Source organism: Rhinopithecus roxellana, chromosome 10 (assembly GCF_007565055.1).
Source record: "Rhinopithecus roxellana isolate Shanxi Qingling chromosome 10, ASM756505v1, whole genome shotgun sequence".
Classification (NCBI taxonomy): domain Eukaryota; kingdom Metazoa; phylum Chordata; class Mammalia; order Primates; family Cercopithecidae; genus Rhinopithecus; species Rhinopithecus roxellana.
In genome coordinates, this window is record NC_044558.1 from 26,296,440 (window position 1) to 26,368,528 (window position 72,089).

At 40.4% G+C, this 72,089-nt stretch overlaps 1 protein-coding gene across 2 annotated transcripts; it reads right to left on the minus strand.

Annotated features, from left to right (window-relative positions):
* Positions 1–8,429: 8,429 nt before the first annotated feature.
* E2F7 (E2F transcription factor 7) lies at positions 8,430–59,275 on the minus strand. Of its 2 annotated transcripts, none has more exons than XM_010362621.2 (13): positions 59,051–59,275; positions 58,243–58,335; positions 49,498–49,773; positions 37,682–37,850; positions 33,151–33,441; positions 31,739–31,897; positions 30,169–30,303; positions 21,354–21,539; positions 20,538–20,610; positions 16,958–17,459; positions 15,000–15,255; positions 12,717–13,138; positions 8,430–11,374 (listed from the first exon to the last, which is right to left on the minus strand). In XM_010362621.2, the coding sequence occupies exons 2-13, from the start codon at positions 58,333–58,335 to the stop codon at positions 11,204–11,206; spliced, it is 2,733 nt and encodes a 910-aa protein (XP_010360923.1). In that variant the 5' UTR covers positions 59,051–59,275; the 3' UTR covers positions 8,430–11,203. The 2 variants fall into 2 exon arrangements, with proteins under 2 accessions (XP_010360923.1, XP_030794201.1); XM_030938341.1 differs by having other exon boundaries at positions 10,914–11,374; positions 59,044–59,127.
* Between the last annotated feature and the right edge of the window lie 12,814 nt (positions 59,276–72,089).

Here is a 72,089-nt window from a genome sequence, read left to right on the forward strand (position 1 = left end):
GCAACCTCCACCTCTTGGGTTCAAGAGATTCTCCTGCCTCAGCCTCCTGAATATCTGGGATTACAGGCCCTCACCACCAAGCCCGACTAATTTTTGTATTTTTAGTAGAGACGAGATTTTGTCATTTTGGCCAGGCTGGTCTCGAACTCCTGACCTCAGGTGATCCGCCCGACTCGGCCTCCCAAAGTGCTGGGATTGTAAGCATGAACCACTGCGGCCAGCTGACTTACACTTTAAATAATTTTCTTTTTTTAATGACCAGTGGACAACCCGATTAGGTTTTGCTTCAAGGTTGTTGACAGCCAAAGAATCAGAAACCACAGGACCTGCAGCAGGATTTGGTGCCCAGTCATCAGAATCATTTACTCCTTCAGCACAGACACTAATATTTCAAATCATTCCTGTGATGGATGTTCTAGAGGTTTCTATACCCCAGACAGGGAACCTTTGTAACCTTCAGTTGCATGGGAGGTAAGCTCTTCTTTTGCAATGAGAGGGAATATTTAGAGAAAGGGGCGATGGGAACAGAGAACTAGTTTAACAGTTGACCAGAGATTACCTAGGCAAATACATTTTAGAGATGCATACAGATGGAATTTGAAGATATAAATAAATTAATCCCACTAAAATTATCTGTATAGATCTATCCTTTGAAAAGTCTTTCCACACCAATGCTGAAATCACTGGTTTATCCTAAAAGCTTCTCTATAAGGAAGCTTTTCATAAGGCTGATGCCAAATGAGCTGCCATGGTAGGGGTTGAGGGGGCATCGTTAAGGTTTCAGTGTTGGATTCACTGAGTTTAAGTAACTATTATTTTGCTATAATAACTTCTGCCTAAAAAAACCCCAAAAAACCAAACCAACAACAAAAGATGGTATTGGAAAATGTTAGCAATGATTTTGAAAGCTCTGGTTTTCTAAAATCCCATGTTGGCCACGCTGTGTTGGTCCCCTCACTTATTATTATTAAATTGTGCCAGTCAGGATAGCCTAAATTAGGTTGAGATAGCAAACAACCCCAAAACTCAACAACTTGAAGACAAGTCCTTGTTCATTACAATTTGGCTACAGCTCTGCTTCTTGCCCAAGACAGTAACAGAGCAGCAGCCCATTTGGAGCATCTTGTTTCTTGGCAGAGAAACAAGATCTTGTAAACCATGAGCAGTCTTTCAAAACTTCTGTTCCAAAGGAAGACACATAATTTCCGTCTAGTTTCTTTAGAAAAAGTAAGTTCATGGCCTCTCTTGAGTTCAACATGGTAAGGATGTACAAACTTCCTCCAGGAAGAGATCACAGGTCTTCAAGCCAATGTAATAACTTATCACAAAATTCCAAAATCTAGGAACTGTTGGTAACCACAGTAAACAGATGGTTGTCATTTTCTAAAATGTTTAAAAATACAGTTGACCCTAGAACAACATGGGTTTGAACTGTGTGGGTCCACTTATACGGGAATGTTTTTCAACAACGGTTACACCCAGCAAGCCTGCTTCTCCTGCCTCTGCTTCCACCTTCTCCACTTCTTCTGCTTTTGCCACCCCTGAGACAGCAAGACCAACCCCTCTCCTTCCTCTTCTTCAGCCTAGTCAATGTGAAGATGATGAGGATGAAGATCTTTATGATGATCCACTTTCATTTAATGAATAGTAAATACATTTTTTCTTCCTGTAGTTTTCTTAATGACATTTTCTTTTCTCTAGCCTACTTTATTATAGGAATACAGTATATAATGCGTACAACATGCAGAATATGTGCTAATCAACTGTTTATGTTATTGGTAAGGCCTCTGGTCAACAGTAGACTATTAGTAGTTAAGTTTTGGGGAAGTCAGAAGTTACATTTAGATTTTCAACTACATGCAGTTCGCAGCCCCAACCCCTTCATTGTTTAAGGGTCCACTGTATTCATTTAATTTTATAAATTATTCCATCATACAGAAAGGTACAGAGATCAATACAAAAAAGACATGAGAATTTATATCCCCGAATTACCACCTGTTAACATTTGCTATATTTATAGCTTTTTCCAGTCAGCAGTAGATATTTTAGACATATCCATGTTGTTACATATAGATCTAGTTATTTCAGTTAAACTATTTAGTAGTAGTACATTATGGAAATAGATCTCAATTTATTTATCCATGTTGTTGGAACTTCAATTTGTTTATATCTTTTGATTGCTGCGAACAATGGCACAGTGAACACCGTTATACCTGTCTCTCTGTGTACGAGAGTTTCTCTAAGATTTATGCCCACAACATAATTGAAAGGCTTCAGAGAGTGGCCTTGTAGGGTTTAAAAAGCAAATTGCTTTTCAAGTTGCAGCTTTAGCAATGGTGGCTCCAAGGGGCCAGAGTTCACAGGAAATAAAACTGTGGCTTTTCTTGGCAGAAGGAAGCCGAGACAGCCTCATAAGCCTCTCCTGGGCCCCTGAGTGGTGAGTAAGGCAGTAGAAAGCTTTCATAGAGCCTGTGAGTGCCGTGGTGACATTGAACTGAGAGCCAGCCGACCTAGAGTGGCCTTGCCTTCCAATGAGGAGGGCCGAGCAAGGCCTAGCCAGGTATTCCAGGTAGTGAATTTGGCGCCCAAGGAAGTTGCTGTGACATCAAAAGGGATAACTGGGGCCAAAGAGCAAAAAAGGGATAACTGGGGCCAAGGAGCAGAAGGGAAAATGTACATCTCAGCTGATGACAATTTGAAGAGGTAAGGACTGAGAACTAGTCTGCCCTTGCTCATGGCTTGATGTGTGACTGTAGGAAGCGGGTTCAGGGCTGTAGTAAAATTGCTGTTGCATCTATTTTATGCCTTTTCCATTCTAATAGAACCTGATTTTTGGTCAGGTGTTACCCCTCCTCCCCAGGTCCCAGGAGCCCATGTGCTTCAGTTCCAGGGTAGGTCTAAATGGAATAAAGATAATCCTATCTGGACCTAACTGATGTAGAAATGGGTATGGAACCCAGTTTGGACCATCAAGAATTGAGGAGAGACTTACTGGGGAACTCTGAAAAAGTTCTTAACCCTCTGGAAGAACTTTCATAAGTTGTTTTCTTCTCTTCCTTTGAACTTGGCTTGTGTAGAACCATCATGGCTGCAGCCTGTGGATTAAACTGACATATGGAGCAAAGCAGAACCAAATGAACTGGAGCTGAAACGAGCTGGAGTCCTTGCCCTACCTCTGTGCTTTTAGTGAGGTAAGCCAACAATGCCCCTTATTGTTTAAGCCTGTTTGAATTATGTTTTCAAATACTTGCCACTGAAAGTACTTCAACTGCCTCTAGAGAGTTTCAGGGAGCTGTGTGTAGAGTGGGGGCTGAACTGACTGAGAATAATTTCTGCCAGAAGATAGAATGAGGGCTTAAAATAGAAATTAATTTCAATGCCAGAAATACACACACACACACACACACACACATATATACACATATGGTTCAGATTTTAGTTACTATGATACCCTCTCTACATAAATAACAGATGCCCATCATGACCAACATGCAATCATGTCATTTATTTCAAAGTCTGTTGTTGATGCACAAAGTCTCTCTTCATGTAGACAGCAAAGCATGGAGTAATGTTGCCTGTTTGTTTCCTGGTGATAAACACATGACATTTAATAAAATGAATAATCAGGAGACACAATTGGCCAGTAAAGACGAAAGTGAAGCACCATATGAGAAACTGTAGATATGCAGTTATGGAAACTTAATGAGGGTGAATGTATCAACCTGTGAGGCAAATGGCTGTGATGAAAACAATGAAGGTGTCCTAGAGAAGGAGATGTCTGCAAAAACTATCCATTAAATGAACTCTTGGAGATATTTCTGCAATCAAAAGTGCAAAAGATAAAATGTTGGAAGCTGATCCAAACTTAGAAAGGAACATGACAATTCCCCAAGGCATAGAAAAGATGTTCAGTACTTATCATAAGTTATATGTTGATGAGAAGGTAAGTGCTCTTCAAGCTGCTCTTGATAAGTTTTTACAAAGAAATAAAACACTTTAATTTTCAATCTAATATTAAAAATTATATACTAAATAAATATTAGTTTTAATATCTTTTCATTTCTCTATAGCCAACAGTAAGAGAATTTTTAATATCTTGATAAAAATTTAAGAGGTCACAGAACACTTGCAATTATGCATGCATGCTTTTGCAGCAGTCACTTGGCTTAAAATGCCTCCCACCTAGCAATCTAATAGGCATCTTTCAAGACCAGTTCAAATGTGAAGATTGCTTTGCACATTTTCAGTTTGCATGATTGTTTTTATGGTCTTGCAGTACTGTGTAAAGAGAGGACTGTCTGCATAATAAAATTACAACTTCCTGCACATACAAGTGTGTTGTCTATAAAATTCATACAATCTGAGAATTGTATGGATGGGTTTGCATGGACTACACCTATCACATTTTGTTAAAACAATTTGTCTTAGTTTGGTAAGTGGCATAGCATGGGGTGAGTGTGCAGGACTGGGATATTTGGAGTTTTGTGCTCTGGTCTCAGCTTTGTGGTTAAATTACTGTATAATGCAGGACAAGTTACTTAATTTCCTTGTTTCTATTTCCTCCCTGTAAAATAGGTGCACAAATAAGACAATTTTTAAAGTTCCATTGGGCATTAAGTTTCTAGAGTTCTCTACCATTATTAAAGAGAAAAAAAGAGGGTAGAATGCCCTCCCACCAAGGCTTCTTCTGTTTGCATAGGAACCATGACTGTTCATTGAGTAAATAAATAATTAGCATGACTATGGTGCAGTAGGGCTATGCATAAAATGTTTGATTTTGGTGAGAAGCTTCTGTTTATTGTACTCACTATTTTCATGTTGCCATTGCATATTTAACCACAGCTACTCTAATAAGTCAGGGTGCACTATTATGTATCCTTTTCAGCATGGTTGACTATTTGTTCATATACTAAGCCCAATGCTGGGCCCTAGATGAGAAAAAGTGAATTCTTGCCTTGAAGGATCTCACAATGGGGTGAGGAAAACAACTTCTTTCTGAAGGATGGGCATTTGAAATGGGTTTGGGAAGATGCATATGAGGTAGCCTGACAGAGGAAGAGAAATGGGGGTGGCAGGGCATGTTAGAAAAAGGGAATGGCTGGCACTAAGGCATGGATGAATAAAATAAGATGAAGAATGTGATCACCAAGAGTAGAGTGACAGGATGGGCAGAGGAGTGGGGAGAAGAAGGGAGTAGAGGTGGGAGATAGCACTGCAGGGTTCTCTGTAGAAATTAGAAAACACTCTAGGTATTTCTAACAGGAAGGTTCTAATACAGGGAATTAGGTGCTTACACAATTGTAGGAGGGAAGGGAAAGTGGAAATTAAGGGGCTGTTGTGAAGTGTTTCTGGATCGTGTCACCATGGCTGCTACTCAGAGGATGGGGCGAATGCTGCTGCTGCACGATGGCTGGAAACAGTGTAAAACCACTGCCAGTGTCACAACTGATACACAGTCCTGGACTAGACAGTAGAATAAAGCATGGCTGCTGCAAAAACTGAGTCTGCTGCAATTTGTGCATGAATTGCTTCTACTGTAAGAGGGAGAACAGCCTCAGCTTCCTTTCTACCTACCAAATCTTGCATGAGTCTATTTTACTAACAAAATCATCTGTAGCAAGGGAATGTGGGAAATGTAGTTGCCTACCTTGTTGCCCCTGTGATTAAAAAAACTTAGAAAAGGAGTGAAAATCAATGCTGAGGGTCAACAGGCAATATCTTGCATAGCTGGCAGGCAAGTTGAGAGCTAGGGTAGACTCTGTAGGAACTGGAAAGGCATGCCTAAGAGGAAAACGCTGCATGTCATGCCACTATAGTTTAAATGCAGAGGCCAGGCGCGGTGGCTCACGCCTGTAATCCTAGCACTTTGGGAGCCCGAGGTTAGTCAGATCACAAGGTCAGGAGTTCAAGACCAGCCTGACCAACATGGTGAAACCCCGTCTCTACTAAAAATACAAAAATTAGCCGGACGTGGTGGTGCGCGCCTGTAGTCTCAACTACTCAGGAGGCTGAGGCAGGAGAATTGCTGGAACCCGGGAGGTGGAGGCTGCAGTGAGCCGAGATCATGCCATTGTACTCCTGCCTGGGCAATAAAGCGAGACTCCATCTCAAAAAAAAAAAAAAAAAAAGTTTAAATGCACAATTATCATGATTAATTTTGTTTTATGAACATTGGTGATGCTGTGGAGGCCATTCTAAACTAAAACCAACCAACAAAAACAAACAAAACAAACAAGCTACATACGCGGAACCGTGCAATGAAAGAGCCCTCTAAGGTTTTTAAAAAACAATGTTTGTGCTAACTCATCCATCCCATATTCTTCCCCCCAACTTTGTATTGGGTACACATTTTGTGGTGGGTATGGTGAATATGGATATAAGTCGCCTAGGGGCTCTGCCCTTACAAAGCTAATATTGTTTTTCTTTTCAGTGAAGAGCAAGCAAATTTTAGGGGTTGTTTAGGGGATTCTTTGCTTCTTGGAGTATCTTCTGCTGCTTGTAAGATAGTCTAAGAAAAAATGGTCTCATAATCAAACCAGTTAAAAAACTTGAATGTATATTTCCTCTTATAAGTTTATGTCTCTAGTCTTACAGTAAAAAAATAACTGTTTTACCAGTATTATCCACTTTTGATTCTTACTATTAAGAATATTGAGTTAATATCTTAATATTAAGAATATTGAGTTCTTCAGAGCACAGTGGGGGCAAGACTGGATGTTTCTACATTAATAGAAGAGACAGTCAAATTAAAGACTACCAGTGGGTTAGTTACAAAAAGAGGATTTTGATGTAAGAGAATGAAAATCAGAAAATAATTTTAGCTTTGGGTATGATTTATTAATTTCAGAAGCATTTTCGGGTAGAAAAGGACATCAAATTAATCAAACTGATTTTCACACTAAAAACAAATTGATAGCTGTCAAAAGTTACTCTGATAAGTGTGAAATATGGAGTGCCGTAACTGCACATCCTGGACAATGGCAGCTTGTAACTATTGTAACAGGAGATTGAATGGGAAGCTTGGCTATATCACCTAGTCACAGGAAATGCTGCATTCCAAAAGTGTTGGACTCTGCAGGATTGATGGAGGAAGTTTTACAAAACTAGTGAACCAAGTATTGAATGCGTTCACCTACAAGTCTGTGAAAGGGTTGAAGGGATGGAAAAAGAAATGGATTTAGTGAGGATCTCTTTGAAGTTATGCTGTAATTCTTCGTTTCTGCCACTTACGAGCCAATAAGGGGAGGTGTTCAGGGTAATGCTTCTCTCTCACCTCTTTCCTGCAGTGAGAGGTATGCTCTGGTGTCTGACTCACCTAGGGGACCTAAGGGAGATGAGTGGCCCAGCAGCTTTGGCAGTGGAGGGAGGGAGAAGCCTATGTGTTTGGCTGGGTTTTCTCTCCTAGAATCAAGGTAAAGATCACTGCGTGTGGTTGATAAGAGATAGGGCCTGTATTAGTCCATTTGCATGCTGCTGATAAAGATGAACCTGAGACCGGGTAATTTACAAAGGAAAAAGAGGTTGAATGGACTCACAGTTCCACGTGTCTGGGGAGGCCTCACAATCATGGCAGAAGGCGAAAGGCACGCCTTACATGGCAGCAGCCAAAGGGGATGAGAGCCAAGTGAAAGGGGTTTCCTCTTATAAAACCATCAGATTTCATGAAACGTATTCTCTACCACGAGTACAGTATGGGGGAAACCACCACCATGATTCAGTTAACCACATTGGGGCCAGACTAGGACCATTCAAAATCCTGCCCAAGGGTCTGTGTGGAATGGGCAGCAGGAGAACCAGCAGCAGAGGGAGAGCTGCAGCTGGAAGAATATGTATTGCTTGTATCACAGTTCAGGCAAATACTCTCAAGATGAGGCCTTTGAAGAATTCTCCATGTGAATCAGCTCAAACATCTCCAAGTGTCACCTCAGAATTTAGCAGGGGAGTCCGACAACAGTGCAACATAGATCACTCCGGGGATATAAAGAGCTAGGGGACATCAGATTAAGTCTGCTTGCAGGTCAATTTAAAAGTGAGGGCTAACGATAGAAATTGGCTTTCAGTGAAAGGTGAGCATTAGCTACACTGAGAAGCATTTGACTTAATGGATGCCACAAGAAGTTGAGGGGTGGTCTGCATTTACCTGTGATTCCTAGATTGGATAAACATCAGAATCATCTGGAAGCTCCAAACCTACAGAGATTGGGACTTAGAAGAAATCAGAAGCTCAATTACACAGTACCTCAACCCCTGCAAGTTCCCATGAAATTCTGATGCAGTAAGTTTCAGCATTTAGCAACCACAGGGTGGTGTCAGCAAAAAGATCTGACTTACGTTTATGAGGGCCTGGTTGGCTATGTTGTAGCTGTTAATGGTTTTACTCAAAACAGTATGCAAAAAAAGCCTACCAAAAATACAACCACCATCTCTTCTTAAATGAATTATTTTTTATTGCTATTTTATAAAGCTTAATATTTCCTAAAAATATTAGAAAAGAATCAGGACAAAAAAATCAGTTTACATGTAGTACAGTTACAAGTAAATAGCTATACATAATATAGCCATTAGGAAAAAGAACAGAGCTAAATAGTAAGAAAACAAAAGCAGTAAGCAGCAATAAAATTAATACCTACATACAACTAGCAGTGCAATAAGATAAGCAGAAAGCAGCTTTACGTTAAAAGAAAGTTATTTAAATACAGAAATAGCACCTTACAAAAAGGAATTGAGAAATGTAAACTTGGTAGGTAGATTCAAGTATAAAAGTTATACCCCCGACTCTTGTACCAGAATGAAAGGGTTTTACAAACCCTGGTCAGTGTAGGGCACACACAGCCTCTGTGACAACTCAAAAAAGCTGCATTCTCTTAGTAGGACCACCACCGATTATTTTTTTCTTTTACTAAATTATACAATAATAGACTTAAGATTGCCATTGCTTCTTCACTACCCAAAATATCCAAGTCTAGCGCAGCAGCTTCAATTCCACCAGTTGTTCTGTAAGATTCATTTTCCTGACAAACAACCACTGCATTATTATTTTTACAAATAAAGCCACATTAAGAAGTGGATACTGAATACAGAAGCAATTGTGCTTGGTTTTCTATTCCTAAGTATGGTCACCAAGTCATAATATCCTTACCAATGGGACTGCTTCTTAACACCCCTCAAGAAATATGAATTCTGAGGTTAAGATGGTTATATCATGATCAGAATAAAAAAAGATAGCAAAAATGTTAAAACAGGCATACAGCATTCAGGAACAGTGAGGGGAAAGGCAATTTGTGTTTCCATCTAAATGTAGACCTCTCCATGAAATATTTTGTGGAAGTTCTTAAGCATGGGAGAGTTAAAATGCATACACCCTGCACAGATTGAAACCTGAAAAAGGTATATTTTTATTTGTTTTGATAGAGAACCCATCAGTTTTAGTTCAGGATCATCAGTACCATGCAATTGTTGATGTGGTTAAAAACCACATTTTTAACCTAACTCTATAGAAGACTGTAAAAAAGGGAAAAAAAATCTTGTAAACTTTAAAAGTTTAGTGTTGATAAAAATTTTTATATAAGTAGCAAATTTATTTAATGTAGCTACCTACCTCAAGTTTAAAAAAATCTTGTGGGGGTAATAAGGCTAATATTATCCTGTAGTTAATATAAAGCTACTTTATTCAGACTCCCAGAGTCTCTTAAATTAATATTTTTATTCTTTCATATAACATTTTATTGGGTCAAAAAATTAAAATAAAATAAAACCCTACACCAGGATTCTACATCTAAGATAGAAGTTTTAAGAGAGGAAGAAGGAAGGAAGAAAAGAAGTAGGAAGGAGGGAAGGAAAAGGGAATGAAGGAAAGTAGGAAGGAGAGAATGGCTCCCTTGTTCTCTGAAGAGACAAGAGAGAGGTAAATATCAGCAAGTCTAGGAATACAAAGAACTAGTATAGTTTGGCTACTTAATGCACCCCTAAAGTAATGTGGGTTAAAAAAGGGAAATTGCATAACAGTTTCCAAAATTGTATTCATGCTAGAACAACCAACCCCTGTGCTCACCATACTTATTTTTCAGAGGTACCATCTAACTACGGTTTGAATATCCTTGGTTATGAAACATATGTCCATTTTCCCTCTTACTCTTCCACACATGAAGTGGAAGAAAAACAAAAGAATCATCTCTTGCCCTATATCAATTTTCACATAATTACTCTTCAGAATTCAACGAAAAGGTCTCATCCAGGTTCCAATTTCCCATGTAATCACTTTCTACCATCCTGATTTTTACAAACAGCAATTGTTAGAAGACATCCATATCTCATAGCTCTACAGCTAAACATTTAAATAAAAAACGCAGGGCATGTAGTGAAGGAAACTGGGCACGGTAGGATTTTTAGAAACGAACAGTAATATCTCACTGTTCACACAGTTATCTGAGAAGCAGCAGTTAGGCTGCTAGAGTTCTAGAGTTCATCTTTGTTCTCATGCCCACAGTCAGGGTTAGCACAGTTCATTTACAGCAAGGTGTGTCATTCACAGTTATTTTGGTCTTGACATGTGTCATGTAGATACATTTATCCACATTATTACTAAGTTGTAGAATAAGTGCAGGGCAAATTATAGAATAAAAGTACAAACATTCAAGTCGTCATACCCTGAAAAAAATGTGTTAAAGACTGTAGTTGTAAACTTTTTGCACTAAATCCCATTTCAGGAACAAAATAAATAATACCATAGGATTCACAACTGAAGGTGGCTTCCTGATAAAGCCTAAGGAAGCAGTAGCTTTTTTAAACTGCAGAAAGGAAGCTTCTCTCACCACAGATTTACTCAGGGTAAGTGGAAATACATGTTAAGAATGCTTACCCTAGTTAAGTGCTAGACAGCGCCCCTCTTTAGGAAAACCACAAGGCTCCGGTAGCCTATTCAGATCTACTTCCAGCAATAAGACGATTCTTGAATCAAAACCACTAAAGTCAGTCGGCGCTTTCACTGTGACACCATGCAGAGAGTCGGAACTCTAACTGGTATTAAATGCACAATTAATTACTTTCAGGAAATCAGATGATTGATGATGGTGGGAAGTTAACAGAAGTGTGGATGAAAGACAGAGGAAGGACCCGTGCTCAGGACGGGAAGGTTCGCATTCCGTCTCGGACATCCGGGACTCTCAGGGCGTTTGATCCCTCCCCGACCTGGCAAAGCAGCAGGTCAGTCAGCCCCGCCGCTGGGGATTTCCAGTCTCCTCTGGGCCGAGCTGGTGTTTCGTGACTGGTTCCTTTCTCTTCTCTTCAGGACAGGGTCTCCAAGGCTGCCGGGTGTCTTGAAAAATGTCTCACGGTGTGTGCGTTGGATGCTCTTGGGGGTCACTGGAACTGGTGACTAAAAAAAGAAAAAAGTAAAAGCAGAAGTGAAGTCACATTGTTTCTGATCCCTGAGTAGAAAGGCAGCCCTTTCTTGACCTGTGTGTTAGGATCCCAAGGCAGATGTTCCTTCTTCTTTGCTTTCCTATCATACTTATGCCGTTTGTCTCCCCTGCTTACCACAACTGAAAATTAAATTCACATTTGTTGTTTTGGGTGCAGAAAGGCAGTCTATCAAAGAGGTTACAAGTATGGCATCTAGAGCCAGGGACTGGGCTCTATGACCATTGACAAGGCAATCTGTCCCTCAGTTTCTTCCTCCATCCAGCAGGGATGGTAAAATTACTGACTTCACAAGGTTGTAGGAATTAAATAAGATAATAATTGTAAAGCACTTTAGAGCATGTGAAGCCAACATGGTTTGTGTATTGGCTGTTTCTCTTTACTTGCTAATATTTGTCCCCTAATGTTAAATGTTAAATATTTATTCCCTTAATGTGCCCTAAAATGGCAGGGACCATTACCCTGTTCACGGCTCTATCTTCATTGCCTAGATCGGTGCCTGGCACATGGTGATAGAAAATTCTGTGTTATGCTATAATCATCTTGTTTTAAACCTAACATGTTCATTTCAATGTCTTGCAAACTTTTGAGCCTCTGAATAACTTGTCTAAAATATTTTTTGGCTAAACATAATTATTTGGGAGAGTAAGTAATCACCGTGAACAACCTAATGTATAATGGGAATTCAACAAATATTTGACTGAACCACAAATGGAGGTTGGGGAACAAATATAGACTCATTAACTTATATCGATAATATATCTTTATGTATATTTTTATGTTTTCTGAGTATGTATAGATGTATATACATACAGACATTATACATACACACAGTCTCTAAACATCACATCTTAAGAAATGACTGACAGGCTAAGCATCTCTGAGTTACTATCAAGACTTCTGTTTCTTTTGATTGTTTTTATAGCTGTATAATTAAAATTTAGGGTGGCTTCTTTTATTGACCTAGTGAAATAAAAGCTTGAAGATCATCAAAATAATACAACTATTTAGCATTCCTCAAAAATCCCCCCGAACTATGCCTAAAACTGGTCCCTCTAATTAAAAGAAACAGAATGACACCTAAAAACATACATTTTTGTCTTTAAAGCACAGGATCTCTCACCTCATGTCTCAGTGCTTTATAAAAGGAGCAGGTAATTCTAGGTCTACAATGGAAGCCAGGTGGAGCCTGACCTAGTGCCTCTGTCCGGCAATCATGTGGCTAAAATGAAAACTAGTTAAACACAGGCATACCCCTTCCCAGAATGACAGTGTCTTCAGGAAACTTCAGGCCTCACCTGATGTAATTTTACTACTGAGACTGGATGTCCCATGTAAACGGGGGACTCAGATTGGACGACACTGTGTGACCTTGACATCACTGGACTCAGGTTTAGTGAGGGCTGACCCTGAAGCTGAGGGTCTGCAGAAGGGAGTGTGGACGACTTTGGATTAACCACAGCTGTGGGGCCGACGAGAAGCTGGGCTATTGATCCAAGGCCAGGCAGGCTGAAATTCACAGGTCCTGTGTTTGGGAGAGCACCAAGAGTAGAAGAAACTGGGCCCGGCATTGCAGGAGAATAGAGAACAGGAAAAGGGCCCAGAGATGGAGATGGTAAGACCATGCAAGGGACACTGAAAGACGGCAGCTGACCTGAGGACGGGCCCACAGTAGGGGGGGTGTGACTGCCAGATAAAAGTACATTGAAACCATTTAATCCTGAAAGAAAAGCAGAACAGGTGAAAATCAATATATGTCATCATGAGGATACCATTCAAGCTCACATTTGTCATGGCCCTTTCAAACGGGAGTCCACAATAAATCAAAGAATGATGAGGCCTTCCCCCAGGCCAAACAGCCCACACCCTGCTCCTTCACAGCTGTGGCCAAGATTGTAATCCCACATTTATCTGATGCCTGTGAAGTTTTTAACATGAGTTCCACTGAACCCAAACTGAGAAGGCAAAAAGCTTGGATGGGAAAGATTACATCTTTATTTTTATTTATTTACTTATTATTATTTTTTGTTTTGTTTTGAGACACAGTTTTGCTCTGTTACCCAGGCTGGAGTGCAGTGGTGTAATCATGGCTTACTACAGCCTCAACCTCCTGGGCTCAAGCAGTCGTCCCATTTCAGCCTGCAGAGTAGTTGGGACCACAAGCACACCACCACACCCGCTAATTTTTTTTTATTTCCTATGTTGCCTGGCTGGTCTCAAACTCCTGGGCTCAAGTGATCTTCCCACCTCAGCCTCCCAAAGTGCTGAGATTACAGGCATGAGTCACTGTGTCTGGCCAAAATATCTTCATAAGTTCCTAACTGAAAATTTTTATTTCCCTCAATTATCACAGGCAACAAATCAACAATTTTAACAGTACCTTGACTTTGTCACTAGGAAATAGTACAGACATGTGAAAATTACATTAAAGCTATTACAGATTTCTTAATATACTGTCAAGCTCATCACAACTTGGAAATTTTGACAGTATTGGGCTTGCTGCCAGGTCTTTTTATTACTATCAGTAATTTTAAAAATGGTTGTTCTAGTTGCATTAAATATAATTGGCTTCCTTTGTAATCCCATGAATTTAATTCTATGTATCCATAAACATTCTGAGGAGGAATCCATGGCCTTCACCAAACTGCCAAAAGATCCATGGCACAGAAAAAGTTAAAAATCCCTGTGCTGGGCTGTAATTTTCATTCAGCAGGGGCTGAATCTATTTTTGTTCACCCGTGTATCCCCAATATTCAGTGCTTAGAGAAAGCACTAAAAGATATTTACTAAAGGAATAAAGAATTTTTTTCTAGGTAAGTGAATAATCATAAATACTAACCTAACCTATTCTAGCAGGTTAGGCTTAAGCCAACAAGGAATTGAGGAAAATCAATTTAGGTATCTTTGCATCAAGAGTAGCTTTATGTACAAAGTATATATTTTTAAAATCTGGTGTCTACTGTATTTCAGCTTTAATTCAAAATAGTAACAGCATTTATTGAGTCTTGCTAAGTGCCAGGTGCTATTATTCTAAGTGCTTTAGATGTATTATCTTATTAAATTTAATTCAATTTTCACAGCATCTATATGAAGCAGGTGCTATTACTACTGCTGTTTAACCAATGAGGATGAAGAATACTTAAGTTCATGCAATAATAAGTGGTTTTAAATGTCAAGCCCTCTTACTCCAGACCTGGCGCTTGGTCATGATGCTACATACTCAGTACCTCTAGATGTTCAAGACCTCAAAACACTAGCTGCACACAATGGCCAACAGGTTCATACTGTTATACTAAACCAATGCTAGATTCAGCTGAATTACCAGTGCTTTTTCACCAAATAATGTTTAATGTATTTTTTTTTAATCATCTGCCTCAACTATTTTCCCATTACTTCTGAAGTTAGTGAAAGTAGAATCAGCTTCTCCATTTATAGATGGAGAAAACAAAGGAGCTAGGAGTAAAATGACTCAGGCACATCAATAAGCCACTTTGGTCAGGTGACACAGACAAAAATTTAAAAATCCAATTCATGATCTGACTGCCACAAGGGACTCTTTAAGACATGATGATATCCCTTACCTGTGGGAGACTGCACACAAAGATACTGTAGCAAAGAAGGCTCTTTGGTGCTTTCATTTTCTTTTGAAGGCTTTTCAACATCTGTATTTCTTGAAGGATTTCCCCACTCAGAAGAAACAGAACAGGTTGCTGTTGCCTTTCCTGAAATCTCTTCTGCAGCAGGGAGTTGGCCATTCACATGAATGTCTTTGAGGGGTATAGATGCCCTGTTACCCATAGTCTTGGGAGAGGCAAGGTCTGTGGAATCTGACAGTTTCTAAACACAACCAAACCAGGAAGCAGGAAAGTAAGTCAAAATTCCAGTAGTAAATCTCTTTTTTTTTTTTTTTTTTGAGACGGAGTCTCGGTCTGTTGCCCAAGCTGGAGTGCAGTGGCACGATCCCAGCTCACTGCAACTTCCGCCTCCCGGATTCAAGTGATTCTCCTGCCTCAGCCTTCCAAGTAGCTAGGATTACAGGGGTGTCCCCCATGCCTGGCTATGTTTTGTATTTTTAGTAGAGATGGGGTTTCACCATGTTGGCTAGGCTGGTCTCGAACTCCTGACCTCAGGTAATCCACCCGCCTCAGACTCCCAAAGTACTAGGATTAGTAAATCTTTTTTTTTTTTTGAGACGGAGTCTCAGTCTGTCGCCCAGGCTGGAGTGCAGAGGCGCCATCTCGGCTCACTGAAAGCTCCGCCTCCTGGGTTCACAACATTCTCCTGTCTCAACCTCCTGAGTAGCTGGGATCACAGGCGCCCGCCACCACACTCGGCTAATTTTTTTTTTTTTTTTGTATTTTTAGTAGAGACAGGGTTTTACTATGTTAGCCAGGATGGTCTTGATCTCCTGACCTCGTGATCCACCCGCCTCAGCCTCCCAAAGTGTTGGGATTACAGGCATGAGCCACCGCGCCTGGCTGGGATTAGTAAATCTTAATAACAGCTCTCTTAATATTGCTAACACATAAAGGTAGCATACAGCTGCGTGCTACGCTGATTTGTGTATGTCAGTGGTTTCCATTGTATTTGTAGGAATCGTCTGAAAATGTCATGTCATGTGCATTGACAGTATTGTGATTTCAAAGTAGAGAAATGATAGAGATTTTAGCAATGGAAAACTGGCCATGGTGGTTAGACTGTGAGATATATTTCTGAGCTAGTAACACACATAAAGGGTGTTGCTACTAGTCTTTTGGGATCTCATAAGAACTGTGGGCTGGCCCAAGATGTCTTGGTTACCTAAGACATATGCCAGTCTTTCACTTCTGATCTGCAACCCCAGGCTATCTACAAAATGAGAAAGATTCATTCTGGCAGGAGAAAAAAATAGAGAAAGGTTCTTAATTAGTGTAATGATTTCCAGGAAGTGTGCCCAGCCTACCCACTGCAAACCACTGTAATGACAGTGCTCCTGCTTTCTGAGAGTTTTACTGGTCATATCTCATTAACCTCTGAATGGCTACTAAGCAGGAGATGTGGACAGCTCATATTTTTGTTCTTTTCATTTTGAAGCTAGGGAAACAGGATCACTGAGCAGTGAAGAGAACTGACCAAGCATAACATCTGATAGCCAGACAGCACCCACATTCCTCCCTCTGGAACTCAGCTGTATCCTGGATTAAAATGTTTATTTCAGTGATCCTAATTTGTTTTAAAAAAAGGATGTAAAAAAAGGAAGGAAATATATAAACATGTTAACAGTGATGCCTCTATGTGGTGGGATTCTGGGTAACTTTTCTTCTTTATACTTTTTAGCATTTTATAGAAAGTGTGAGTTTTATAAAAATCACCTTTCTTATGCACTATTTTAAGGCAAGATTTTTGGCAGAGCCACTCCAGTGCTTAATTAATTACACAAGTGACATGAAATAGCCCCATATTCCAGACTCCATCGCTTATTAATATCAGTGTATCTTCATTAGGAAGCAGCTCAGGGCTAACAGGATGTCACCAGACACATCCACCTGCACTCCCTTACCTTGGGCATGACGAGCGACAGTGGGCCGTCTTCATATTCCCTGCTTTGCCTTTTCGTGGCTGGCTCATCCTCCTCCTGAGGTTTCCTTTCCTCACAGAGGCGCTTCTGAGCTGAGGGTGCGGATGACAGCTCTACTGTGGCTGGGGCTTCTGAGTTTCTGTCATCCTTCTCTGACCCTGACCCTGACGCTGGTCCCTCCTGCAGACTTCCATACAGCATGAACAGTGAGGCAGAGGGCACGTACACTAGGGGCTGGCCAGCAAGGAGTGCCGGCTTCAGGCTCTCCACAGCAGAGGCTGCAGAAGCAAGTGAGACGTCCACTTGTCCATTCAGACCGTTCTGCACAGAGAATGCCTGCAGGTCCGTCTGAGCAACAGAAAATACCGGGTGGGCTAAAGGATTAACACAATATTCTGGGTCAACAGAGAGGACAGGGAAAGGAGCAACAGGGTCCAAGCCACTTGATGGAGGCACCACTCTCTTACTGGCAAAGGCTTTTCCCCTGTAATAAAAAGAAACAGTAATGAAGTTAGCACATTCTACCAACTCCTGACCCTTTACTTTCCCAAAGAGAGCCATGCCAAATCAGGAATGAGATAATACTCTTCAGGCAGATAGGAAAGCGCACTCGCTGAGCACGTGTTAGCTCATGCCAGAGGCAGACACCCAGGTATGGCCTGGATAAATGGTTAGGATGGGGTAGGAGAGCCGATGTGGGAAGAGCCATTGGAATCTCAGGTTAGAGTGAACATTCCTTCCTCCTCCATCTCTTCCACATCTGATCGTTATCAATTACTAAGCACTTACATCCTTGCCAGGCATGTACATACTATTATAATTAGCATAATAGTATAACAATTTTATGCAATTATTATAATAATAGCTACTCTTTGGCTGGGTGCGGTGGCTCACACCTGTAATCTCAGCACTTTGGGAGGCAGAGGCAGGCGGATCACGAGGTCGGGAGATCGAGACCACGGTGAAACCCCGTCTCTAATAAAAATACAAAAAATTAGCTGGGTGCAGTGGTGGGTGCCTGTAGTCCCAGCTACTCGGGAGGCTGAGGCAGGAGAATGGCGTGAACCCAGGAGGCAGAGCTTGCAGTGAGCCGAGATCATGCCACTGCACTCCAGCCTGGGCAACAGAGCGAGACTCCGTCTCAAAAAAAAAAAAAAAAAAAAAAAAGCTACTCTCATTTCCTCCAGTTTACTAGTGAGGAAGACTGAAGTGCAGCGGTTGATCACCCCGTCTTGGATGAGCCAGTTCTGAAGTGGGAAGCTGGGCCCATGCCCACATCTGTTTGATGGCAAAACCCATGTTCTCAGTGATTGTGAGAGACCCTGGGAGAGTAACAGAGACTAGACTTTGATTTAAAAAAAGATTAATCTCATCTGTCTCATTTCACAAATCCAGTATGAAAGAAATGGAGTGGGCAGTGAGGAAACAAACGTATCTTCTCAATTATTATTTTCTACCACTTTTGTCCCATTCTGCTCTGTGTTGTTAACAACATTTTAGGCAGCACACAGTCAAAATTAAGTCCCATAAATGTGCAAGTTTATAGGCCAGCATGGTGGCTCATGCCTCCTGTGGGGTGCCTTGGAGGATTGCTCGAGCCCAGGAGTTTGAGGCTGCAGTGAGCTACGATCCTGCCACTGCATTTCAGCCTGGGTGACCCTGTCTCTAAAATAAGAAAATGAAATAAATAAGATATAAACAATGTTGGAGCCTTTCGTTTGGAAAAATTTCCAAATATTTAAAACCATGTTTATGTTCTTAGTATATTTTTAGGACTAGAGAAGAACGATCCTTTAAGAAATAGTAAACAGAGGGCCAGGCGTGGTGGCTCACGCCTGTAATCCCAGCACTTTGGGAGGCTGAGGCAGGTGGATAACCTGAAGTCAGGAGTTCAAGACCAGCCTGGCTAACATGGCGAAACCCCGTCTCTACTAAAAATACAAAAATTAGCTGGGCGTGGTGGCGCGTGCCTGTAATCCCAGCTACTCTGGAGGCTGAGGCACAAGAATCACTTGAACCTGGGAGGCGGAGCAGTGAGTCGAGATCATGCCACTGCACCCCAGCCTAGGCAACAGAGTGAGACTCTGTCTCCAAAAAGAAAAAGCAAAAAGTAGAAAAGAAAAAAGAAAAAAACACACACCCACAACAACAAAAAAACAGTAAACAGAGGACTAGGATTTCTTTCCGTCTTTCTGATAGAATCATGAAGACCTGTTTTGCCCACCATCTCACTGCCCACTGTGCTGCTGAGAATAAAATGGAGCACCCTGGGCCACAGAGATGAATCACCTCTCTAATCAGCTGCCTCTGGTTGAGTAATGGGGATTGCTCAGCATTGTGAAACTGAACATGCCCACCCTGGGTATATCACCCACCATCCCTCCACCTAGCCATCCACCTTCAACTTCTCCATCTCCACCAATGATATCACCATCACCTGACATGCAGACATTCTTTCTAATGCCTGTCTCCTTTAGCGAGCCTTGCCAACTCACTGTCTCACACTGGTTTCCCTTTCTTTCCACCTCCGGTGAGCACAGCTCAGCTCTGCCCCACAGCAGACCAGAACGACTGCAAATGCTCTGTTCTGTGGCCTGCCTTTCTCCACTCCTAATCCCACCTGCGAAAAGTAGCCAGGATGATCTTCATCAGTGAACCTATAGTAGCTCTTTATGGTTTCCCTGATGAATCCAAACTCTTCTCTGGCTTTCAAACTTGATCTAGTTTTTGCCAACTTTTTGCCAACTTGATCTACTTGCCTCCAACACCTAACCTCTTCTGCTGAATGGTTTTTCCTTTTCCTGTCCTATTTGGACAAACCATGACAGCAAAACGAGTCAGGCTTTGGTGTCTTCTACTCCCTGGCCCTGCCTTGTAATCTGCTTCTTCCCATATCTGTCATTAAACACTTTTATGTTTTTCAGAAGCTAGCTGTCATTAAACACTTTTCTAATTACTCTGTTTAGTGTTTCTTCTGCTTTCTCTGGTGATACATGATTTCTTTCAAAATCAGGCCCCAAATTTAAGTCAGACAGCCTGGGTATATGAATCCCAGCTTTGTCACCTATTAGCAATGTTACTTTGGGCAAGTTACATAACCTTTTGCACTTCAGTTTCCGCTCTGTAAAATGAGGGTAATACCTCTCTGTAAAACCTCAAAGGATTGCTCTTATGATCAGATGAGTCAATATACACTAAGGCTCCTGGAACGGTATACCTGGTAGGTAGTGGCAAAGCCAACTATGATAATGATGAAGTGATTCATGGAACTCTGATACATCATTTCTCAGGGTCATGTTAATTATGAATTGTCTCTTTTCAATGTTGGTCTTTTTATCTGTTTCCTAGAAGCCATCATAGCTTACAGTATCCATTTTTCATACTTTGGTGTCCCTGATGCTAGTTCCTGCACAGTGTAGGGCACAAAGGGAAAACTTACCAATTCCTAACAAATAAACGGCTGGCCTAAATTTTTTCTTTTGATAGGTGGTATTGCAATTTAGTCAAAGTTAACACTAGGAGACAGAAAAGAATACACTCTGAGCTTTTATAGACTACTTACTGTGAATCGTCTTCTACTTTCTGTCTGTAGACAGCTGCCAGGCTTCCAATTTCTAAAGAGTAGCCACCTGATCCTGAAAAGGAAGATGAAGGCTTAACAAATATAGGAAGAGACTTATACATACCAACTATATACTGAGAATTATATAGCTGAGAATTCATTATTCTCAGCTCAGAGATTACTCAAAACTGATATGGTTTTGCTTCAAAGAGAAATTTTCAGAAGCTAACTGTTCATGGTGAATTCAGGTCTCATCAAGAATTCAAAATAAGCGTGGGAAACCCAGGGAGACCCCATCTCTACAAAAAAATAAAAAATTAGCCAGGCATGGTGATGCATGCCTGTGCTCCCAGCTACTTGGGAGGCTGAGGTGGGAGGACTGTTTTGAGTCTGAGAGGTCAAGGCTGCAGTGAGCTGTGATCATGCCACTGTACTCCAGCCTGGGTGACAGAGTGACCTTTCTCTCACAAAGCAAAAAAAAAAAAAAAAAAAAATTATTCAAAAAAGCATTGCTTGGTAGGTCTAACGAGTTTCTGAGATACATCAAACAGGCCAACTATGCCAAACCAACTGGTCTACAAGGTGACTAGGATCAATTTTAGGCAAGGGGTCATGTTCATAGACTGTGATATCAGCATCTCCTTTGCCTCCAATAATTGCTTGACTTTAGCTAAGTAAAAAGTAGACCACTGGAAAAAACAGGCAGGGCTGAGAGAGTCAGTTTGTTTGGAAACGCCAGCACATGGGTGCTGCACTGGCATGGGCTACAGCTACATGGCAACTGATGGACTCCATAGATTATGCAAGGGCAGATACCTTGTTCTTCTCTGTACGGGCTGCTGGGTTCTGAGTTCACCTTCCTCTGGATCCTCTCAGAAGCCTGAACTGTGTTAAAAGAACCATGGCGAGCCAGCTTCTGTTTTGCACAGACTTGAATCTGGCCATATGTTTCTCTTTTCAATTCTGGTAAGACAGATGCAGAAACATCCACCAGTTCTTCATCTACATAAATGAGAGAATTGGTAGTGTTGCTATACAGCTGTAATTCAGGATAATTTTAGTCTATTTAAGAGATGGCTTTGAACCTATAATTGTAATGGAGCTACTACCCTATAAATCAAAAACTAAGACAATCAAAGGAATTTTATGAGCCTTGTCTCAAACCCCAATTTCTTTCAATGTACTTATTTTTTTTTAAGTTAGTGGATGACTATAAAATGAGATTGAATCCATGTATATTCTAAAATTATCTGAACTGCAACAGAAGTAGAGCAAGATGTTCTTCAACCCGAATTAGAATGAGCCTCACATTTTAGATGCTCTATTTGGGCAGAGAGTATCAAAGGAAAGCCCGACCATGCTCAGCCCAAAATGAATATTTTGAGATTCACTTTCAAGATTAACTGAGATCAGCTTCCTATGCCACAGATCTACAGCAATGAATAGAGAATCTCTATTTTCTGTTATGCTTTATTATTTCTTTCTTATGCAGTAGGAGGCTCGAAAGGTTAGGCCCTGGAGACACTGTTTGTGTTTAACGGAGTGTATGTGGGGTTAAGATAGAACTTTCTATATAGACTCAGGCAGCTATCCATGTTGTACAGATGGTCATCTCTACCTTATTCATTTGTGCTAATTTTTTTCTAAGCTCAAAGCATGCACATTTTAGTTAGAGAATTGATTTAATAAACTGAAAGGCCCAGCTAGATTTACATTTTCTAAAACATGCATTTCACATGAATTAAACTTTGAAATGAAAATAACAACAAAAAGTAATCTTTACAGTTTTCTTTTTCTTAGAACAAAAGCCCAGTTAGAAAAATAAGAAATTACAAAATCAAAAAGAAAACAGGTCAAGTCAGTAATAGGGGCCACATTTGCCTCCTTCCTGAAACAAAATATTGGACATAATGCATAAAACTGTGGCTCTCAACACATTTGGGCATCAGGACATGTAGGACAGTGATCTCTATGAGACAGGAATCAAATAGGGTGAGCTCTATGATGATTTTAGCTTACTGCCTGGAGAATGTTTCTAGGTTGGGATGTAGGGAGAGGGACCTAGACAGAGACTGGAGGTCCCCCTAAGTTGAAGATAGAGCTGGGAGTCCTGGAAAGTCAAGGCAGCTAGGGTTTGCAGGGCAGAATGCTGGAGAGGAGGGCTATACAGAAAGAGAATGCTGGGGATTTGCAAAGGTCCAAACTGAACATTCACTGGAGTACTGATGCATGTGAGAAAGATACCCAAGGCCAGGGAAAGAACCATTAGAAAGTACTAGAGGGAACAATGTCTGCAGCTCATAGAGGACTGGGAAAAGTGCCTGTTGCCAATAGCTACAGTAGAAAAACCTAATTCAGGAGGGATTGGTTAGAGTACTAAAAAAGGTGTTGCCCCAATAAGGGGAAAAACGTACTAAAGACTAAAAGCTCATAGAGTTTTGCTGAGCCAAACTTAAAAGCAACACCCAAAAGGATCACTGTTTCCATATAACTTCCCAGAACAAAGCTAAAACATTTTTAGGAATACAGAAATGTCTAGCACCTAATAATGTATAATTATCAGTGTCTGGCACACAACTGAAAATATGACCCACAATGAGGAGAAAAATCAATTGAAATGGACCCAGAAGTGAAGCAGATGATAGGAAGTAGACCAGCACACTAAAACATATATTAGTATTGCATACCATAAATTTAAGCCACTAGAGGAAAGACTGGATATGTTGTCTTAGAGACATCAAAAATGTAAAGGCTCAAATCAAACTTCTAGAGATAAAAAAATACAATGGTGGGGATGAAAAATACAGTGTATACAATTAATGGCAGATTAGAAAGCATAGAAATAAATAGAGAACTTAAAGACATAGCAATAGAAACTGTACAAAAATGAAACACTAGAAAAAAGACAGAAATGAACAAAGAATCAGCAAACTGTGGGACAACGTTAGGTAACCAAAAGCAAGCATAAGTGGAATCTGTAAAAACAGCAGATGAGGGGACAGGAAAAATATTTGATTAAGCAATGGCTGAAAATTAGCCAAATTTGATGAAAACTTTAAACCCAAAGATCCAAGAAACTCAACAAATCTAAGTACAAGAAACATGAAGACAAGGACACCAAGTCATACATCATCAAATCGCTTAAAACCAGTCATAGAGAGAAACTTAAAAGCAACCAGGGAAAAATGACACATTAACATATAAAGAACAGGATGATGGTTGATTTCTTGCCAGAAACTATGCAGGCTAGAAAACAGTGGAGCAACTTCTTTAAAGAACTAAAGGACTGAGTGTGTGAGCTCACACCTGTAATCCTAGCACTTCGGGTGGCTGAGGTGGGATGATCGCTTGAGCCCAGGAGTTTGAGGTTGCAGTGAGCCATGATCATGCCATCATGCCACTGCACTCCAGTTTGGGTGACAGAGTGAGACCTTGTCTCTAAAAAAAATAAAATAAATTAAAAAAAAAAAAGGAACTAAAGGAAAAAAAAACTTCAACCTCAAATTCTTTTCGTTATTTGATACAGGGGCCTTACTGAATTGTCTAGGCTGGACTTGAACTCCTGGGCTCAAACAATCCTCCCACCTCCTTCCTCCTGAGTAGCGGGGACTACAGGCATAAGCAATGGTGCGTGGCGTCAACCTAGAATTTTTAACCCAGCAAAAATGTTTTTCAAAAGCAAGGGCACAATAAAGACATTCTCAGACATACAACAGCTAGAAGAATTCATCATTGGCATACTTGCACTAAAAGAAATGTTAAAGTTCATCAAGCAGAAAAAAAATGATATTAGATGGAAACCTACATTTGCAAAAAAATGACAAGCACTGGAAATGGTAACAACATGGGTTAGGGTTAGGAAATTTTCTTACTAAAGTTTCTTTAAAAGGTAATTAACTGTGGACCAGGCGTGGTAGTTCACACCCCTAATCCCAACACTTTGGGAGGCTGAGGCGGGTGGATCACTTGAGCTCAGGAGTTCGAGACCAGCCTGGGCAACATAGTGAAACCCTGTCTCTACCAAAAAAACAAACAAAAAGCCCCCAGTAACACACCATGGGGTTTGTAACATATATAGCAGTAAAATGTTTGACAGCAATAGCACAAAGTCCAGGCAGGGAGGAATGAAAGCAAGTTATTGTAAGATTCTTGTACAATACATGTAGTATACTATCACTTGAAAGTAGACTGTGACAAATTAAAAATGTACACTATAAACCTTAAAGCAACCATTAACACAACAAAGAATTATAGCCAAGAAATCAACAAAGGAGATAAAATGGAAGCATAAAAAATACTTAATAAATCCAAAAGAAAGAAAAAGAGGAAAAAGAAACAATAAGCAAATAGGACAAATAGCAAGATGACAGATTAAAATTCAAGATCAAGAATCACATTAAGCGTAAATGGCCTAAATAACCCAATTGAAAAGCATAAATTGTCAGATTAGATTAAAAAGAATTCAACTATGTATACTGCCCACCAGACACTCACATTAAATAGAGACAGAAATTATTTAAATAAAAGGATAATATATATTATGCTAACTAATAAAAAGAAAGCTGAAGTGACTATATCACTATGAGACAAAGTAGATTTCAGAACAAAGAATTATCTCCGGGAATAGAGAGTAATTTTATAATGATAAAAGGGTCAGTTCATCAAGAAGACATAGTGATCCTAAATATTTATGCAGACAGAGTTCATTGAAGAGCCTCGAAATCCATTCCACAAAACTTTAAAGAACTGCAAGAGGAAACAGACAAATCTGCAACTATAATCAAAGATTTCAATATCCATCTATCAATAATGGCTAGAACAAGTAAACATAAAATCAGTAAGAATATAAAAGAACTGGACATTTATAGAACATTCTACCAAACAACAACAGAATATATACTCTGTATATTTGTGTATATTTACCAAGATGGGCTGTGTCTGTACCACAAAACAAGTCTCAATAAATTTAAAAGATTCAAGTTATACAAAGTATATTCTCTGGTTACATGAAATGAAATTAGAAATCCATAAGAGAAAGACGTTTAGAAAATCCCAGAATATTTAGAAACTATATGACACGTGTCTGAATAATTTGTGGGCCAAAGAAGACATCAAAAGGGAAAATAGAAAGTATTTTGAATTGGAAGACAATGAAAACACATGTCGACATTTGTTAGATACAGCTAAAGCAGTACTGATAGGAAAATTTATAGTACTAAATGCTTATTGGAAGAGAAGAAAGGTCTCAAATTAATTATTTCAGCTTCTACCTTAATAAACTACAATAAGAACAAATTGAACTCAAAGTTAAAGGAGCTATAAAGAGATAATCTGAATAGCTCTATAGCTATTCAAAAAATATAATCTGTAGTTAAAAACCTTCTCACATAGAAAGTTTTTAACTACAGCTAAAAACCAGACCCAAATGGCTTCACTGAAAAATTCTTTGTTTATCGATTCTTCACTGATAAATTCTTCCAAACATTTAAGGAAAAAATAATAACAATTCTACACAAACTCTTCCAGAAAACTGAAGAGGAGTGACTACTTCCCAACTCGTTTTAAGAGGTCAGTATTAGCATGACAGCAAATAGACAAACAGATCAATGCAGCAGTATGGAGAGTCCAGAAACATTACCATACATATATGTGGTCAATTTATTTTTAATAAAGGCACAAAATAAATTTAGGAGAGAAAGGATAATATTTTCAACAAATGATGCAGGTACAACTGGGTATCAATATGTAACCTCCCATCCTCTCAGAAAAGCACCCCATTGATCCATAACTCACACCACATGTGTGATCTCGTGTTAGGCAAAGATTTCTTACCTAAAAACTGAAAACATGACCCACTAAAGAAAAACATTAATAAAAATTAATATATTAGTGGAATTCCTGAAGATTAAGATCTTCTGACTTTCAAAAGACACTGGTAAAAAAATGAAAAGACAAAGCCACAGATGGAGGGGAAATATTTGGAAATCATATACCTGATAAAAGACTTGTGTGCAGAATGTATATACAACTCTCACAGTTCAATAATAAGAAAGCAGACAACCCAATAGCAACAAATGGGCAAAAGATCTGAGCACATCCTTCACTAAGGAAGATAAACAGATGGCAAAACAGATGCTTAACATCATTAATCACTAGAGAAATGCAAATTAAAACCAAAATGAGATACCACTACACACCTATCAGGATGGCTAAAATTAAAAAGACTGACCGTATCAAGTTTTGGCAAGATATGGTTGAAATAGAACTCTCATATACTATTGGTAGTACAATGTCATAACTGCTTTGGAAAACAGTTTGGAAGTTTCTCAAAAATTTCAAACATCCACCTACCATACGTTGCAGCCTTTCCATTCCTAGGTATCTACCCAAGAGAAATGAAAACATATGCCCATATAAAGACATGTACATAAATAATTGCAGGAGCTTTATATATAATAGCCTCTTCAGCAATAAAAATAAATTACTGATACATGCTACAATATGTATAAATCTCAAAATAATTATGCTGAGTGAAAGGAGCCTGATCAAAAGGGTACAGTTATAGTTGATTCTCATTATTCACAGTAGTTATGTTCTATAAAGTCACTGCAAACACCGAATTAGCAAATATTGACCCATTGCTTCTAGGGGACATAAAGGGTTAGGTTCCTGTAAGCCTCTGGTTACAACATTTTCATTAGCTGATCAATATATGACCTTGTTTATGTGTGTTTCTTTTTAAAGAAATCTGTTTAATATTTGTTGATTTATTAACATTGAACTTGGCCAATAGTACTATAACTCATGCCTGATCAAAGTTTATCTAACACATGTATATTCTCCGTAAGGCACAATGCAGCTTTCTTGTGTTAAGAAACACTAGACAGCAATACTTGGGAGCCAAAAAGCATAAACATGTGAAAAAGTGGCACTAAAAAGACTGCAAACAGAATGCTGGCTTATGGTATGAGAGCTGGAACAAGAAGGCAGAGTACTGCCTGATTCATCTGGGAACATGTGCATTGGGAGACCCAAATTCTTCACCAAGCTGTGCATGACCACAACTGACTGTGGAAACACCCTGAGTACTGACTTTGGAGTTACAAGTTAATTTTAGTAAGTAGACAGATTCACGAATAAGAAATCTGTAAATAATGAAGATTGGCTATATATGATTCACTTACAACAAAATTATAGAAAATACAAACAAATCCAGTGTGACAGAAAGCAGGTCAGTGGTTGCCTGGGGATGGGAGTGGGGACCAGAAGGGAGGAATTACAAAGCGGGCAGGAGGAGGCTTTTGAAGGTAATGGATATGTTCATTATCTTGATGATTTCACAGGTACACACATATGAAAAACTTATCAAATTGTAACTTTAACTTCCTGCCATTTATTACGTATCAATGACATCTCGATAAAGCTGTTAAAAAGAAAACACCATTCATAATACACTGTGCTATGCTGGTAGGAAAGAGGAGGAGGAAGACATTTATAAAATTTGTGAGAAATGGCTAGCCAAGGGATGAAGGAGAATGGCTCAAGGAATCAAAGGAAACTTGATGTTATCAGTAATGACACTAGGGAATACAGAAAGATCAGGTTTCTGGAGGGCAGAGGAAATATGTTCAATTTAATTTTCCTGACCTGCCTCCAAAGTCTTTCTCTCATGTCAAATCAGAGAGTTCTCCCCGTTCTGTCCCGTAGTGCAAATACATGAACGTCTTGACTTCTCAACAGCTGCTCATCTTCCAGCTATCTTACTTTCTTTTTCTTTTTTTTTTTTTTTTTGAGACGGGGTTTCACTCGTTGCCCAGGCTGGAGTGCAATGGCGCGATCTTGGCTCACTGCAACCTCCGCCTCCCAGGTTCAAGCAATTCTCCTGTCTCAGCCTCCTAAGTAGCTGGGATTACAGGTGCATGCCACCATGCCTGGCTAATTTTTGTATTTTTAGTAGAGACGGGGTTTCATCATATTGGTCAGGCTCATCTCGAACTCCTGACCTCAGGTGATCCACCCGCCTTGGCCTCCTAAAGTGCTGGGATTACAGGTGTGAGCCACTGTGCCCAGCCCAGCTATCTAATTTTCTTCAATGGTACGACCACCTTTGAGTCCTTCCTCTCTTTTAATCATTGTCCGAAGACTCTTGGTTAATTCTATCACATCTAGTCCAAATTTCTTGCCTTAATTTTTGAGGCCTTCCAAAAATACAGTCCCCAGTGATCACACTGTAACACTGTATCTCATTATTTTTTATCCCATGTTCTCTTCATCCTTCCAAAACCTAACAGCCCATCAGAACTTAATCTGTATCCTCTCTGAATGCCTATAGAGCCAGTACCACCCCATCTAGAGTGTAATTGCTCTCCTAACTTTCAAATGTATGCTAACTATATGCCTAATTATAGAAGCTCATTAACCAAGTAAAGTGAGTAAGGCACTGTTCTGGATACTATGGGGTAATCAAGGATGAATAAAGATGATGTCTGGTCTCAAATGTGTAGGGTAGGGATGACACCACCGTATCAACCTCATCCAGCACAAACCGCACAATACTCAATTGCAGTCATTCAGATGAGACACTCTGCTCTGGGTTATCAGGGAAAACTTCATAGAGGAGTTGACATTTGAGCCAGATCTTGAAGCTTGAGAATATTTTCATATTAAAAAGAAGAGGGCTTCACAGGTGAAAAGAACGGGAGAAAACAGAGGCAGAAAGGAGAAAATGGCAAAGTTGTATGCTTCATGCAGGCAGGGACTGTGTCACCCACATCTTCAGTCTCTCAGGGCCCTTAATATAGTCACTGGCACACAGTGTTGTATGCACTGGGTTGAATTTGTTATACTTGATTTTAAGTGGTTTCATCTAGATCCTAAGTGAATAATGTGCTACAAGTGAGGTGGAGAGCTATATATTTATAAGTCTGGGTTAAGTGGCTCACATTTATACCACTAACACCAAAATTGGAAGGGTAATTTAAAAATGACTTTAATGGCTTCTTCCCAGGCAGTACAGCTGTATGTAAAATAGCTAGTGCAGTTGGATCTAGTCCCTGATTGCTCATATATTACCCATGAAATAAGTAGAAGATAATATCCTCTTTGACTCCAGTTTTGTAAAATTATATTTATAACCTTTTAAATAAAAAAAAGGCCATTATATTCATACTACATTTAGATGCAATCTTACCACATATAAGTTTTGTGATAGTAATTGATGTGATTTTTACTCATAATTTTTACATTACGTAGAATTTCAAAGAGAAACCACGTTTTATTCTGCTAATGTAGCAACAACTGAAGTTCAAAAGAGGTGTCATTTTTAATTCTGGGTCCCAAACTTTCAGGAAAAAGCTTCAGAACAAAATTTAAACAGTTAAAGAGCTATAAATTAGTAGTTAGAGAAACTCCCACGTTATAAACGCTCAGTATTTCTTTTCCTACCGTGTGTGGGCAAACCAGCACGCACAATTTGTAGGCTAATGTTAACCATTCCAAGAGTGGAGTCACTAGTCTATTTTGTATGTGACATGGGAAAAGATCAGTCTCACTGTGTAGTAGATGTGAGACCTGAAAAAGGAACTGAGAATTCGAAATAAAACAGCCTGCTAGCAAAACCACGCCACCTTACCATTTGAGCTGAAGTCCACAGGCCCGATCCACTTGAAGGCTGGTTTACGGCCTCGCTCTTCTGTTACATGCACTTTCTTTATCAGAGCCAAGCTGGTCAAAACATTGGCTATGTCATAGAGGCGTCGTACCTTTGCTTGAAGATATAAAACACGATTATGATCATGCTGCCTGTGACACCATAACAGTTTATGTGACAGGTAACTTTTCTCGGCTGCCATATAAACCTCGGGTGGAAAGCAGCAAGTTGGGATGAGAAGACCAGTGGCTCTGTCATAAAATCACCCAGGATTTATGTACCTGCAGTATCTGAAGGCTAAGGGAAGGTCAGTGTGTCCTTCCATTCCCACAACTTCACACCTCTTACAAGAGGCACCTGGTGACACATAGGGAGCACTGTGATTGCAAAAACAGCAAGGGAGGGAACAGGCTGTAATTAAAGGCTTAGTAAATGTAATTCTGACATGGCACGTCAAAAGCATGCCCTGAGTTTCTCCCAGCAGGAGACTGTGGTGCCAGCTCCACCAGGCAGCTGATCTGTGAAAATGACAAAGATTCCCCAGAGTTTCCTGCCAGGCTGCACTCCTGGGCACACAGGATGCTCAAGGTCAACAGTACAACTGTGCTAAAGACAGGCAGCTCCTCACCTGAAATCGTAGCATTCCAGCTACCCAGTGAGAAGCGGTTGGATGGGCCTCACCTGAATCTTAAGTGGCTTTGGGAGAAACACTTAAATATGTACAAAGTAGAGGAAATACTCAGAAGGGGTGGTAGCACATGAAACAGGCAGGATAATGACCACAGAGTATTTTCTATTCAATAAATGGATTTACAGGTAGGAAACCCACTTGACCTCGGTGTTAAGATCAAGCAAAGAAGTTTGAATTATCATCTAGAAATAGTAAGCATTCACCCCAGATGCAGCTTTCTTCTTCCCAATCCTGATTTTATCTAGCCATTTCACCCACAGGGTGACTGTAATTTCAGCTGGAAACAAAAAATAGCTAGAGAGTATTGCAGCTCATGGTTTCCCGGGGCTTACAGGCTACCAGCAGCCCAGGGCATTTGGCTCAGTATCCAAGCTGGACAGAAAAGGAGGATGCACTGGGTGTGATGCTTGGAAACTCTCTCCCTGTCCATGTCCCACCACCCTTACCCTGGGCATTCTTCTGGTTCTTACCTGTAGACAATTTTCATCTCCACCCTTCAGAAGAGTATGCAGGGGGTGGGGAAAAAAGGGGAAAGAAAACTCAGACATTCTGTCTTGGATGCAGCATTACTAAAGAGAAATGCAAAATAATTCACACCCTCCCTGACCGGAGTTCTCAGGATAGTGTTCTGTTTTTCACTCTACTGAAATCATCAAGAAAAAGGCACTGACAGGACTTTAAGCTGAATTCTAGTAGGTGACTAACTTACCTGTCACAGCACCAAAAACCTTGATGAATGCAGGAAAGGAGTACGTATGTCAAAAACAATATATATATTTTTAATCTTGGAAGGAGAAAATATCAACACATGAAATCCCACCCTTTTTGTACTAATAAGTTGATGTAGGTGAAGATTCTTACTTTTAAATTTACTGTGGTCCGGGGCATCTTGGCTTTCTTCTATCAGTATTTTGGCAGCCACATCCAGAGTGACAATCTTGGTTTTGGAGACGAGGAACAGCATGACAAACTTCTGGCTCATAATTCTCAGAGACTTGTCTTTTCTACTGTTTGCAGATGCTACACAAGGAATGAAACAAAAGCATCAAAGCACGTGATTTTCTACAAGAAAGACTATACTTGCAGCTTCCCAAAATGATCTAGCCCTCTCAGCAGATGGAAGGATCACCCTTGTCATAGGCAGAAGCTTACTGGATACACATCGCAGAAGTCAGCTCAGGAAGAAATGAGGCCGATTTTCTTGTGGCTCGTAAAATTACTCTACAGTAGGCATAAACTCTGAGATGCATATTTTAAACCACTCCATGCTTTATACTTATACTTCCTATAATAGAATCCATACGGTAGTTTTACCGAGGCAACTTCTTGGAAAGATTAACGTAGAATAATAAAAAGATAGGGTAGGAATATAGAATTGTTTTCAGAACATCAACTCTCCTCTCAAAGGCAAATTGCTACTCCGTTTTTATTTCTCTGTGCCTGCAATATCTAGACTATACCCTAAACATAGTAGATGCCCGCCTCTTCCACTTCTTTTCAGAAAATATGTGAATAAATGAACTATATATAAACAGGAGACAGATTAGATATGTGCTCCTGTGGATGGCAGGCAAACCATCTCCGACAGATGGCTGTCTTCTCTGGTTATTAAGATAAGTACTGGCTCATGAGGTGGAACTAAAAGGCATGAGGCAGTGAATCTAATGAAAACCAGGCCCACCTTTCTTTCCATTTCTTATATTTGCAAGTGAGACGTGACACTTGTACTCTGTCATCTTAACAACAGGGATGAAGATCAATGGCTAAAACAAGAATAGGCTAAATATGAATTGGGAAGGAAGAATGATGCCGATGTAAATAAAAATTCTGCACCAAATGAAAGCAGAGGTTGTCTGTCTTTCTTATCAACATTTTCTGCGAATGGAGTTCTTTTCTAAGTAGTCTAAGTCTACTTCAGTATATAATTAGATAAAATTCTTTGAAAATATAACTTTTTCACAGTAAATCTTACAGTTGCACAAAAAGAAGCAGCATGGGGCTGCCAATCTAAAAATGGGAGTACTGCTAGCGATCTATTCTCCCAACAGGCCAAACTCGAGTGAACTGCCATCAGCCAGGTTTGTTTAAATGAGGTCGAGTGGACAGTCCAGTTGGGGAGTCATCTGCTTTCCTTTCTTCAGTGAAGAGAATAAGAGGACATATCCCTCCAGGTTTGTCAACCTGGCACTTCCCATCCGAGCAGTGAATCTCTACAGAAAAGACCATCACTCGCTCTTTCTCTGCCATTACTCATGAAGTTACAATGGACTCACAAGAGGGATAGTCGGGTTCAGAGAAATCCAATAACTGTTGTTCCTGGGAATCTGGATCGCCATCTTTTTTACGTTCTCCAAATTTATAATCCATCAGGTCCAGCTCTTTCTGTTGGAGGTAGGCCATCTGCTCTTCATATTTCTGCTCCTCTCCTAGTCTCTGGAGGTTCCTCAGGGTTTTTGGCAGGCTGTGCCGTCCATGCCAGCCATACTGATTCTTAGCCACCCGGCTGACCAGATGCAGCGATTCCAGCACATTTACAATGTCATAGATGCGTCTCCTTTCCACACCTGTTTAAAAACAGAGGCCGATGGACATCATGCAGACAAACATTTTTGAAGAGAAGTTTCTTGAGGGCCTGGACTATGTCTGTGAACTACTTTGTCTGATCCCCAATATAATGCCCACTGCGTGGATGCTCAAGAAATTCAACCTGTAAGGATGCAACCAATAGAAATTATTTTTCTTTTTCCTTCTTGAGATCCAACCCTTAAACAGATCTAAAATAAAACATCTATCCAGAGATGGTGACATTTCCATCTGTCTGACATAAACAGTACAGCAACTGCTCTTTAGACCCATCAGGCAAACCACACAAACATTTCAGCATGCTGAAATTGGTGGTCTGAGCAATACACGTAACAGTGTGCCTAATGGACACTTGATGAATGGATGGTTGACTGTGACTTGTACTCCTAATTATGCAGACTATAAAATCAACTGTGTCCAATAACTGACAATTCCCTATTAGACAATACTATCTATCCTTTCACGAAGTTCCAATGATATAAAAATATTACCTCGATAACGCTCTCAATGGACCAGTAAGGAAAATGGATGCAAATATTATGTTTTCTATTTTGAACTGGAAATGCAGGTGTCAAAGGCTTGAATACCCTTCTCATATTGCTGAAGGAAGCCAGAGCTGGGGTTGGAACAACATGGGAGTCTCCTTTTGTTCATCATGGCTATTAACAATTCTGTGTTCTCATTCACCATAACCTGGCAAACAGCCCAAAAGTGAAGCACAGATTCTCCAGTACAAGCTGACCACGAGGCTCGGCAGCTCACTACTCACTTTCCCAACACTCCCAAGGCAGCTAGGATTATAAGTTGTCCATTAAACCTAGCAAAAATACTTACAGTGGTTAAGGTGTGGGGGCTCTGGGGTCAGACTGCCTACATTTGGATCCCTGATAAATCCCTTAGTGGCTGAGTGATCCTGGGAAGTTACTTAACCTTTTTATGTTTTTGTATTTATCTTATATAATAATGAGGATGAAATCTAACTGTAACTGTAGAGTCCCCAGTAGGTGTTAATTTTAAATAAATACTTTTGTCATTACTTTTGGTATGACATTGGTTATACCTAAAATCCCTGCTAGCATGAGAGGTCATAGTAGAAACAGATTTTAAAAATCTCATGTCTGTGATTCATTCTGTTATCTAACAGGCCCTTGGGCCTAGAGCAAAAGCCTCCAGGCATCTTGCAGAAAACCAGCCCAGCTACAAAGATGCCTTCTTTCATTTGCCAGGAGCTGTTATATAATCAGGGCAGACTCTGAATGTAGCTGTTGGTCCTTCAAAAATTTAACATGAGAAATATACCAAATTACAATGAGAACTCCAGAGCTGAGAGGAAGTTCTATCACATGCATGAAGAAGCATTTCACAGTCAATCAGAACATTTCAGCTCATGACCCTGAAAGGCTCGTTACCCTCACAAGCTCAGGCTTTGGTGCCAGATGCCTGCCGGAAGGTGCTGGCAGGAGCAGGCAGCAGCTCCTTGTCCAGAACTGCCTGCTTCTTTATTCTAGTCTGTTTTCATGTATTAACACATCTTGTTTACAGCATAACATTCTATAAACCTTCCCATTATAAATGTCATGTGACTGCAACTGACATCCCAGGGCCAGCCATATGCCTGCTGTTTTGTTAGTTGATATCTGACGACAAGCTGTTAAGTCTCCATCTAGTGGCTAGACATCCCAAGAAGGGAAAATAAAAAAAGGTTCTGACCACCCGGCTGATTCTCAGGATGCATAGTGGCTGTTCAGTAGGTGCTTTTGGTGAAAACCAACATGACAGCTGCCTGTCTGCACAATCCCTTACCTCTTTCATCTGAACTGAGCTTAACTATCCACTGGCTGGTGCACTAAAAGGTTCCATTTCACAAGTCTCAAGACCCATAGATTACTCTGGGGGCTTGCTCTGTCAGAACGGTTTTCCCTGCATTCAGTCTTCTTTTTCTTTTGTATTGAAGTCATTCTATTAACCCCAATCATGGCATTAGTTATATGGTCAAGGATTTACTAATTTTTGCTATGCTTCCCTTAGTTGCTGGTGGGACTTACTAAGAATTCTCAGTCCAGAAAAATAGTTTCCTAGGCTATGCTATTAAGTTACTCCCAGTTCTCTAAACTGTTACCCATGATATCCAATGTCAAATCTACATAGCACTGGAATCTGGAAAACAATGCAATTTGAATGCTCTGCACATCCTCAGTAAAATACCATCTTGCAATCTGTAACCTGGGATGTAGCACAGAGTTAAGACTCAACCCCAAAAGATAGTCGGCAGTGAAACAGCTTCCAGCAAGGGACCCCATTTTATGATGTCACATGAAAAGATGGCATGCTTGTTTAGCAGGTCTGGGTGATCAGGAGGCACTGGGAAGCTGTTGTAAAAATCTCTAGAGTTCTGCTCCAGGCAGCCATAACATGGGGTGTGCACAACCATCTGTAGTCATATGAAAGTAGGAGTCTACGTTTCTGTCCTCCCTGGGATGCAACATAGCCCTCAAACATCTAATCCTTTGTCTTCTGCAGGGACACCAGTGCAAGACTCCTTAATGGAAGTTGGGTACATGGAGGAAGTAGGCTTCATGAACCCCAGTGAGAAGGGTATCAGACAATCTGTCATTTTATCTTCATTACTGTAAGACTAGTTTCTAGGACCCTGGACCCAAAAGCCCTCAACTGGCTCTTCACCATGCCTACTGGAAGATGCTGGCAGGAGCAGTCAATAGTCCCTTGCCCAAAACTGCCTGCTTCTTTCTTTATTCCAGTCTGTTTTCATATGTTAACACATCTTGTTGAGAGAGTATAACATTCCATACACCCTCCCATTAGAAATGCCATGTGAATGCAACTGATATACCCCAGGGCCAGCAAGGGACCCCATTTTTTGATGCTCAGTTGGCTCAGTTTCCTTTTTTGATTAATTGCCCCCAATTCTAGAATATATTACACTTCTGGGCTCCAAATCGGCCCCCAAACCATAGCACTCTACTTCCTCTTCCTATAGAGATAGACAAGGCAGCTAGGGTATCGACATTCTAGTAAGAGCTGAGTAGAAACTGCTCCACATAATTAGAGCTCTCCATGCCAGCCATTGACTTTGGCATGTTACTGACATTATCCTTAACTTTGCTATGTCTCTGCAAGGTAGGTGCTGCGGTCTCTAAGTTATAGACCAAAAGAAAAAAAAAAAAAAAGGTTAATTCACTTTTTAAAGCTCTTACAGCCTGTAAATTAGAGAGCTGGGCTTCAAATCTAGCCCCATGTGACCCAAAGCCCAGCCCATGGTCTTCTTATCATAACCCACTATCTCTTCTTCTCAGTTTCCAACAACCAAAATCTATTTAGCTTTCAGCTTGAATAATTCAAGTTGACGTTCCTCTACTTGGGCACATTTCTCTAGGATATGGAAGAAATAGAACTAAGAAACAAACTAAAAATTATAATCTATCATTTATTTCGCTGATTTCTTCAGAACTTTTTCTTTGTGTGTGTGTGTGTGTAAAACCTTCCTATTTTTAAGGGGACACCCTGACACCTTCAAGTCATTGTGATTTCTGCTTACTTAACGATTGTCAACAATACATTCATTCTGGAACTAACTGCAATGTCCACTAGGGGTCTCTATTCTGAAGCAGGTGTATACGTATTTCCAGCACATACACCCATCTCACATCATACACTCATGCACGTGAACACACGGATTCTTCTTTGTTATAAGATTTAGTTGTTTGAGTTATGTCCAAATGACCTTTTTCTAGTTTGACCCACTTGCTATGCCAATCATCGTATAGGGCTTTAAACATAATGCTCTTGCTCTCAAATCTTGCTTTACAAAGTTGAAATCACACCAGTTCTGAACTCCTGGAAGCATTATTAAAAATAAAAAGCAGGCTATTTCTAAATAGTTTTGCATCTGTCTGAAGTAGGATGAATTTAAAATGAGATACTAATTTGTAATGTAACTCTATTATAAAAATATTACTCATTATAAAAATATATTTTAAGGTTAAAAGAGACTGCATTCTCATTTGGTCCTGAGGTCTGAAAGTCTCCCTGAAATTCTGTGTATAATGAAAACAAATCTGACGATGACAAAGGAAGCTCTGCCTATTCCTCTGTCTTCACCCAATTGAGGGGCTCACACTACCTCAACCTTCAGCCTGCCCAAGGAAACCAGTTTCCCACTGTAACTGGAGACAGGCCTCCAGGTAATCTGATGATACATACCAAGACTGACAGCAACTTCATCTAGGGAGATGGTAGTTTTCTCAGTTGACAAGGGATAACTTGGATAGCGAGCTAGAAACTTCTGGCACAGGAGTCCTAAACTTTTCTGTTTTCTGCTTGGCCTTTGCTTTTCAAATTCGTCCACAGCACTGTCCCCAACAACATCAAGCTACAGAGGGCAGATAGAAGGGAGGGGGAAGATGTCACAGTTAACATCCTAATGGAGAAATGGCAATGGCCAGTACTGGCAAACTGGGGGGACATCTCAATCCACACCATCTTAGATTCTGGTTAAAATACATTTCCTAATCTAATTCCCTGAATGTTTTATCTATTGTCTTCCCTGGACTGATTTTTTTTTCTCCTTTATAATTTGAGGCTGAGTCTATTAGTGAAAAGTTTGACAAATGAAAAATGCAAATCATTTACAGGTTGCTATGGTCTAGCTACTAGTGCGCAGTCACTGGGCCTGTGGAATCAGCATCACCAAGAGCTTGTGAGATGCAGAAGCTCAGGCATCAGCTATATCAGAATCTGCCTTTTCATAAGATTCTAGGTAATTTTTATTGACGTGGAAATTTTAGATGCACTGGCCTACATTCTGTCACCAAACTGCTTTAGATTTTACAATTGACCAAAGGTTGATGAAAGTGAATGAAGGCAGTCCAATCATATTCTTCCTTATCCTTTTATTTGTAAATACATTAAACTATCATCCTGTCTCAACCCACATTTGAAAGGGGCTCCATTCAAGCCCCAAGAAAGTAAAAGGCTTTTCGACAAATAGATTCAAGAGAAAAGTGATATAATCATTTCTATAGATTCAGAAAAAAACATTTGATAAATTTAACAGTCATTCACGACTTTCAAAAACACCTTTAAAAAACTAGGAATAGGCCGGGCGCGGTGGCTCAAGCCTGTAATCCCAGCACTTTGGGAGGCCGAGACGGGCGGATCGCGAGGTCAGGAGATCGAGACCATCCTGGCTAACACGGTGAAACCCCGTCTCTACTAAAAAATACGAAAAACTAGCCGGGCGAGGTGGCGGGCGCCTGTAGTCCCAGCTACTCCGGAGGCTGAGGCCGGAGAATGGCGTAAACCCGGGAGGCGGAGCTTGCAGTGAGCTGAGATCTGGCCACTGCACTCCAGCCTGGGCGACAGAGCGAGACTCCGTCTCAAAAACAAAAAAACAAAAAAACAAAAAAACAAACAAACAAAAAAACTAGGAAACTAGGAATAACACACCGGGGCCTGTCGTGGGGTGGGGGGAGGGGGGAGGGATAGCATTAGGAGATATACCTAATGTAAATGACAAGTTAATGGGTGCAGCACACTAACATGGCACTTGTATACATATGTAACAAACCTGCACACTGTGCACATGTACCCTAGAACTTAAAGTATAATAATAACAATAATAAAAAAAACTAGGAATAACAGAGAGCTTCTTCAATGAAGGGTATTCATGAAAACATCTATTTATAAAACCTTGGACGTGTTCCCCTAAAGTCAGGAAACAATATGGATGCCCACTATCACTTTCTCTTCTATATCATATTGAAGACCCTAGTCAATGCATGAGGACAAGAAAAAGAAACTGAGGCACAGGGACTGGAAAGGAATCAGCTACTTTCCTTCTGCAGAAGATGTCACTATTCACACAAAAACTCAAAAGAATTTCAGACAAATCATTAAAAATCGTAAGAGAATTTAGCAGGGTAGTTGAATACAAGATAATATGTTTTTAAAAATCAGCTGCATTCCTATACAACAGTAACAGCAAATACATCGAAAAGACATCATTTATGATAGCAACAAAAATGGTAAGGATTTTAGAAATACATCTAGCAAAAATCTATTTGCATAAAATCCTAAAACTTAGATTTTAAAGAATACTTAAAATTTAGTGAAATACATTGTCTTCATAGATAAAAAATCTTAAGGAGGTTAATTCTTAATCTCTAGATTAAAAGCAATCTCAATAAAATCCAATCTGAAACACATATGGAAGAACAAACAGCCCAGAGTAGCCCACACACTCTGAAGAAAAATAAGTTGAGGGTCCTGTTTTACCTGATTATCAGTGCTTATTACAATAGGGTATTAGGACAGGGATGGACAATAGAACAGGAAGAGTTCAGAAACAGACACACATGTAAATGGAATTTTGATATGAAAGCAGTTGCACTGCGAGCTGAGGGGAAGAGAAAGATCTCCTGAATAAATGGTGCAGGGACAACTGATGATACGTACAGAAAAACAAAGTTGTATTCTTGAATCACACCATACACAAAAAGCAATTCCAAATGGATCAAGGATTTCAACATGTAAAGCAAATTTTAAATGAAGAAAATGAAGGAGAATATTTTTCTAACCTTGGAATAGGGAAGAGCTTCTTCAGACACAAAAAACATTACCCTTAAAAGGAAAAAATGAACTATATTAAACTTAAGAACTTTTGTCCATCAAGAAATAACATAAAGGGAAAAGACAATTACCGAACTGAAAGAATAGATACATAACACATATAATAAAGGTTTAGTATCATTATATAATCAACTCCTGCAAATCAATATAACAACAACAACAACAACAAAAACCAATTAAAATTGGCCAAGAACACAAACAGGCATTTCACAGAGAAGCAAAAAACATGGTGGCCAGTAAACATGTGGAAAGAAGCTTAATCTCATGAGTAATCAAAGAAAAGCCAATGAATATCACAAAAAGATATATACTGTATAATCATGAGATTAGCAGAAATTACTAAATTAGATAATTTCAAGTGTCAGAGAGGATATGGATGACTAAAACTTTATTTCTGGGGGGAGGCAAATAGTACTTTGGAAAGCAATTTGGCATTATCTTGTGAACATGTCCATATCTAATGACCTAGCACCTCCACCAGTAGGTATGTACCCAAAACAGTAGTTCTCAAACATTTTGCTCACAGGACCCCTTCATGTTCTTAAAAATTACGGAGGATTCCACAGGGCTTTTTGTTTATGTGGGTTATCTATTGATAGCTACCATGTTAGAAATTAAAATTGAGGCAGTTAAAATGTTTTGTGAGAAAGGGGTATTTTAAATATTATTTTTCAAATCTCTTCAGTTTCTGGATTAATAGAAGAGAACTGATTCTTGTGTTTGCCTTTTGTAGTCAGTCTGTTGCAATATCCACATCATGTACTTCCTGGAAGACTCCAGTGTATACTTGGGAGAGAATGAGAGTTCAAATGGCAAAGGTCTTTGTATAATTATGAAAAGAGTTTTGACCTCCTCACTCTCTGAAAACTGTCTGTGGACACTGAGGTCCCCAGATGACCCTTTGAGAATCACTATCCAAGGGAAACTGTTGTGTATGTACACCAGGAGACATAAACAAGAACGAATATCATAGCAGAGTCTGTATTAGCCCTAAACTGCAAACAACCCAAATGGCTACAAACAGGAGAATGAATAAATTGTGGTGTAGTCATGCAGTGGATTATCATACAGCAATGAAAGAACTACAGCTACATGCAAAAACTTAAGGATGTATGTTGATTGACAAAAGCAAGTCCCCTAAGACTATACATACAAATTCAGAAGAGTGGTTACTCTGTTGGGGAGGGAGATGTAAATTAATTACATTGTACCCATTTTTGGGCTGAGAGGTAGATTCATGGTGTTAAAGGTACTGCAAAGGATAAGTGTATTTTAGATGATCAAATAGTCCTATCAAAAGGTAACAAAGACTAGTTTAAAAAAGGTATTAAAAGTCTGTTTTAACATTGAGTACCCCGAGACAGAAAGAAGGGAACAATAGACACCAAGGCCTATTTGAAGGTAGAAGGTGAGAGGAGGGTGAGGATTGAAAAACTACCTATTGGATATTATGATGATTACCTGGGTGACCAAATTATCTGTACACCAAACACTCGCAAAATACAATTTACCCATGTAACAAACCTGCACATGTACCCAATGAACTTAAAATAAAAGTTAGAAAAAGGAAAAAAAAAAAAAACCTACTTAAAATACTTGACTTTGATCTAATAAACCAGACATTAAAAGCATCAGTATAATAAGTTTTCTGGATATAAGATCAATACACACACACACACAAATCAATTGTATTTGTATATACTAGAAACAAACTATTGGCAATTGAAACAAAAAAAAAATTTGCAATGGCATCAAAAAATTTGGAAACCTAGAGATAAACCTGACAAAAGATGTATAACACCTCTATACCAAAAATTGTGAAACAATGCTGAAAGATATTAAAGCCCTACATTTTAAAAGAAAGTCAGTTTTAAATCCGCCAGAATTTTAGGCATTTATTTCCTGCAGGTGGTGAACATTTCTAGCGACTGATCAGCTAAAATCTCTCTATAAAGCCTGGGTAGAAACCAAAATTTTAATTGTTTTAGGGGCATGTTTGGTAGAACAACTAGTTCTACCAAAGTAAGAGATTAACAATGTTACCTTGTGAAAGAGGTCACTAACAATTCCCACTGGCTGATTTTCACTTTGCTATATTTTTGTCAAAAAAAATTACAAAAAATCTAATACTTATATGCCTTTGACAACAAAAGGCATATTCTTATTTAGTTTTTAGAACCCCAATAAAACCAGGACAGGTACCACCACCCTCATTTTACAGGCGAATAAACTGAGATGCAGAGATCCTGAGTGACATCCCCCACTCACGCAGCTAGTGATTTGAACCCAAGGCCTTAGAAACCAGCTCCTTGTGTGTTGCACATCAAATATAAAACAGAAAGGAAGCCAAAGAACAGCCCAGACTTAAAAAAAGGAATTGTGAAATTCCTCTGGCTTCAAGCACGTAGGAACTACTGTGTGATTTGTATTTAGTTACGTGAAAGAATCTCTTACTACTAGCACTAATCTACTACTGCAATATATATAACCGATTAAATTCATTTTGTTCTATGAATTTCAAGTTGTAATTCAAGACATCTTTTTTCTCTCTTCCCAATTATTTCATTTTGGCAATTTTTATAGCTTGAAAAATCCGCCAAAAAGAGAAAAATGGCTAAGAATACTGAAATCTGCAAAACTTTTCTTAGAAAGTCTGGGAAAAAGCTTGATGGGAAGTGAAAATAATTGCCTTTTTTTTTTTTTTTTTTTTTTTTTATTATTATACTTTAAGTTCTAGGGTACATGTGCATAACGTGCAGGTTTGTTACATATGTATACTTATGCCATGTTGGTGTGCTGCACCCATCAACTCGTCAGCACCCATCAATTCATCATTTATATCATGTATAATTCCCCAATGCAATCCCTCCCTCCTCCCCCCTCCCCCCTCCCCATGATAGACCCCAGTGTGTGATGTTCCCCTTCCCGAGTCCAAGTGATCTCATTGTTCAGTTCCCACCTATGAGTGAGAACATGCGGTGTTTGGTTTTCTCTTCTTGTGATAGTTTGCTAAGAATGATGGTTTCCAGCTGCATCCATGTCCCTACAAAGGACACAAACTCATCCTTTTTTATGGCTGCATAGTATTCCATGGTGTATATGTGCCACATTTTCTTAATCCAGTCTGTCACAGATGGACATTTGGGTTGATTCCAAGTCTTTGCTATTGTGAATAGTGCCGCAATAAACATACGTGTACATGTGTCTTTGTAGTAGACTAATTTATAATCCTTTGGGTATATACCCAGTAGTGGGATGGCTGGGTCATATGGTACATCTAGTTCTAGATCCTTGAGGAATTGCCATACTCTTTTCCATAATGGTTGAACTAGTTTACAATCCCACCAACAGTGTAAAAGTGTTCCTATTTCTCCACATCCTCTCCAACACCTGTTGTTTCCTGACTTCTTAATGATTGCCATTCTAACTGGTGTGAGATGGTATCTCATTGTGGTTTTGATTTGCATTTCTCTGATGGCCAGTGATGATGAGCATTTTTTCATGTGTCTGTTGGCTGTATGAATATCTTCTTTTGAGAAATGTCTGTTCATATCCTTTCCCCACTTTTTGATGGGGTTGTTTGTTTTTTTCTCGTATATTTGTTTGAGTTCTTTGTAGATTCTGGATATTAGCCCTTTGTCAGATGAGTAGGTTGCAAAAATTTTCTCCCATTCTGTAGGTTGCCTGTTCACTCTGATGGTAGTTTCTTTTGCTGTGCAAAAGCTCTTTAGTTTAATTAGATCCCATTTGTCAATTATGGCTTTTGCTGCCGTTGCTTTTGGTGTTTTAGACATGAAGTCCTTGCCCATGCCTATGTCCTGAATGGTACTACCTAGATTTTCTTCTAGGGTTTTTATGGTATTAGGTCTAACATTTAAGTCTCTAATCCATCTTGAATTAATCTTCGTATAAGGGGTAAGGAAAGGATCCAGTTTCAGCTTTCTACTTATGGCTAGCCAATTTTCCCAGCACCATTTATTAAATAGGGAATCCTTTCCCCATTTCTTGTTTCTCTCAGGTTTGTCAAAGATCAGATGGCTGTAGATGTGCGGTATTATTTCTGAGGACTCTGTTCTGTTCCATTGGTCTATATCTCTGTTTTGGTACCAGTACCATGCTGTTTTGGTTACTGTAGCCTTGTAGTATAGTTTGAAGTCAGGTAGCGTGACGCCTCCAGCTTTGTCCTTTTGACTTAGGATTGTCTTGGCAATGCGGGCTCTTTTTTGGTTCCATATGAACTTTAAAGCAGTTTTTTCCAATTCTGTGAAGAAAGTCATTGGTAGCTTGATGGGGATGGCATTGAATCTATAAATAACCTTGGGGAGTATGGCCATTTTCACGATATTGATTCTTCCTATCCATGAGCATGGTATGTTCTTCCATTTGTTTGTGTCCTCTTTGATTTCACTGAGCAGTGGTTTGTAGTTCTCCTTGAAGAGGTCCTTTACATCCCTTGTAAGCTGGATTCCTAGGTATTTTATTCTCTTTGAAGCAGTTGTGAATGGAAGTTCATTCCTGATTTGGCTCTCTGCTTGTCTGTTGCTGGTGTATAAGAATGCTTGTGATTTTTGCACATTAATTTTGTATCCTGAGACTTTGCTGAAGTTGCTTATCAGCTTAAGGAGATTTTGGGCTGAGACGATGGGGTTTTCTAAATATACAATCATGTCATCTGCAAACAGGGACAATTTGACTTCTTCTTTTCCTAACTGGATACCCTTGATTTCTTTCTCTTGCCTGATTGCCCTAGCCAGAACTTCCAACACTATGTTGAATAGGAGTGGTGAGAGAGGGCATCCCTGTCTTGTGCCAGTTTTCAAAGGGAATTTTTCCAGTTTTTGCCCATTCAGTATGATATTAGCTGTGGGTTTGTCATAAATAGCTCTTATTATTTTGAGGTACGTTCCATCAATACCGAATTTATTGAGCGTTTTTAGCATGAAGGGCTGTTGAATTTTGTCAAAAGCCTTTTCTGCATCTATTGAGACAATCATGTGGTTCTTGTCTTTGGTTCTGTTTATATGCTGGATTACGTTTATTGATTTGCGAATGTTGAACCAGCCTTGCATCCCAGGGATGAAGCCCACTTGATCATGGTGGATAAGCTTTTTGATGTGCTGCTGAATCCGGTTTGCCAGTATTTTATTGAGGATTTTTGCATCAATGTTCATCAGGGATATTGGTCTAAAATTCTCTTTTTTTGTTGTGTCTCTGCCAGGCTTTGGTATCAGGATGATGTTGGCCTCATAAAATGAGTTAGGGAGGATTCCCTCTTTTTCTATTGATTGGAATAGTTTCAGAAGGAATGGTACCAGCTCCTCCTTGTACCTCTGGTAGAATTCAGCTGTGAATCCATCTGGTCCTGGACTTTTTTTGGTGGGTAGGCTATTAATTGTTGCCTCAATTTCAGAGCCTGCTATTGGTCTATTCAGGGATTCAACTTCTTCCTGGTTTAGCCTTGGGAGAGTGTAAGTGTCCAGGAAATTATCCATTTCTTCTAGATTTTCTAGTTGATTTGCGTAGAGGCGTTTATAGTATTCTCTGATGGTAGTTTGTATTTCTGTGGGGTCAGTGGTGATATCCCCTTTATCATTTTTTATTGCATCTATTTGATTCCTCTCTCTTTTTTTCTTTATTAGCCTTGCTAGCGGTCTGTCAATTTTGTTGATCTTTTCAAAAAACCAACTCCTGGATTCATTGATTTTTTGGAGGGTTTTTTGTGTCTCTATCTCCTTCAGTTCTGCTCTGATCTTAGTTATTTCTTGCCTTCTGCTAGCTTTTGAATGTGATTGCTCTTGCCTCTCTAGTTCTTTTAATTGTGATGTTAGAGTGTCAATTTTAGATCTTTCCTGCTTTCTCTTGTGGGCATTTAGTGCTATAAATTTCCCTCTACACACTGCTTTAAATGTGTCCCAGAGATTCTGGTATGTTGTATCTTTGTTCTCATTGGTTTCAAAGAACATCTTTATTTCCGCTTTCATTTCGTTATGTACCCAGTAGTCATTCAGGAGCAGGTTGTTCAGTTTCCATGTAGTTGAGCGGTTTTGATTGAGTTTCTTAGTCCTGAGTTCTAGTTTGATTGCACTGTGGTCTGAGAGACAGTTTGTTATAATTTCTGTTCTTTTACATTTGCTGAGGAGTGCTTTACTTCCAATTATGTGGTCAATTTTGGAATAAGTGCGATGTGGTGCTGAGAAGAATGTATATTCTGTTGATTTGGGGTGGAGAGTTCTATAGATGTCTATTAGGTCCGCTTGGTGCAGAGATGAGTTCAATTCCTGGATATCCTTGTTAACTTTCTGTCTCGTTGATCTGTCTAATGTTGACAGCGGAGTGTTGAAGTCCCCCATTATTATTGTATGGGAGTCTAAGTCTCTTTGTAAGTCTCTAAGGACTTGCTTTATGAATCTGGGTGCTCCTGTATTGGGTGCATATATATTTAGGAGAGTTAGCTCTTCCTGTTGAATTGATCCCTTTACCATTATGTAATGGCCTTCTTTGTCTCTTTTGATCTTTGATGGTTTAAAGTCTGTTTTATCAGAGACTAGGATTGCAACCCCTGCTTTTTTTTGTTCTCCATTTGCTTGGTAGATCTTCCTCCATCCCTTTATTTTGAGCCTATGTATGTCTCTGCATGTGAGATGGGTCTCCTGAATACAGCAGACTGATGGGTCTTGACTCTTTATCCAGTTTGCCAGTCTGTGTCTTTTAATTGGAGCATTTAGTCCATTAACATTTAAGGTTAATATTGTTATGTGTGAACTTGATCCTGCCATTATGATATTAACTGGTTATTTTGCTCGTTAGTTGATGCAGTTTCTTCCTAGCCTCGATGGTCTTTACATTTTGCCAAGTTTTTGCGATGGCTGGTACCGGTTGTTCCTTTCCATGTTTAGGGCTTCCTTCAGGGTCTCTTGTAAGGCAGGCCTGGTGGTGACAAAATCTCTAAGCATTTGCTTATCTGTAAAGGATTTTATTTCTCCTTCACTTATGAAACTTAGTTTGGCTGGATATGAAATTCTGGGTTGAAAATTCTTTTCTTTAAGAACGTTGAATATTGGCCCCCACTCTCTTCTGGCTTGTAGAGTTTCTGCCGAGAGATCTGCTGTTAGTCTGATGGGCTTCCCTTTGTGGGTGACCCGACCTTTCTCTCTGGCTGCCCTTAAGATTTTTTCCTTCATTTCAACTTTGGTGAATCTGGCAATTATGTGTCTTGGAGTTGCTCTTCTCGAGGAGTATCTTTGTGGCGTTCTCTGTATTTCCTGAATTTGAATGTTGGCCTGCCCTACTAGGTTGGGGAAGTTCTCCTGGATGATATCCTGAAGAGTGTTTTCCAACTTGGTTCCATTTTCCCCCTCACTTTCAGGCACCCCAATCAGACGTAGATTTGGTCTTTTTACGTAATCCCATACTTCTTGCAGGCTTTGCTCATTTCTTTTTCTTCTTTTTTCTTTTGGTTTCTCTTCTCGCTTCATTTCATTCATTTGATCTTCAATCGCTGATACTCTTTCTTCCAGTTGATCGAGTCGGTTACTGAAGCTTGTGCATTTGTCACGTATTTCTCGTGTCATGGTTTTCATCTCTGTCATTTCGTTTATGATCTTCTCTGCATTAATGAGTCTAGCTGTCAATTCTTCCACTCTTTTTTCAAGATTTTTAGTTTCTTTGCGCTGGGTACGTAATTCCTCCTTTAGCTCTGATAAGTTTGATGGACTGAAGCCTTCTTCTCTCCTCTCGTCCAAGTCATTCTCTGACCAGCTTTGATCCGTTGCTGGTGATGGGCTGCGCTCCTTTGCAGGGGGAGATGCGCTCTTATTTTTTGAATTTCCAGCTTTTCTGCCCTGCTTCTTCCCCATCTTTGTGGTTTTATCTGTCTCTGGTCTTTGATGGTGGTGACGAACTGATGGGGTTTTGGTATAGGTGTCCTTCCTGTTTGATAGTTTTCCTTCTGACAGTCAGAAGGACTCTCTGTTGGTCTGTTGGAGATTGCTTGAGGTCCACTCCAGACCCTGTTTGCCTGGGTATCAGCAGCAGAGGTTGCCGAAGATAGAATATTGCTGAACAGCGAGTGTACCTGTCTGATTCTTCCTTTGGAAGTGTCCTCTCAGGGGTGTACTCCACCCTGTGAGGTGTGGGGTGTCAGACTGCCCCTAGTGGGGGATTTCTCCCAGCTAGGCTACTCAGGGGTCAGGGACACACCTGAGCAGGCAGTCTGTCCGTTCTCAGATCTCAACCTCCGCGTTGGGAGATCCGCGGCTCTCCCCAAAGCTGTCAGACAGAGTCGTTCGCGTCTGCACCGGCTCCCGCTACTTCCCCTGTTGGTCTTCAGCTGTGCGCTGTCCCCAGAGGTGGAGACTACAGAGACAGGCAGGCTTCCTTGAGCTGCTGTGAGCTCCACCCAGTTCGAGCTTCCCAGCGGCTTTGTTTACCTACTTAAGCCTCAGCAATGGCGGGCGCCCCTCCCCCAGCCTCGCTGCTGCCTTGCGGATAGATCGCGGCAGACTGCTGTGTTAGCAGTGAGGGAGGCTTCGTGGGCGTGGGACCCTCCCGGCCAGGTGTGGGATATATTCTCCTGGAATGCCTGTATGCTTACAGCGCAGTATTGGGGTGGGAGTTACCCGATTTTCCAGGTGTTGTGTGTCTCAGTTCCCCTGGCTAGGAAAACGGATCCCCTTCCCCCTTGCGCTTCCAGGTGAGGCGATGCCTCGCCCTGCTTCAGCTCTCGCTGGTCAGGCTGCAGCAGCTGACCAGCACCGATTGTCCGGCACTCCCTAGTGAGATGACCCCAGTACCTCAGTTGAAAATGCAGAAATCACCGGTCTTCTGTGTCGCTCGCGCTGGGAGTTGGAGACTGGAGTTGTTCCTATTCGGCCATCTTGCTCCGCCCCCCCCTTTTTTTTTTTTTTTAAACAAAGTATAGACATACTGCTTATTCAACAGCACTGGTTCCCCACAGAACAGGTAATTTAAAGATGGCTTAACTTCAATAGAGCCCCAAACTAACAAACTGAACATATATAATAATGGAATTTCCTAAATAAAAAATATTTACATTGACATTATCCCTAAAATCTGGGCAAAATTAAAATTCACAGCAGCATTTAAACAATCCAAATTCCTTCATTAAATAAAAATGATTAAATATCATTACTTTAAAATAATTTATCATTTTAAAATGAGCCCTGGTCCAGGGACTATCATACAGAAAAGAAAGCATTCGTTATGAAAAATAAGATAGAATGAGAATTCTGCTATAAATCAAAAGATATTCAGTTTGCCATTGCTTTTGGCTTAATAGGAGCTGAAAAGTTGAGAGTTCTATGACTTTTTAATAATCAAGTAAAATTGTTTAAGCTCTATAAAATCCCTGAAAAGCACAGTCTGTTTACCTGTAGAGAATCTGTAAATGCATCGTCCTTGTTTTCAATGGGTCGGAATAGTCCCTTTTTCTTCTCCCGGTCCCTTATATCTGGGCTGGCAGCACTAATGAGCATCTTCAGGTTAGCTGTGGGTGTCCATGGTTCCGCTTGCTGTCTGTCAACCAGCTTAACTGGAGTAATGGGATTTCTTTCTGGAGTAAATTTTTTTTGCTTTGATAAATCAATTGGTTCATTTTTTATTGGAGTCTTCGGGGCCATCCTTGATCGATCAACAAATATATTTTCCTATTTTAAAAAAGAGACTTTTAGCAAGAATGAGAAAGGGCAGGTATCAGCTAAGAGTACACTTTGTTCCCACCATTCACTAAGACTTGAAAATACAAATAGGACCGTATGTTTAGGGCTGAAAAGTATCAGGAAAGGACTAACAAAAAGTAGAAGGCGTCATGGGAATCGAAGAGTGGCTCCAGTGAGAAGTAGATTATAATCTGCTACTCCTTTTACAACTATCTTTCATGATATCTCTGTAAGAGAAATCACAACGTATCTGTTACTGTTGCATGTTTGTAACAGATGAGGACTATGAGGGCAAATGCCGGTTGAGTCCATATTGTTTCTAAGTGTCATCTTTTTTCAAACACTACTTACAAGTTTGCATTGACTAGTGAAGAGCAACAATGCTTTTGTAGTTCAATGTGCACCACTGCTAATACAGCACTTAGTAGCAGGACCAGTTAATGGAAGAGCATCCAACAAAATCCCACATTTTAAGCCACCCTAGAGAGCTCTCTAATGTCATTCTCCTAGAGCAGTGCATCTCAAACTACCCATGGTAAAGGACTCGTTTTTTTAGATTTCCAAACTCCTGCAAACTGATATGTGACCTTACTTCATAGGACTAATATGCAACACAACTCCCACCAGATGTGATTTGCCATTTGAGTTTGTCACTCAAACTGACCCATAGCTTCTTCAACAAGAGACCACTAATCATAAGCTTAGATATGGTGGCAATACTGAATTGCTACTGAGGTTTATTTTTCTTCCTTTTTTTTTTTTAAAGATAGGGTCTCACTCTGTTGGCCAGCCTGAGTACAGTGGTGTGATCGTGATTCACTATAGCCTCAAACTCCTGGGCATGTGCAATCCTCTTGCCTTAGCCTTCCAAGTAGCTGGGACCACAGACATGCACCACTACACCCAATACTTTATTTTATCTTTTGGAGATAGGGTCTCACTCTGTCACCCAGGCTGGAGTGCAGTGGCATGATCACAGCTCACTGCAGCCTCAAACTCCTGGGCTCAAGTGATCTTCCCACCTCAGCCTCCCAAAGTGTTGGGATTTCCAGTGGTGTGCATAGTACAGTGGTGTGCACACCATTTCCAGTGCACACCACTGCACCCAGCTAATTTTTAAAATTTTGTGTGGAGACGGGGTCTCGCCATGTTGCCCAGACTGGTCTTGAACTTCTGGCTTCAAGTGATCCTCCTGCCTCTGCCTCCCAAAGTGCTAGAATTACAGGCATGAGACCCCACACCTGGCCTTTTTAAATTTTTTGTAGAGATTGGGATCTCACTGTGTTACCAAGTCTCATCTCAAACTCCTGACTTCAACTAATCATCCCATCTTGGCCTCTCAAAGTGCTAGGATTACAGGCATGAGCCACCACACCTAGACTACTGAGGTTTTTAAGTGCTTAACTCCCAAGTTTCATTCTTTTTTGCACCCTGGTGATAATTTGTGGAATAGCATCTGCCTCTAGACCACACTTTGAGTTAGAATGTCTTAAATAATTCTAAGAAAAGATTAACGATGGGCCCATTGTAAAAAAAGACTAAGTATATAGAATCCACCTTTGGAACTACCAAGTAATTAAAACATATCTTTCCCCTAAAAAAGTTTCAAAAATTCAATATGAGAATTTGGTAATTCAATATTCAAAAACAGAAAGATTCTGCTTTCTGTAGTATTCCCTTCCAGTCAACAGTGTCTTACATAATTACAAAGGTAGATGAATTATCTGTCACTCTCTCCCTGTACACTCCATACAGCTACTGAATGGTTGTGTTTTGGTTGAGCAGGGGTTTACAATAGTGTTTTCCTATAAATGAGCAATGTGTGAAGAGGTAAAATATTGGGAGAAACTGGAGTTTGTGTAGGCAAGGCAACTCTTGCTCCTTGGATCAGCAGAAGCTGCAAGCTAGTCATGGCAACATTCAGTCCTAGTGTAAGCAGAAGGAGAGGAGTCAGTGGAAGTGGCGATTTCTCATACTACAGTAAGTACCCAGCCCAGAGTGCTGCATCTACCCACCTCTTTTAACAAGTCCCTGTTAGCGTGCTATTCTGATAAAGGCTTCTACAGGTGAACTCTCAAGGGAAATTACTGTTTACTGTGTGCCACACCCTGTTTCATGTATTTTGCATGTATTGACTCTTCATCCAATCCTGTGACATAGGCATTAACATTTTTCCATTGTATAGATGAAGAAACTGAGGCACAGAGAAGTCAAATAACTTGCCTGAGGTCACCTATGACCTCATTCAGTGTAAAATCATTGGTATGCAAGAAATAGCTGAAGGCAGAACTTTCTGAAATTCTCCATCTAAAAACGAGCTTGTGTCCTGGGTACAGAGTGGGAGGAAGTTATCTTTTTCACAGCTCCAACCAAAGGTAGCCAGCAAGCCACTAATCCCCACTAGCACCTAGGGAGAGGCAGCATGGGGAAATAGTTATATGTGCAGGATGTAGGTCCAGCTAACCTGCCCCTGCTACATATCAGCAGGGGTGAGTGTGGCAAGTTCCTGTACCTCACTATACTTTATTTCTCTCAACTGAAAATGAAGTTCATAAAAATACCAATCTCAAGGGTTATGAGATGAGTTCCTGGACTATAGGGAGTGCTCGATAAAACTTAGCTATTATCTTTTCCCTCTTTTCTATTCTTTATTACCATTCACTCGCATTTCAAGCTAAATATACTATAGCACATCATATTGCTATTTAACTTCCTGGATGTGTGTCTTGTCTCAATAATAAGACTGTGCTCTTGAGAAGGTCAAGAAGCAAGTTCTACATGTCCTGTTTGTCACAATTTTCGGCACAATGCCTTGCCCACTGCAGGTACTCAAAGAACACTGTGCTTTGATGAGTTATTCCAAAAGGTATCCTCATGGTGGAGGGTGTGGTCCAGGCATGCTGGGTGGACAGAGATTCACAAGCCTTCTCCATTGCTTCCAACAGAGTTACTTTTTCCCTAGCGAGGGAGCAATTGAAAATGGATTATTTCTTCATACACTTTGATATATTTTCACTGTAGTTTACTGAATACTTCAAGTAGGATGGGAGTTAGGTCATGTGGTAGGTTATGATTGTATTACACCTCTACATCAAGAGAAAAAAATGCTAAGCCAATTGTATTCTAGGGTCTCAGGTGGACAGAAAGTCAATTGCAATCTAGTCACACCTTGCTCCATCTGTCTGTCCTGCTATGCTGACAGCACATACGACTGTGGAAAGGGCACTGCAATGGAAACCTGATTTGTGTCCCAGCTGTTTGTATCTTTTTGATCCTGGACAACTGTTTATTCTGTCTGGGCCCAGGTTTCCGTATGTATGAAATGAGGAATTTAGATGAAAGTGTCTATTTCCAAGGTTTTCTAGCAAGGCTGCATAGCTGTGGAGTGGATGCTGGGATGCAGCCTATCTCTTCAGACATGACTCATTCCCCGGCTGCTGGAAGTAATGCCAACAGTCATCCCATAACCAGAAGGCTTTGGCTGAAAACGGCTGACTCGTCCAAGGTCACACCACTTCCTGGGAAGCCTCTCCTGTACTCACTGGCTGGTAGAAGTAGCACAGACATATAAAAGCCAGGCCTCTGGGAGGCCAAGGTGGGCGGATCACGAGGTCAGGAGATGGAGACCATCCTGGCTAACATGGTGAAACTCCGTCTCTACTAAAAATACAAAAACAAAAATTAGCCGGGCGTGGTGGCAGGCACCTGTAGTCCCATCTATTCTGGAGGCTGAGGCAGGAGAATGGCGTGAACCCGGGAGGCAGAGCTTGCAGTGAGCCAAGGTCATGCCATTGCACTTCAGCCTGGGCGACAGAGCGAGATTCCGTCTCAAAAAAAAAAAAAAAAAAGCCGGGCCTCCTTGCCCCAACTCTGGACTCCTCTGATGGCTGCCCTAGAACTCCCCAGAGGTAACTTCCACTGTGACTGTATTGCAGCTCCACTTATCCTTCTGTCCAATTCCATGCCTTCCTGTCCCTTCCCTAGGCATTGATCCCAAGAGTACTTCCTAATAAACCTCCTGCACACTTAACCTCTGGGTAAGATCTGCTTCAGGAAATCTAACCTGCAACAGCCTGGAAATCACTCCCTCCATTAGAGTGTCTGGAGAAATGTATCCTGTGAAATGGCCCTCTAGTTCTCTATATAAATAGAGGTAATACACCTTGGCTTACCTACCATAGAGTTGCTGTGATGATGGGCTCAGAAGGTCAAAGCACTCTGTCATCTGTGACGTGCTATACAAATGTTCATTATTATTACTAATAACACCAGCACACTGACTATAGGTAAACTGGTTTGTGCTGCCACAGAAAGGTCTTCGTTGTCTTGGTTCTAGTCCTGCTCCTGTGTCCGATACGGCTTTGATCATGTTATCTCAAACAATATACACAGTCAAGTGTATATATTAGCTTGGGCCATATTTAGCCAACCTTTTTCAGTTCCCTCTCATGCACATCCCACATTCTGCCCAAACAGTCCCCTTGCTACTCAGACCTGCCCTGCACTTTATCACAGCAAAGCTGGTGCTCACACCACCACTTCCTCTTTAATGCCACTGGCTTTGCCTGTTGAAATTCTGTCTACTATTTAAGTCTCATTGCAACGACTACATGTTAGAAAGTGTCTCCTTCTAGCTATAGACCAACAACTCTCCTTCTTTCCAGAGCACACTTTCTAGAAGCAATCCCCACTGAGGGTTTTCTCTGCCTACCTCCTAGGGGGTCCCTCAAACTACCAGTCTGTTCTGATCCACTGGTCTTACTTAGGTCACCTCTCCATTGCCAGATCAAGTCAATGGCAAAATATCTTACTTGACCTCACTGCAGCAGTTAAGACTGTTGACTATTCTTTGCTCTATAGAACTCTCAGCCCTTAACTTGTGAGATTCCACTGTTTCTTTCTCTCCTGGTTCTTCTCATACTTCTGACTGTGCCTTCTCAGCCTTCTTCTATTTTCACTCTTACAAACCAAACCGCAAGAGTCCACACACAACCCTCTGCTGCTCTCTCACTATTTGCCACTCCCATGTATAGAGCTTTAAAATCGGCCTATATGCTGACAATTCCCGTTCGGACTTGATTACGACCTTTCCTGAATTCCAAAATCAGGCTACCTGCTGCTTTCTGCACATATTTATTTACCTATAAATCACACAGCTACAAACATATTCTAAACTGAATGCACCTTCTTTCTCACCCACTCCCAAAAGAGATGAATGACCTTCAAAGAACACCCATGTCCATTAAGTTTGGGCATTGTCCCCAAATATGCCATGCTCATTTCCACTTCTTCACTAGCTCCCCTCTTCTACTTGCCTGAGACTCAGTATTCCTTCCTTCCAGCCACAGCTCAAGTGCTAGCTCCTTCACAAAGCTCTCCTAGCTTCTTTGCTCCAGACTACCTGTTTTCTACTTTTGTTGTCTCAGGTGCATTGTAAACAGGTAAGAGGCATAGTAACTTTGGATAATGAAATCGGAAACTCCTTTATGTTTTAAAGAAAAGTTTCTCCATGACTGGTAAGAAGGTGCATGCATAATGCAGTACTTACAGACCTTGACCAAAGGGCAAATGGCCAAGAAAGAAATCCTCTAAATGACCGCTGATCCAGCAAGACACCACTCCAGGTATTCCCCAGAGAGATTCCAAGAAGGAACAACTCAGCACCACTAGCTTCCAGTCACTCTTGATTTCTTGAACATTTTTTGAATGCTCATACCTCATGCTGTTTCTTCTGCCTAAAATGTCCATCTCATTCACTCTTGCTTTCTTGGAGGTTGAGCTTCCTCATCCACTAATGCTTAGCCCAAATGTCCCTTCCTCTGTGAAGCTTTTTAACCCTCTCTGAACTTCCCATGAATTTATTTCCTCCTCTTCTTTCTGCCCAGGTAATTTATTCCTACTCCTAGTATAGCACTTACCAAATCACAGTATAGTTTTACATTTGGGCCTCTGAAAGTCTCCCTGCTAACTGAGGGCAGGGTGGACATCATGTTCATCTTTAGGCTATCAGTCTGATTCCAAACAGTGTGAAGGCTATGTGCCTATGGGTGCTTTACAGAAACTCAATGTGGGGAGTATTATATATTAATTCCAATTTATGGAAGAAAAAAATGGACTTAGGGAGATTAGGAAACTCATTAAATCACCATATCGCCAGCATCTGGAACAAAAATATTTGTTGAAAGACCTTGTAAGTATATTTGTTTTAGGTCACATAGCTAACAAATGGCAAAGCAGGAAATCAAACCCAGGACCCCTTGGCTCTTAAACCCCATGTTTTCATTATCCCTAGAAAGCGTCCTTCCTTTACTTCATAGCAGCATGAAAACGAGAGACAGAAGCCCCTCCTAGTAACTCTATGAAAGCACACTATTCTCATCTCTTGCCTTCTATTTGAGGTGACATAATCCCTGCTTATAAATGTTATTTCAAACATTTTCACTGCTTTCCCAATCTCTTTAAGTCACTTGAGTTTTTTTTCCTACACACATTAGAATGTGAAAGTTCAACTGGACACAGTAGCACTTTCTGATGCTAGAGGAGAAGGGTCCTTGTTGAAGGTACTTGATAAAAGTCATTGACCCAGAGGAAGAGAAGCAAAGCACTAACTTAGACTTTATATAAATGTATGGATATATATATCTTCAAGGCTGAACCATCCAAATTGGAAAGGAAAACAAAGTTTTGCTCTAAAACTCTAAAAGTCAAAACTCTGAATATACACTTTAAGTCTGGGCATTTCCACCCTCACGACTTAGATGATTAAAAAAAAAAAAGGGCCACTTTAAATAATCGTCGCTTTATCTGTGGTTTCACTTCCAGTGGCCAACTGTGGTCCAAAAATATCACATGGAAAATTCCAGAAATAAACAATTCATGAGTTTTAGACTGTGTGCAGTTCTGTGTAATGAAATCTCACGTCATCCTGCTCCGTCCTGCTTGGGATGTGACTCACCCCTTTGTCCACCGTATTTGCACTGTAGATACTACCTGCTCGTTCATTAATCACTTAGCAGCCACTGTGCTATCAGGCTGGCCGTCATGGTATTGCAGTGCTCATGTTCGAGTAACTCTTTATTTGACTTCATAATGGCTCCAAAGCACAAGAGTAGTGATGCTGGCCATTTGGATATGCCAAAGGGAAGCGATAAAGTGCTCTTTTAAGTGAAAAGGTGAATGTTCTTGACTTAAGGAAAGATATGCCGAGGTTGCTAAGATCTACTGTAAGAATTAATTTCCTATCTGTGAAATTGTAAAGAATGAAAAAGAAATTCATGCTAGTTTTGCTGTCATACCCCAAACTGCAAAAGTTATAGCTATGGTACATAAGTGCTTAGTTAAGATGGAAAAGGCACTAAATTTGGGGGTGGAAAACATAAACAGAATAAGCAGAAATGTGTTCCAACTAATGACAATCCGGTTCACTATTATCCACAATTTCAGGTACTCACTGCAGGTCTTGGAACACATTTCCTGTGGATAAGGGGGACTACTGTATTTCTTTACCTAATAAAAATAAATCAAAATGCTGGACAAAAAAAAAAAAAAAAAAAAATCCCTAGATGGGGGAGCATACAATTTGCATCTATCCTAAATTAACAATTATCAAGTATTCTTCAAAGGCTCATATGAGCATGGGTTGCTTTGCAACCAAGGAGTTTCACTGTTGATGCTAAGCCTAAAAATAAGACCAGGAGCTCAGAGAAGTTCAATGCCCAAGTTGCTACTCACAGATTTATATTCAAAGTTTCTAAAACTTATTTTGTTATTTCTATTTGCCTCTGCCGAAAAGTGCTCAGATAGTTTAGACATTGTTATGGCCAGTTTCTTTGTAATGTTTCTTGAAAACAACACCTTGGTCTTACAAATCACAAGGAGTGCAAAATGTAAGGGAATGGCTCAGTGCAAAACTAGCAATAGTATGGTAAAATATTCAGAATATACTGATGAGTTCAGCCACTTTATCTCCCTATATGGTAGGCACAGGTCTACCATATAGGACCTGTGAATGGAACAGACTGTGAATGGAACAGTCTCTGGGAGCTAGTTCATCGGTATGAAGACATTTCACAGCACTTTAATAATCCAGCATTTATGCCTACAAAGGTCTATTTTCCTGGGAACTGAGGCTTAGCATTCCTACAGAGCATTAGCTACACTACCCTTGACAACTGTATTATAAACTTTGATTGCTGTAGCCAGCATATTTTTGACGGATATAAATTGGTTACAACATTACATGTAACCTCGCCTATTTTTCCCACTATATCTGAGAGTAGAATTGCAACAATAATGGTTTGGATCGCTCTATTTTCTAAAAAAGAATGTTTCTATAATGTTTATCAATATTACTTATTATGCTTAAATACAAATACAAATGGCATGTTGGAACACTTAATTGAATTCAACATCACCATCCTTAATATGTTAGAAACTAAGGTGTTTATGTTAGCTTACCTTTTGTGCATTTTCCCCATCTTCAATTGCAAAATCCAGTCTGGGCTGCCTGGGGCTGATCAGGTCTTTTAGTGTTAAACAATTTACCTCCATCTGCAATGCACAATTACACTAGAAAATGATTTTGCATTTAGGTACCTTTTCCTCAAACAAAAATATCTACATATGTGTTACTTGTTTGTCAGTATGAAACTCCCCCTTGCCTAAGCAAATCCTGGGCATTTCCAGGAGTTGTAGCCACCCTCAACTTTCTAAAACACACGAACAAACTCAAACACCTCAAGTGTGCTTAGTAATACTGAAAATCTGGGAAGAAAAAAAATCTACAAAAACAGTACTTCTTTATGAAAAGCTAGACGGCAAAATAAAGTTACCAAGTCGGAAGGATGTTGGGCAAATCTGTCAGAAAGTACAGGGTCTCCCAGGTCAGTTAATTTTGGCGCAAAGAACTGAGAGGAATTCGGCTTTGAGGGGTTTTGAATCAGGGGGAAGGAAACCCGATCGCCAGACCAAACCCACTCAGCGCTGAGCGCAGCCACTTCCCAGGCCTCCAAGCAGATGCCCCAAATAAACTCCTCCAATGAAAGCCCCAAGTTGTGGGGAAGGGCAAATTCCCTCTACTGCCGGGCTAGAAGGAGAGCTGCGCCCGGCACACCCTCTGCGCACCGGGTCCCCCGGCAGAAACACCTCGAGCCCTCGCCAGCCGGGGGATGTGAGGGGTGGCAGGTTGGCAGCCGGGGCGGAAGGGGTCCCCGTATCCCAATTCCCGCCTCCCCACCAGAGCTGGGGCCGCACGCTTACCGCTTACCCCTGCTTTCCGAAGGAGGCTTCCTGCCTCTGCAGGGACCTCCACCGACCCAAGCAGATGAGGGAAGGTGGTGCGGCGATCAGCAGCCGGGCGGCGGCATCGGGAAGGGAGAGCTAGGTGCGCAGATCCCCGCGCCGAGTGCCCTGGGCTGGCGGGGACCCCGCGGCGTCCCGACAGCGCCAGCGCTCAGATCGGCCGAGCGCGACTCCAGCCTGGATCGTAGTCCCCGCTAAAACACCTCCTCTGGCGCCTTGAGACCGAATTTGAGAATCCACCAATCAGCGGCGGCCGGTGGGGCGGCCCCGGCCAATCGTGCGGCGGCACGGCCCGGGCTCACCGCGCTTCGTAGTCTTGGCGCTCCGAGTCGCGCGTTTTGCCCTCACCCGCCCAATTGTTGCCGCCTCGGCCCCCTCCCCCTTCCGGGTACCTGGAAACCTCGGGCCCGGGAGCCAATTCCTGCTGGGGACGCGGGCCCGGGAGGCCGCGGGAAGCCAAGGTGGGGGCGGCGCGGGGCGGCGGGAGAAGGAAGAGGAGGAGGAGGAGGAGGAGGGCTCTTTTGTTATGCATAGAAGACCCGCGCACGTCCCCAAGGCTTGCCGCGCCCGGGGACCCCGGGCACAGCCAGAGGAGAGGAAAGCAGATGGGATTTGGAAGAACGATCTACACCCTCTGGATGCTGCTGCCGCCATCCCCACCCGCCCTCAGCAACCTGTGCGGAAGCGGAGTTGTCCAGACTTGCCGGGGCAAACTTCTTAACACCGCACGCTGGTGTGACACAAGAACCATGGTTACCGCTCTGCTGTGAGCAGATGGCACGCCAGTTAGCCGTGGAGACCAGACTGGAAGCCAAACCAGCAATTTTTCTGTGTGTGTGTGTGTGTGTGTGTGTGTGTGTGTGTGTGGCAAATCCGGAAATGTTTTTTGGTATTCCCTTTTCGGCACATTGCAAATAATTAGGAGGGAAAAAGCTTTACATAAAAAAGTAATTCTTTGCAATAGGGACTAGCATTCTGGGAGACAGTCTAGAAAATTTCCTCAACACCACTGATTTGTATTAACTGTTTCACTTCTTTCATCCTACAGTTTCTTGTTTAAAATATGAATGTTGGTAGAGATAGATTTTCTACAAAATAGACTTTATTGTTTAGAAGTTTTCAATTTACAGAAAAATTGAGATAGTACCAAGAATACCCATATATTCAGCACCCAATTTCACCCACTATTAACATTTTGTGTTAGTATAGAATATTTTTTGAAATTAATGAACTAATATTGGTAGATTCTTCTGAGCTAAAGTCATTATTCAAATTTCCTTAATTTTTTCCTAATGCCCTTTTTTTTTTTTTTTTCTGTTCAGGATACCACATTACCTTTAGTTCCCATGTCTCTGTAGGCTCCTTTTGGCTATGACAGTTTCTCATACTTTCCTCATTTTTGACATCTGGACGTTTTGGAGTCGTATCGGTCAAGTATTTTGTAGGGTATCCCTCAACTGAAATGTGAGACAGCCTTAAAGCATCAGACATTCTTAAATGTACAGACATTTCCCTACACCCCATATACTTTACAGCAAAGGTATCATTTTCCTTTCTGTACCAAGGCTCCACTCTTCACCACTTACCCTCCAAATATTTTTATTTTATTTTATTTTTGGAGACGGAGTCTCGTGCTGTCACCCAGGCTGGAGTGTAATGGCAAGATCTCGGCTCACTGAAACCTCCACCTCCTGGGTTCAAGCGATTCTCTGCCTCAGCCTCCCGAGTAGCTGGGATTACAGCCGTGCTCCACCACGCCCGGCTAATTTTTGTATTTTCAGTAGAGACGGGGTTCCGCTGTGTTGGCCAGGCTGGTCTTGAACTCCTGACCTCAGGTGATCCGCCTGCCTCCAGCTCCCACAGTGCTGGGATTACAGGTGTGAGACCCTGCGCCCAGCCTCAAATACATATATTTTAAATGAACTCTCAGCAGAATTCAGAATGCTCAGTCAAGTCCTTCACTTCGTACTCTAGATTGCTGGTAAATAGAGCCTTAAAAAAAAAATCACTGCTAGGTCATACATTGAAAAGAGAAAAGTGTGCAAAACATTAAACAAAAGAAACAATAGTAATAAAAATCTGACATTTTTATAGGAATAACATTTTGAACTGAAAACTCTTTTGTAGGTAGAAACCTAATGAGAAGTTTAAAGAATAAAAAACTGCAACTTACTAAATTTTGCACATATGTGGAAGCAGGAAGTAGATAAGGAAATACTTTTCCCAACGGTATTCATTTTCTATGGCTGTTGTAACAAATTACCACAACTGGCTTATGAGGACAGAGATTTATTCTCTCACATTTCTGGAAAGTTAAGGTGTTCCCAGGGCTACACTCCAGGGGCTCTCGTCCTTTTCTTCTTCCAGTTTCTGGTGGCTGTTAACATTCCTTGACATGTGGCAGCCTCACTCCAATCTCTACCTCCATGGTTACGTTGCTTTCTCTTTTGTCTGTTAAGTTTCTCCCATGTGTCTCCTATGAGGATACCTGTCACTGAAATTAGGTCCTACCTGGATAGTCCAGGATGGTCTCATCTTGAAATCTTCAATTTAATTGCATCTGGGAAGATCCTCTTTCCAGAGTCACAGTTCCTTCATGGGTTCTGTGGATTAGGACATGAACACACCTTTTTGGAGCCCACCAGTCAGCCTTCTAGACCAACATTCAAATTATTAAAGTCCATTCATTTCTCTGATAGTTCAAAATACTAGTGATGGTTTCTTTGAGGTTAGACAGTTTCATGGTGCCAAACTTTTCCTAGCATTTTCAGAGTAAAAATACTTTTTCTATTTTGATACAAATGTAGCCTCTATTCAAGTTACAAAAAATACTCTGTTGGATACATCACTTCAGGCACTTATAATTTCATTGATTATAGGAGTTATCTTAGATTTGGAGGAAACCTGGAAAATAAATATTTGATGGACAAATTCAGAGACGTTATTCCAACACACTTATATTGGTATTTTATATTGATGTTTTTAAGTCCCAGAATGCATACATAACCTGTCAATCTCTCGGTGATTCAGTTAACATTGATGTTGGCTGAGAACTAGGCTGGAGTATCAAGAAGAGTCTCGACATGTGACCTCTCCATATGGCCTGGTCCTCCTTACAGCATGGTAGCTCAAGATAGTTGGACTTCTTCCAGGGTGGCTCCTGGGATCCAAAATGAACATGCCATGTAGCAAAGTGGAAATAGTATCACCTTTTGTGATGTAGCCTGAGAAATGATAGCATCAATTCCACTACAGTTTTTGGGAGGAAGCAGTCAAAAATCCACCCATATTCAAGGGGAGAAGACATATACCTCACTCTCAATGGGAGAAGTGTCAAAGAATTTGGGGCTATATTTCTCTCTCTCTCTCTCTCTCTCTCTCTCTGTGTATATATATACACATATATATTTATATATGTATAGATATACATATATATTTATATATGCATAGATATACATATATATTTATATATGTATAGATATGTATATATTTATACTTAAGTTCTGGGATACATGTACAGAACATACAGGTTTGTTACATAGGTATACACATGCCCTGGTGGTTTGCTGCACCCATCAACCCGTCATCTACATTAGCTCTTTCTCCTAATGGTACCCCTCCCCTTACCTCCCACCCCTGACTGACCCAGGGTGTGATGTTCCCCTCCCTGTGTCCATGTGCTCTCATTGTTCAACTCCCACTTATGAGTGAGAACATGCAGTGTTTGGTTTTCTGTTCCTGTATTAGTTTGCTGAGAATGATGGTTTTCAGCTTCATCCATGTCCCAGCAAAGTACATGAACTCATCCTTTTTTATGGCTCTGTAGTGTTCCATGGTGTGTATGTGCCACATTTTCTATTATTGATGGGCGTTTGGATTGGTTCCAAGTCTTTGCTATTGTAAACAATGCTGCAATAAACAAAGGTGTGCATGTGTCTTTATAGTAGAATGATTTATAATCCTTTGGGTATATACTCAGTAATGGGATTGCTGGGTCAAATGGTATTTCTGGTTCTAGATCCTTGATGAATCACCACACTGTCCTCCACAATGGTTGAACTAATTTACACTCCCACTAACAGTGTAAAAGTTTTCTTATTTCTCCATATCCTCTCCAGCATCTGTTGTTTCCTGACTTTTTAATGATTGCCATTCTAACTGGAGTGAGATGGTATCTCATTGTGGTTTTGATTTGCATTTCTCTAATGACCAGAGATGATGCGCTTTTTTTCATATGTGAGTTGGCCGCATAAATGTCTTCTTTTGAGAAGTGTCTGTTCATATCCTTTGCCCACTTTTTGATAGGGTTGTTTGTTTTTTTTCTTGTAAATTTGTTTAAGTTCCTTGTAGATTTTGGATATTAGTCCATTGTCAGATGGATAGATTGCAAAAATTTTCTCCCATTCTGTAGGTTGCCTGTTCACTCTGATGATAGTTTCTTTTGCTGTGCAGAAGCTCTTTAATTTAATTAGATCCTAATTGTCAATGTTGGCTTTTGTTGCCATTGCTTTTGGTATTTTAGTCATGAAGTCTTTGTCCATGCATATGTCCTCAATGGTATTGCCTAGGTTTTCTTCTAGGGTTTTTATGGTTTTAGGTCTTATGTTTAAGTCTTCAATCCATCTTGAGTTAATTTTTGTATAAGGTATAAGAAAGGGGTCCAGTTTCAGTTTTCTGCGTACAGCTAGCCAGTTTTCCTAACACCATTTATTAAATAGGGAATCCTTTCGCCATTGCTTGCTTTTGTCAGGTTTGTCAAAGATCAGATGGTTGTAGATGTGTGGCATTATTTCTCAGGCCTCTGTTCTGTTCCATTGGTCTATATATCTGTTTTGGTACCAGTACCATGCTGTTTTGGTCACTGTAACATTGTAGTATAGTTTGAAGTCAAGTAGCGTGATACCTCCAGCTTTGTTCTTTTACTTAGGATTGTCTTGGGTTCTTTTTTGGTTCCATATGAAATTTAAAGTAGTTTTTTCTAATTCTGTGAACGAAGTCAATGGTAGCTTGATAGGGATAGCATTGAATCTATAAATTACTTTGGGCAGTATGGCCATTTTCACGATATTGATTCTTTCTATCCAAGAGCAGGGAATGTTCTTCCATTTGTTTGTGTCCCCTCTTATTTCTTTGAGGAGTGGTTTGTAGTTCTCCTTGAGGAGGTCCTTCACATGCCTTGTAAGTTGGATTCCTAGGTATTGTATTCTCTTTGTAGCAATTGTGAATGGGAGTTCACTCATGATTTGGCTGTCTTGTTTGTCTGTTATTGGTATACAGGAATGCTTGTGATTTTTGCACATTGATTTTGTATCCTGAGACTTGGCTGAAGTTGCTTATCGACTTAAGGAGATTTTGGGCCAAGACGATGGGGTTTTCTAAATGTACGATCATGTCATCTGCAAACAGAGACAATTTCATTTCTCTTTCTATTTGAATACCCTTTATTTCTTTCTCTTGCCTGGTTGTCCTGGCCAGAACTTCCAATACTATGTTGAATAGGAGTGGTGAGAGAGGGCATCCTTGTCTTGTGCTGGTTTTCAGAGGGAATGCTTCCAGTTTTTGCCCATTCAGTACAATATTGGCTGTGGGTTTGTCATAAACAGCTCTTATTATTTTGAGACATGTTCCATCAATACCTAGTTTATTGAGAGTTTTTAGCATGAAGCACTGTTGAATTTTATCGAGGACCTTTTCTGCATCTACTGAGATAATCGTGTGGTTTTTTCATTGGTTCTATTTATGTGATGAATTACATTTATTGATTTGCGTATGTTGAACCAGGCTTGCATCCCACGGATGAAGCTGACTTGATTGTGGTGGATAAGCTTTTTGATGTGCTGCTGGATTCGGTTTGCCAGTATTTTATTGAGGATTTTCGCATCAATGTTCATCAAGGATATTTGCCTGAAAAATTTTTTTTTTGTTGTGTCTCTGCCAGGTTTTGGTATCAGGATGATGTTGGCCTCATAAAATGAGTTAGGGAGGAGTCCCTCTTTTTCTGTTTTTTTTTTTTTTTTTTTTTTTTTTTTTTTTTTTGGAATAGTTTCATAAGGAATGGTACCAGCTCCTCTTTGTACCTCTGGTAGAATTCGGTTGTGAATCCATCTAGTAGTCCTGGGCATTTTTTGGTTGGTAGGCTATTAATTTCTGCCTCAATTTCAGAACTTGTTATTGGTCTATTCAGGGAATTTGACTTCTTCTTGGTGTAGCCTTGGGAGAGTGTATGTGTCCAGAAATTTATCCACTTCTAGATTTTCTAGTTGATTTGCGTAGAGGTGTTTATAGTATTCTCTGATGGTAGTTTGTATTTCTGTGGGGTCAGTGGTGATATCCCATTTATCATTTTTTATTGTGTCTATTTGATTCTTCCCTCTTTTCTTCTTTATTAGTCTTGCTAGCGGTCTGTCAATTTTGTTGATCTTTTCAAAAAACCAGCTCCTGGATTCATTGATTTTTTGAAGGGTTTTTCGTGTCTCTATCTCCTTCAGTTCTATTCTGATCTTAGTTATTTCTTGTCTTTTGCTAGCTTTTGAATGTGTTTGCTCTTGCTTCTCTAGTTCTTTTAATTGTGATATTAGGGTGTCGATTTTAGATCTTTTCTGCTTTCTCCTGTGGGCATTTACTACTATACATTTCCCTCTAACCACTGCTTTAGCTGTGTCTTTGGGGCCATATTTCAAAACTACCGCACCAGGTTTTATGCCAGTTGAAGTATCTTACGGCTCTACCTCAATAATTTTTGCCTGAGAAGTCACTGACTTTGTTTTTTTTTTTTTTTTTTTTGGTAAACAAAATTTTAACTTTTATTTTAATGTAAACACATATTGATGGTAAAAAAAATTCAAAGAGCACACATGAGAACAAATTAAACCCTTCCCCTAACCCCACACATACCCGTAAACCTATTACCCTGCCCCTCAGACCCCCTCCCAGAGATAACCGAGTTTGCTTAATTTTTAATCAGATCTTTCTTTTCTGGATAAACAGATGTACAATATAACTAACTCTAAATCTCTTTATATTTTAGAAGATAAAAGTCAAGGAAATATCAACAATCCTAGTAAGAAATATATCATTTCCTCAGTTGATAAATGCCTGCTTCTGTAATATAGAAAAAGTGAGAAATTTATTTTTCCTCAATAAAGGGAACAACATTGCAAGGGTCTCAGGCATCTTAACAACAGAGTAGAATGTCACATCCAAAGCTTGTGTGTGCATGTGTGTGTTGGGGACAGTACAGCTTTGTTTCTTCAATAATTACTTTCCATTGTACCTAGAGTCTCTACTCTTTATTTTTTTTTTCGTTTTTCTTTTTATTTTTTATTGTACTTTAGGTTCTAGGGTACATGTGCATAACGTGCAGGTTTGTTACATATGTATATTTGTGCCATGTTGGTGTGCTGCACCCATCAACTCGTCAGCACCCATCAATTCATCATTTATATCACGTATAACTCCCCAATGCAATCCCTCCCCCCTCCCCCCTCCCATGATAGGCCCCCGGTGTGTGTTGTTCCCCTTCCCGAGTCCAAGTGATCTCATTGTTCAGTTCCCACCTATGAGTGAGAACATGCGGTGTTTGGTTTTCTCTTCTTGTGATAGTTTGCTAAGAATGATGGTTTCCAGCTGCATCCATGTCCCTACAAAGGACGCAAACTCATCCTTTTTTATGGCTGCATAGTATTCCATGGTGTATATGTGCCACATTTTCTTAATCCAGTCTGTCACAGATGGACATTTGGGTTGATTCCAAGTCTTTGCTATTGTGAATAGTGCTGCAATAAACATACGTGTGCATGTGTCTTTGTAGTAGAATAATTTACAATCCTTTGGGTATATACCCAGTAGTGGGATGGCTGGGTCATGTGGTACATCTAGTTCTAGATCCTTGAGGAATTGCCATGCCATACTGTTTTCCATAATGGTTGAACTAGTTTACAATCCCACCAACAGTGTAAAAGTGTTCCTATTTCTCCACATCCTCTCCAACAACTGTTGTTTCCTGATTTTTTAATGATTGCCATTCTAACTGGTGTGAGATGGTATCTCATTTTGATTTTGATTTGCATTTCTCTGATGGCGAGTGATGATGAGCATTTTTTCATGTGTCTGTTGGCTGTATGAATGTCTTCTTTTGAGAAATGTCTGTTCATATCCTTTGCCCACTTTTTGATGGGGTTGTTTGTTTTTTTCTTGTATATTTGTTTGAGTTCTTTGTAGATTCTGGATATTAGCCCTTTGTCAGATGAGTAGATTGCAAAAATTTTCTCCCATTCTGTAGGTTGCCTGTTCACTCTGATGGTAGTTTCTTTTGCTGTGCAGAAGCTCTTTAGTTTAATGAGATCCCATTTGTCAATTTTGGCTTTTGCTGCCGTTGCTTTTGGTGTTTTAGACATGAAGTCCTTGCCCATGCCTATGTCCTGAATGGTACTACCTAGATTTTCTTCTAGGGTTTTTATGGTATTAGGTCTAACATTTAAGTCTCTAATCCATCTTGAATTAATCTTCGTATAAGGAGTAAGGAAAGGATCCAGTTTCAGCTTTCTACTTATGGCTAGCCAATTTTCCCAGCACCATTTATTAAATAGGGAATCCTTTCCCCGTTTCTTGTTTCTCTCAGGTTTGTCAAAGATCAGATGGCTGTAGATGTGCGGTATTATTTCTGAGGACTCTGTTCTGTTCCATTGGTCTATATCTCTGTTTTGGTACCAGTACCATGCTGTTTTGGTTACTGTAGCCTTGTAGTATAGTTTGAAGTCAGGTAGCGTGACGCCTCCAGCTTTGTCCTTTTGACTTAGGATTGTCTTGGCAATGTGGGCTCTTTTTTGGTTCCATATGAACTTTAAAGCAGTTTTTTCCAATTCTGTGAAGAAACTCATTGGTAGCTTGATGGGGATGGCATCGAATCTATAAATAACCTTGGGCAGTATGGCCATTTTCACAATATTGATTCTTCCTATCCATGAGCATGGTATGTTCTTCCATTTGTTTGTGTCCTCTTTGATTTCACTGAGCAGTGGTTTGTAGTTCTCCTTGAAGAGGTCCTTGACATCCCTTGTAAGTTGGATTCCTAGGTATTTTATTCTCTTTGAAGCAATTGTGAATGGAAGTTCATTCCTGAATTGGCTCTCTGCTTGTCTGTTACTGGTGTATAAGAATGCTTGTGATTTTTGCACATTAATTTTGTATCCTGAGACTTTGCTGAAGTTGCTTATCAGCTTAAGGAGATTTTGGGCTGAGACGATGGGGTTTTCTAAATATACAATCATGTCATCTGCAAACAGGGACAATTTGACTTCTTCTTTTCCTAACTGAATACCCTTGATATCTTTCTCTTGCCTGATTGCCCTAGCCAGAACTTCCAACACTATGTTGAATAGGAGTGGTGAGAGAGGGCATCCCTGTCTTGTACCAGTTTTCAAAGGGAATTTTTCCAGTTTTTGCCCATTCAGTATGATATTAGCTGTGGGTTTGTCATAAATAGCTCTTATTATTTTCAGGTACGTTCCATCAATACTGAATTTATTGAGCGTTTTTAGCATGAAGGGCTGTTGAATTTTGTCAAAAGCCTTTTCTGCATCTATTGAGATAATCATGTGGTTCTTGACTTTGGTTCTGTTTATATGCTGGATGATGTTTATTGATTTGCGAATGTTGAACCAGCCTTGCATCCCAGGGATGAAGCCCACTTGATCATGGTGGATAAGCATTTTGATGTGCTGCTGAATCCGGTTTGCCAGTATTTTATTGAGGATTTTTGCATCGATGTTCATCAGGGATATTGGTCTAAAATTCTCTTTTTTTGTTGTGTCTCTGCCAGGTTTTGGTATCAGGATGATGTTGGCCTCATAAAATGAGATAGGGAGGATTCCCTCTTTTTCTATTGATTGGAATAGTTTCAGAAGGAATGGTACCAGCTCCTCCTTGTACCTCTGGTAGAATTCAGCTGTGAATCCATCTGGTCCTGGACTTTTTTTAGTGGGTAGGCTATTAATTGTTGCCTCAATTTCAGAGCCTGCTATTGGTCTATTCAGGGATTCAACTTCTTCCTGGTTTAGTCTTGGGAGAGTGTAAGTGTCCAGGAAATTATCCATTTCTTCTAGATTTTCTAGTTGATTTGCGTAGAGGTGTTTATAGTATTCTCTGATGGTAGTTTGTATTTCTGTGGGGTCGGTGGTGATATCCCCTTTATCATTTTTTATTGCATCTATTTGATTCCTCTCTCTTTTCTTCTTTATTAGTCTTGCTAGCGGTCTGTCAATTTTCTTGATCTTTTCAAAAAACCAACTCCTGGATTCATTGATTTTTTGGAGGGTTTTTTGTGTCTCTCTCTCCTTCAGTTCTGCTCTGATCTTAGTTATTTCTTGCCTTCTGCTAGCTTTTGAATGTGTTTGCTCTTGCCTCTCTAGTTCTTTTAATTGTGATGTTAGAGTGTCAATTTTAGATCTTTCCTGCTTTCTCTTGTGGGCATTTAGTGCTATAAATTTCCCTGTACACACTGCTTTAAATATGTCCCAGAGATTCTGGTATGTTGTATCTTTGTTCTCATTGGTTTCAAAGAACATCTTTATTTCTGCCTTCATTTCATTATGTACCCAGTAGTCATTCAGGAGCAGGTTGTTCAGTTTCCATGTAGTTGAGCGGTTTTGATGGAGTTTCTTAGTCCTGAGTTCTAGTTTGATTGCACTGTGGTCTGAGAGACAGTTTGTTATAATTTCTGTTCTTGTACATTTGCTGAGGAGTGCTTTACTTCCAATTATGTGGTCAATTTTGGAATAAGTGCGATGTGGTGCTGAGAAGAATGTATATTCTGTTGATTTGGGGTGGAGAGTTCTATAGATGTCTATTAGGTCCGCTTGGTGCAGAGATGAATTCAATTCCTGGATATCCTTGTTAACTTTCTCTCTTGTTGATCTGTCTAATGTTGACAGTGGAGTGTTGAAGTCTCCCATTATTATTGTATGGGAGTCTAAGTCTCTTTGTAAGTCTCTGAGGACTTGCTTTATGAATCTGGGTGCTCCTGTATTGGGTGCATATATATTTAGGATAGTTAGCTCTTCCTGTTGAATTGATCCCTTTACCATTATGTAATGGCCTTCTTTGTCTCTTTTGATCTTTGATGGTTTAAAGTCTGTTTTATCAGAGACTAGGATTGCAACCCCTGCTTTTTTTTGTTCTCCATTTGCTTGGTAGATCTTCCTCCATCCCTTTATTTTGAGCCTATGTATGTCTCTGCATGTGAGATGGGTCTCCTGAATACAGCAGACTGATGGGTCTTGACTCTTTATCCAGTTTGCCAGTCTGTGTCTTTTAAGTGGAGCATTTAGTCCATTTACATTTAAGGTTAATATTGTTATGTGTGAACTTGATCCTGCCATTATGATATTAACTGGTTATTTTGCTCGTTAGTTGATGCAGTTTCTTCCTAGCCTCGATGGTCTTTACATTTTGGCATGTTTTTGCAGTGGCTGGTACCGGTTGTTCCTTTCCATGTTTAGGGCTTCCTTCAGGGTCTCTTGTAAGGCAGGCCTGGTGGTGACAAAATCTCTAAGCATTTGCTTATCTGTAAAGGATTTTATTTCTCCTTCACTTATGAAACTTAGTTTGGCTGGATATGAAATTCTGGGTTGAAAATTCTTTTCTTTAAGAACGTTGAATATTGGCCCCCACTCTCTTCTGGCTTGGATAGTTTCTGCCGAGAGATCTGCTGTTAGTTTGATGGGCTTCCCTTTGTGGGTAACCCGACCTTTCTCTCTGGCTGCCCTTAAGATTTTTTCCTTCATTTCAACTTTGGTGAATCTGGCAATTATGTGTCTTGGAGTTGCTCTTCTGGAGGAGTATCTTTGTGGCATTCTCTGTATTTCCTGAATTTGAATGTTGGCCTGCCCTACTAGGTTGGGGAAGTTCTCCTGGATGATATCCTGAAGAGTGTTTTCCAAGTTGGTTCCATTTTCCCCCTCACTTTCAGGCACCCCAATCAGACGTAGATTTGGTCTTTTTACATAATCCCATACTTCTTGTAGGCTTTGTTCATTTCTTTTTCTTCTTTTTTCTTTTGGTTTCTCTTCTCGCTTCATTTCATTCATTTGATCCTCAATCGCTGATACTCTTTCTTCCAGTTGATCGAGTCGGTTACTGAAGCTTGTGCATTTGTCACGTATTTCTCGTGTCCTGGTTTTCATCTCTGTCATTTCGTTTATGACCTTCTCTGCATTAATTAGTCTAGCTGTCAATTCTTCCACTCTTTTTTCAAGATTTTTAGTTTCTTTGCGCTGGGTACGTAATTCCTCCTTTAGCTCTGAGAAGTTTGATGGACTGAAGCCTTCTTCTCTCATCTCATCAAAGTCATTCTCTGACCAGCTTTGATCCGTTGCTGGTGATGGGCTGCGCTCCTTTGCAGGGGGAGATGCGCTCTTATTTTTTGAATTTCCTGCTTTTCTGCCCTGCTTTTTCCCCATCTTTGTGGTTTTATCTGTCTCTGGTCTTTGATGATGGTGACGTACTGATGGGGTTTTGGTATAGGTGTCCTTCCTGTTTGATAGTTTTCCTTCTGACAGTCAGGACCCTCAGCTATAGGTCTGTTGGAGATTACTTGAGGTCCACTCCAGACCCTGTTTGCCTGGGTATCAGCAGCAGAGGTTGCAGAAGATAGAATATTGCTGAACAGCAAGTGTACCTGTCTGATTCTTACTTTGGAAGCTTCCTCTCAGAGGTGTACTCCACCCTGTGAGGTGTGGGGTGTCAGACTGCCCCTAGTGGGGGATGTCTCCCAGTGAGGCTACTCAGGGGTCAGTGACCCACTTGAGAAGGCAGTCTGTCCGTTCTCAGATCTCAACCTCCGTGTTGGGAGATCCACTGCTCTCTTCAAAGCTGTCAGACAGAGTCGTTCGCGTCTGCTCAGGCCTCTGTTGCTTCCCCTGTTGTTTTTTTGGCTGAGCCCTGCCCCCAGAGGTGGAGTCTATAGAGACAGGCAGGTTTCCTTGAGCTGCTGTGAGCTGCACCCA

What these genes read in the sequence shown, in the direction of transcription:
- E2F7 (XM_010362621.2), bottom strand. Translation starts at nt 58,335, where the DNA reads ATGGAGGTAAATTGTTTAACACTAAAAGACCTGATCAGCCCCAGGCAG. An exon ending in TGAAGTTGCTGTCAGTCTTG is followed by an intron (nt 33,442 to 37,681) that starts GTATGTATCATC and finishes GTTTTTAAACAG; the next exon opens with GTGTGGAAAGGAGACGCATC. An exon ending in AAAGTAGAAGACGATTCACA is followed by an intron (nt 17,460 to 20,537) that starts GTAAGTAGTCTA and finishes TTTTTATTACAG; the next exon opens with GGGAAAAGCCTTTGCCAGTA.